The sequence below is a fragment of the Rhinichthys klamathensis genome, unplaced genomic scaffold, assembly GCF_029890125.1.
Source record: "Rhinichthys klamathensis goyatoka isolate OS25496 unplaced genomic scaffold, OSU_Roscu_1.1 h1tg000223l_1, whole genome shotgun sequence".
NCBI lineage: Eukaryota > Metazoa > Chordata > Actinopteri > Cypriniformes > Leuciscidae > Rhinichthys > Rhinichthys klamathensis.
In genome coordinates, this window is record NW_026606747.1 from 235,335 (window position 1) to 307,423 (window position 72,089).

The 72,089-nt window shown below is 39.9% G+C and overlaps 1 protein-coding gene, 1 long non-coding RNA gene and 1 pseudogene across 4 annotated transcripts; 2 read left to right on the forward strand and 1 right to left on the reverse strand.

Annotated features, from left to right (window-relative positions):
* Positions 1–9,540: 9,540 nt before the first annotated feature.
* On the reverse strand, positions 9,541–36,455 carry hephl1a (hephaestin-like 1a). Of its 3 annotated transcripts, XM_056264664.1 has the most exons (20): positions 36,171–36,455; positions 35,579–35,823; positions 31,990–32,202; positions 31,664–31,852; positions 30,562–30,816; positions 29,229–29,397; positions 27,825–27,964; positions 27,314–27,445; positions 26,812–27,017; positions 25,905–26,055; positions 25,567–25,779; positions 18,392–18,599; positions 17,989–18,128; positions 16,658–16,786; positions 16,447–16,553; positions 15,475–15,694; positions 14,808–14,947; positions 12,832–12,991; positions 9,876–9,920; positions 9,541–9,757 (listed from the first exon to the last, which is right to left on the reverse strand). In XM_056264664.1, exons 1-20 carry the CDS (start codon positions 36,314–36,316, stop codon positions 9,684–9,686), a joined length of 3,282 nt encoding a protein of 1,093 aa, XP_056120639.1. In that variant the 5' UTR covers positions 36,317–36,455; the 3' UTR covers positions 9,541–9,683. The 3 variants fall into 3 exon arrangements, with proteins under 3 accessions (XP_056120639.1, XP_056120640.1, XP_056120641.1); XM_056264665.1 differs by lacking the exon at positions 9,876–9,920 and having other exon boundaries at positions 36,171–36,454; XM_056264666.1 differs by lacking the exons at positions 9,541–9,757; positions 9,876–9,920 and having other exon boundaries at positions 12,827–12,991; positions 36,171–36,453.
* Positions 36,456–46,408: 9,953 nt separating this feature from the next.
* LOC130097728 (uncharacterized) lies at positions 46,409–47,914 on the forward strand. The gene is made up of 3 exons (XR_008808332.1): positions 46,409–46,732; positions 46,863–47,005; positions 47,752–47,914. It is a non-coding gene; the product is annotated as an uncharacterized LOC130097728 (long non-coding RNA).
* Positions 47,915–62,040: 14,126 nt separating this feature from the next.
* LOC130097672 (uncharacterized) lies at positions 62,041–66,515 on the forward strand (annotated as a pseudogene).
* The last annotated feature ends 5,574 nt before the right edge of the window (positions 66,516–72,089 follow it).

Below are 72,089 nucleotides of genomic sequence, written 5' to 3' on the forward strand. Positions count from 1 at the left end.
CCTATAGGATCAAGTTTAAAATTCTGGTTCTAGTTTTCAGAGCCTTTTTACATCAGTGATCTGATCCAGCCCTACATGGTACGTGTCTGTGTTATTTTCAGCGCGTTTCTGTATTTGGTTGTGTTGTGAGTATTTGGAGCACACTTGTGTTGTGACACTGATGAAGATGTTTTTTTATTTGTGGGTGTTTTTTTCTATTTGCATGTGTTTTCTTCAGTTGCAGCGCGTTGAGCTCACTCGGCCACCGTAGAAAAGGGCAAAAAATTCAATCGTAGAGGTGGGTAGAGGAGAGGATAAGAGGAGCATAGGTGAATATAGGGAGACAGTTGAGAGAGGAGGCCTAAAAGCAAATGCACGCTTTCTTGCGAGACCTTGGGATATCCCACGAGCCACGCTGCGAAGGCGTATCAGTGGAAATATCACTGGCATAGACCATGCTTTTGGTCTAAAACCAATCCTCCTAGAAGCAGCTGAAAAAGAGCTTGCCACAATGCTGAAGCTAATGTCCGAGTGAGGGTTCCTACGTACCAAAAAGTATGTCCAGCAGCTAGCCTTCCAGTACGCCAAAGAGAATAACATCAGTGGGTTTTCACAGAAAACCGGCTAAGCAGGTTACTATTGCTTCCAAAACTTCTTGAAACGCAATGCAAATCTAAGCATGAGAAAGCCAGAAGTGCTGTCAGCTGCAAGAGCTGCAGGACTAAATGAGCAAGTGTTGAGCTAATGGTTACATCAATATGAAAAATTATTGAAGGAACTCGGCATTGAGGACAACCCTTCACATATACACTCGCTATCCGAGAATGGATGGATAAATGCTGACCTTTTTTTGGAGTGAGGGACTCTGTAGTGTGACTCATGATCACATTGACTCTGATACCAGTGTCTGCATTAGAAGGCTCTTCGGACTCACAGTTCACTCCACCACTTCAGCACCCTATCCCTGTGCAGCACAGTTCATGGACCTCAACATTTCAAGTACCTTGAGACAAGGCCAGACCAAATATGAGAGACCAGGAGAGACAGATAGGCGGCACATAGTCAGAGTGATTGTTAAACCCATAAGACAAATGTGTTTAAGTCCCAAAAAGAAGGAATCGCCGGTGCAGCACAGATGTCTTCTATTTAATACATTTATTTAAGGTGCATAACAATGACTAACGTTTCGATGTAAAGTTACATCTTCATTCTTCATCAGAGTTCAGAGTCCTTGACTCTGATGAAGATGTAACTTTACATCGAAACGTTAGTCATTGTTATGCACCTTAAATAAATGTATTAAATAGAAGACATCTGTGCTGCAGCGGCGATTCCTTCTTTTTGCCTTGTTCTGTCCTGCCCCTGTTGCACCGGATTGTTGTGGGTTGCAGAAGCACAGAGAACCCTCTTTTTCAATTGAGTGTTTAAGTCCCACTTTGAGTCAGTCAAAGAATATTGTTGAACAATATCCAGATAGTTTTGAAGACCGAACTGATGAAGGAGAAAAAATGGGCAGTGGACATTTCACTTTGTGCTCACAGCTAAAAACAAGAGTAGACAATCTGAACAGGAACAACACCCTTGCACGGCTAAGAAAACCAAAAAGGCCTGCTGCGGTGGTGGAGAATAGTTAGCCAGTATCATCAAGAAAATGTGAAAAAACTGACAGCTATGGCTGTATAAACTGGTAGCCAAGTGAACAACCTGTGGGAGAAACAAGACAGTTCACTCAAAAGGGCCAAAATGGAGCGGATAGGGCAAGAGTGAATGAGCTGATGATGATAACATATGAGTTCTCCGCATTGCACCATCAATGCATCATCTGCACCTAGCATTGACCAGCTAAAGAGAGATTGGCCTCTCTTGTTTATGAAGAGGTACTGATCCAGTACACTTGAACTAGAATCTAGACTCAGAGAGTCCATCACTGGAAAAGGAAGAAGGGTGCTCCAGTTCTTTAAGACTCAGCTGCTGCGCTGGAGACAAGAGGTGAGGACAGTCCCCGAGAAAAGTATCTGAAGATGTGGATCCTGGCCTTGCTGCCATATTGGTGATGATGGCCTTCTTCAAAAAAAGATTCCCCTTTCCTCCTGGCTGATGTAAGAACAATAATTGTTTTATGATCTTTCATAACATATAGGGAATTTAGATGTCTAATTCAAATTAGGACACACTCCAATTAATTCTTGTAAATTCAATTAAAAATTAACATTTCAATAATACAGAAGCTCATATGCTGCAACATTGAGTTCCAGCTCTTTCTTCTGTATTACTTATTTGTTAATTTCTTAACTAAATCTACAGATTGATGAGTCCATCCCAATTTTCTACAATGAAATAAACTTATTTTTTAGGACACAGATGTCATTTAAGCACCCTCTTTATCCTTATTCTTAGTGTTTAAATGTCCAGTATGATCTCAGACCTAGCCACTGTTTTTTTCCCTTTTTGTTGACTTTTTTGTACACCACAACGCAGGCAGAAGCAGCAGACCTGGCCAGCACACCAAGGATAATCCTGCTGGGTAAGATTTCTATACCTGATTTACACAATCACTAAATAACACAAGACATCTTGCAGTTGTACTAGACCAACAAATGACATCGTGCACCACTAACAAAATAAAATATGTATTTAATTCCAAACTTGGACACAGTTAAAGTCCAACCCAGACTCAGAAGACTTAAGGGATAGAACCCAGTCACCTCCAGCTGGACTTCACCCCATGCCCTGGCTGTCCTCTTGGGATCATTTTATGTGTTCAACATTGACTACGTTTACATGCAGCCAATAACCCGTTCAAAACCGGGATATTAGCAATAACCCGGTCGCGCGCGGCCATGTAAACACCTGCAAAAACCCGAATATGCTTATATCCCAGATTTTAAAAACCGGGATATGATACCTGGGGTACCCCTTTTCTAACCCGAATTTTTGGTCATGTAAACGTGCATCGGCATATCCCCATAGTGATTTGTGTTCTGCGCATGTTCTATTCGCAAGGAATCTTGGTCTTTTGAGTAGAGGAACTTCTCGGCACATACAAAAACCCGCGTGCAGTATACCGGAAGTAAACATGGCGAGACGCAGCACAGCGTACTTTTGGAGCGAGGTCAGTACCAGCACCAAAGCGCAAACAAAGGCGATCGCTATCTGCCCCGAACTATTCATTATCCACGTGCTGCTGCTGTTGTTGTCTTTTGGATACAGGAAGAAGAATCGGAAATGACGCATATTGCGTCTTAAGGTTGTCCGTACGTCTTGACGCTACCCGTGCGTCGCCGTTTACATCGGGATATTGCAATTCCATGTATACAGGAGAAACTCTCTCTGCTCACGCATGTAAACGGGTTATTCCTAATGTTTCAGAAACCCGAATAGTGACCTTAACCCGACCATAACCCGAAAATTGGCTGCATGTAAACGTAGTCATTGAGTACCAAGTGGAGGCAGCTTCAACACTGGAGTTCATCCTGAGGTACATACTTTGCAAGTTATGTAAAGAAACAGCTGGTGAGCTTCATACAATAAATGAAGAGTGTGCCTTTATTAAAGGGGGAGGCCAGCCATTTTAAGAATTCACATATGTTTTTCCTGTCCTTCAGGATATATTTTCCATCTTTTGAGGTCAATATTATAAGAGTCAGGATAGTTAGTTTAGTTTACTTGGCTCCCACATATTTCATTCAATTCATAGACTGAGTGTTTTTCACATATTGATTTCTGTTAGTAACACCAATGTGCTTTGCATAAGTGATGGTTTATCTCCTATTGTGACTAGATACGATGGTACATATTGTGATCACTCTTGGTTCAGCAGGAAATGTTTTGATTAAAATTCTAAGTGCACATCCCGTTTCCAAATGAGCAGAAAGAGTGGGAAGACATTGCCTCATTCCTCAGGGACTTTGCTGAATACGATTGGCAGTATCATTAAGCCACAGCAATGACCCCTTTCTTCATGACATCTGTGGCACCAGAATGAGTCAGTTTCAGGTTGGGGACGAAGACCTCAAACCAGTCCAGGTACCTGATGAAGCAGGCATCATATTCAACATAATAACTGTAGATAGGAAAATTAAGCTTTTCCCTGTTGTTGTTGAATCACGGAAGCTACACCAGTTATTTCGCCAAGAGATCTCTTATTTATTATTTTATATACGTACATGTGTCAGACATACGAGAGAAAAAGGCATAGAAAAGGAAGGTTACAGACGAGATGGTCTTCATTCCAGATTTTTCTGTTCCCCATTTCTCTGTCCTCTCTCCCCATCTCTTTCCCCTCACCCCCTCATGCCTTTATGTGTTTCTCTGGGATGGTACAGTGAGGACTGAGCTTATATACACCACTGAGGGACTTACAACTTCCTTGTAAGGTAGAAAAAACATGTTACTTATGTTTAAAATGGAACATAAACCTCATGGTTACGCATGGCACAATCCACTTTCCATATTAAGAAACTATCCCTCGGAGTATACATTTGTGGTACATTTCCATCAGTTGAAAAACATTACTTTCCTTGTAAAGAATATGCCAATTTATGTGTGCAATTGGCATATTCTTTACAAGGAAAGTAATGTTTTTTCATCTATGCAAAATATAGCTCATCCCATATCTCTCCTCAGCGTCCTGTGGTCCGTGGCAGGCAGCCAGAACACTGCTGTCTTGCAGAGATGACCCTTGCGGACCTTGTCTTGATAGTCCAGATAATACCTGATGATGTCATCTTGAAGAGCAAGGTCAGTGTTGCCAACTTAGCGCCTTTGTCTCTATTTTTAGCGACTTTTCAGACCCCTAGCGACATTTATATTAAAAGAAGCAACTAGCGACAAATCTAGCGACTTTTTGGACAAACCTCAGTAACCTCACAAATCTAGGTGTACCCTAGGGCGATGGGCGATGGGAGTATGTGGCGAGCAGGACGAGGCCGAAGGATGTGAAAGAACGGCGCGAGGCCGGTGGCGTGAGTGATAATGAATGACACCTGTGAGACGCACCGGTCTCGCATCTCTCGTGGAGGAGCGGAAGCATAAGGGAGGAGCGCAACAGTGAAGATGGAGAGAGGAACAGGCCTGATTTTATGTTGTGTTTTGTTACTGTTTTATGTGGCCAGCAGTCGTCCTTGAGGGGCTGCTGGCTTATACTTTCATTTTGTATTTGTTTATTTTATTATTAAATTGTTAAATGTTCGCCAGTTCCTGCCTCCTTCTTCCAATAACAATGAACCCCGATACAGACAGTCTCTCATACCCCTTTTCCACCAACAAGAACCGGGTGCTGGTTTAGAGCCAGAGCCAGAGCCAGAGCTGGTTCGGAGTTGGTTCGACTGACAAGCTTACTAAGAACCGGTTTGCCTTTCCACCGGCTAGAGAGCCACAACAGAGCCAGATCTTACGTCACTGCATACGTCTCATGTTGCCCAGCAACGCTAGTGCGGTAGCGCCAAACACAAACACGCCAGGCTTGTTCGAGATGCATCGGCTTCTCGCAGATCGATCGCCGCAGGACATCAAAGCACTACGAAAGCGATCCAAAAGCACAAGGAGTCGTATGATCTCCAAACACTCCCGCAGCTCCGATCGGACCGCGCCGCTCCGATGCATCTCGAACAAGCCATCAACAATAACGGACGTTGCGTTACTATGGATGCTCATGGGTTTGCAAAAATACATCGGAATCCAACGCGTTTGTGCAGCTCGCCGTAACTTACATAGACGGATATTATAATCAAGCTAATATTAGCTCGACTAGCTGCTATTTAAAAATGGCGGTCACAAGTTTCTATTCGTCTTGTTGGTCACGGTAACCCCGCCCCCAGCCCCTGACGCAAGCGGTTCTTACTTGGCTCTGTTCTAGACCAGCAATGATTTGGTGCTACTTAAGAACCACTTTTCCTGGTTCGGAGCTGGTGCTTTGCGTGTGGAAAAACAAAGAACCGAATTGAAACTAGGCTCTGGCTCCGAACCAGCACCAGCTCTGCCTTGGTGGAAAAGGGGTATCAGAGGAAAGCCTCAGTCTCTGTTGGGTTGGAACTCTCTGGGTTCTTAAATACTTTGCTCCACTCACACCTTAACGAGCTGGAACACAAATCAGGTCGCACTCCCAAACCTGTGAAGTGGATAGTGGGAGGAGCAACAAGGAAAGACAGAGAATACACAGAGACAAGCACTACAATAGCAATAAAACACACATATATAAATATTATTTTTATAATTTCATACTAATTTCATACTGCTAGTTCATATCACAGTAGCATATGAGCATAACTTGAAATTAAACAAAATGTTAAAAACTGAGAGCATTGTTCATTGTTATTATTGTTATTTTAACCACTGTCTAATGCGAAATAATACAACTGCATTGAAATACTAGGCTAGATGCTAATTTAGGCGGGACAAAGATTTGCATTCATTCTGCACATTTGGCAATCAAAACACACCTGGCACACCGACAATCTCGCTACCAAGCTTAATTTTTCCTGCTGACGTCTCTGTATGATTCAGGAGTTATATCATACAGAATGGGGTATTCGGAGACTGCACGAATCAACTTCTCTCCCAGGTTGCCGTGTATGTCGTCTGCAGTGGAAAGGGGGCTTCAGGAGTGAGCTGGCACCCTCCTCCTCAATGAAATGCTCCAGCAGAAGCCACTCCAGTGCAAATATCACTTCAGTGCGTGCCTTAATGCAAAATATGACCTTGACCTCCGCCAGATGGATGTAAAAACTGCCTATTTGCATGCTCCAATTGACTGTGAGATTTACATGGAACAGCCAGAATGATTTGAAGTGAAGTCAAACATAGGTGAGAAACTAGTCTGTAAACTGAACAGGTTTTAAAACAGTCAGGTAGAAACTGGAACAAACTGGAACTGGACTACCTCAGTGAGAATGATTTACAGTAAACAAACTGAAAAAGAGAGAGTGATTATAGTAATCTGAGTTGATGATCTGATAATTGCTGCTAGTAACAATGATTTACTGAATTGCGTGAAAAAGATGCTGACAGCAAGATTCAGAATGAACGATCTGGGAAAACTCAAATATTTCCTAGGAATTGATTTCCATCAGAATGAAGGATTCATGAAAATGAGTCTGAAAAGGTACATTTGAAAGGTACTAGAGATATTCAACACATCAGACTGTAAACCCAGATCAACACCATGTGAGCAAAAGCTTGACTACAACAGTGATGATGATCCTGTTGATCGTAAAATGTGTCGTGAGGCAGTAGGCAGTTTGATCTATCTGATGACATGTACTAGACCTGATCTAAGTTGGATTGTCAGTAAACTATATCAATATCTGTCTGATCCATATGAACAAAACTGGTCTACAGTGAAACATGTGATGAGGTACTTAAAAGGTACAATTGATCATGAATTATGTTACAAGAAAAGTGCAGAAAAACTCAAACTCGTGGCATACAGTGATGCTGATTGGGCATCAGATCTAAATGACAGGCGGAGTACGACAGGATACTGTTTTAGTCTTACTCAAAATGGTCCTCTGATTTCCTGCAAGTCAAAGAAACAGTCCACACTTGGTTTGTCTACATGTATAAGCTGAGTAATATGGCACTGGCCGCAACCACACAGGAAAGCATGTATCTTGTATCTTGTACAGTTGTTGAACAGATGGAAAATGATTGTCTGCTTGAGCCAGTACAAATCTTTGAAGATAACCAAGGTGCCATTGCTCTGTGTCGACAAAGATGTAAACATGTTGATGTATCATTTCATTCGATCAGCACTCAGTGATGGTAAAGTGACAATTAAGTATTGCCCCACTGAAGAAATTATGTTTGAGACTATGACTAAACCAGTGACAAAGTTTAAACTGGAAAAGTTCAAGAGTTTCATGTTTGGCATGTAAATGCAGCACAAGAGAAATACAAGACTGTTCATGTGTTATGTTGTTATAATGGTAAACTGCACAGTACGAGAACAAGTGGGGGTGTTGAAGTTTGTAATAGGTGTGCCCTCGTACTGCTCATGTCACGTGTATGTGGCCTGCTATCCATAAATGGATATATGCAAATAAAAGATGTTTCGGTCCAACAGAATACCGAGCGATGTATGTGTGTTTTTTTCCTCCATATAGTTTATTAAAATTAACCATTTATCATTCACAAAAATGGGCTGTGCCAACTGTAACATTTCCATAACAATATAACACTGTATGGCATTAAAAAAACCCAGAATAATACTGTACTTCAGCATGGTAATAAATAACAGTAAAATGCTCTACAACATTTTAAAGTATGATTAAATATACTATAGTTATTTTTATAGTAATTTTACTGTGGTATGAAATACAGCAACAATTTTTCCTATCTGAAAAGATGGTATATGATGTGATTAATAACACATCTCTAATCTTTTTGAGTCAACAGTCATTTACCTTAATTATTATTTTTGGAAGGGATAAAGGGCTAAACACACAGCCTAACTAATGATATGATAGTTTTGTAATCTGGCGTAAAATGATGTCAATTTGAACTACTTGACAAAGAGAAGATCTGCCAACGGTGTTTTGAGAATTTTTCTTTTTACACAATTGTATTTATATTACACATAAATAATCGACACATTTAAAACATTTACACATTTGTCTACGAAACTTCTGGATTTATATATTTTTTTCTCATTTAAGATATGCAAATTAAATAAATTATTTAGGCAACATTATTACCTGAAAAATTATGTTCTTTGTGTTGTTTTAATTTTGATAATCCATTGCATTTTAAAATGGATGTTGTTGCAACTGAAATGAAATTTGAGTATTCAGAAGCATCCATTGTCTTGTATTTGCACTACTGCCATCTAGAGGTTTCACTGTATACATCAACTGATCGCCATAGCACCCGCAGAAAATTAAGGTTTTTAATTCAAATTAAATACAAGTACTTTTGTTCCAATTGTACCCATGTCAGGTATCTGTAATGCCTAACCAACTAATGTCAAATGCTTAAAGATACCACATAATAATAATAATTCAGCTCTTCATTTTCATTTATTTTCTTTATTATATATAACAAAGTTTGATATTCAAGCGCAGAACTATTTGGAAAAAAAAAAACAATGAACAAATAAGTTTGAACTGTAAAAAACAAACAATTTACTCAGTAAGTCACTTACACATTCACACTCATACACATTCACACTCACATTCACACTCATACTAATTGTCTTACTCTTACTGAGTCACTAACAATGGTGGAAGATGCAAAGGCCTTTATCAGTGCATTCAACATGTGTGGGACTTACAGCATCTGACAACACATTCTGACATCCTACCGACAGTACAGTTGATTCAGTGTTTATAAAACCTCATGGTTCAGTGTCTTTCATCTTGTAGATTTGAATTTTGTCAACTATAATTGATTTATTTAGCAGTTTAAAGTTTACATCATTAAGCTGCAATAGATTGATATGTATTGTTTTAGCAGACACAAGAGGCCTTGTTACATTCTCTTCTAAGCTTTGATTTTATTAACACTAAATATGACCACATTAAATTACCATAACTTGCATCATAAATCAAAATTGAAAGAATAAACTTAAGAGTTGTTTTATCCCCAAAAGCTTCTGTTTACCTAACAGCTATACAGTGAGAAAGCCGGATGAGGTAACTAAGTAGTGAGCAACAATAAATATTCATGTTGTTGGGTGTATGGTCAATTTTATCTTTTGTATCAGTGGGTTACAACAAGGTCAATAGGACCGATCCAAGGGCACACAACATCACAGAGTAAAGGCTTCCAAAATGGCCGAAGCCTGGAGAGAAAAAAAGACAAAAAAAACTTTTCTTTAATACCATTTATCATATTTAAACATTGCATGATTTTCTAAGAAGAAGAAAAAAACAATACAGTGAATACAAATGTTTATTTACCACTGTCCAGATTTTGGTCACCACTGATCCTTGTTGACTGAGACCCTAATGATACAAATAAAAATCTATATTAATGCATATAAATCCATTTACACTCACTGAATCCAGTTTAAAAATTAATCCACTGTAAACAGTTGTTTACACAAAAAAAATGAGGCATAATAAATTCCTTACAAAATAATTCTTACAACAGAAAGATTCACCTCAGAAAATAAAGTACATGCTTGCGTTTAAGGGTTTATGGGTATCATGTTTCAAATGGTGTGTTAATAAATCTTGATTTCTCAAAACTGCTGATCTCATGCTCTTTAATGCCCAGGAGAGCAACGGCCATGCAATTTACATGCAATACAAATGCAAACTATCTGTCATGCCAATAAAGGAGACTTATAATATAACTAAAAATAGAAAGAGAGACAGCTTTTAACCAAGTGACGGTGGGATATCAGCACCTTCTAAAATTAAAGCAAACAGGAAAGATACCATGAGGGAAAGCAGAGTTTCCAGTTCTCATGCATTTAGTGTGAGACAGAGGCTTTCTAGTGTTGTGCTGAATTTTGACAGTCACTTTATAAATCTAGCACAGATGTATCCCAATTCTCTGGATCATCTTTAAGATGTTTGTACACTTCGACTAGAGTCTACTTTGGCAAATTCTATTGACTGATTTGGAAAGGTGAAATCCAGATCCAGTGTCCAAACCAGATCCTGGAGGGTTAGCAGGTTAGCTACAACTTTCCCCAACACACCTAACTGGAACTTTCTAGGCTGCATCCGAAATCACATACTTCCCTACTATATAGTAAGCGAAAAACACTATGTGACAAAAGAAGTATGTCCGAGATTGACAGTACTCATAAAAGAGTAGGAAAAAAGTGCCCTGATGATCTATTCTTCCAGTGAGATTCTGAAGTGTGCATACGATGGACACTTTACTATCCCATGAGGCCACAGGAGAGGATTTGTGAATGGCAGTGAAGCGACGTAACTGATGCTGGTAGGGTCACGTGAACATGACAGCATGCCATGGTGAATGTAGTATGTCCAGATTACATTCATACTTCACATTCATACTATATAGAACATGCTTTTTTAGTGGCCGTGAAGTAATTACTTATTCAAAATATGTACCTACTCAAGAGAGTGTGTGATTTCGGACGCAGCCCTAGTAATCCTGAAGACCTTAATGAGCTTGTTCAGGTGTGTTTAAATGGAGCTGAGCTGAATCCTGTAGTTAAGGATTGGACACACATGAGAGCTGAAAATGTATATCGGTGCAAAACCATGAGCCATGAGGTCAAAAAGTCTATTTAAATTGTATAGACTTGTGATGAATTTTATTCGTGTACAAACAGAAGCTGCTGAATTAGGCAGTGCATTGAGTGAGAACGTCCCTGAAACATCTGTGTATTTGACAAATATTGCATTTACTTCACTTCATCTCTGATAAAGTAGCCAAACACCACTCGGGCGTCACTATGGGAAGCAGAAAGTGTTCGACTTCAAGTCTGCAAGTGGCAACTCTCGCTGATGGGTCGCAGCTGGAGTCGAAACGCACCGAATGACTCAATAGGAACACTCATGACCAGCGTGACCACACACAATAAGACAACATGAAAGCACAGTTATGTTGACCTGCCTTGTGCTTTGTCATGTGATTCCCTTGTCCTCTTGTGATCATGTCATGTGCTTTCTTGTTTAATGTGTTCTCATTGGTTCATTCTCTGTAAACCTCTGTTGGTGTGTGTCATGTCATGTCAAGTAGTGATGGACAAATGAAGCTTTGGTGAAGCACTGAACCACTTAGAAGAATTGTTTTGAAAATGGGTTCATTACTCGAAGCTTCAGTAACAGCGACCTCGCCTGGTGAAGTGCCAAGGCTGCATCTAAATGATCCCGGCTAGATAGTGGACAGGAGGCTTTAAGACGAGTGAAATAAATCTAGTGCACACATCTGCCATCACTAATGTCAAGTTATGCTTAGTGGTGGGCAGACCGAGGCTTCGTGAAACACTGAAACGGTTGAAGCAAATGTGCTGTATCGTCTCCACGGTGACCCCTAGTGGTCCGAACATGCATAAAAAACCCTTTTACAAATTTTTTTTTGTAAGTAAAATTTTTCAAATGCAATTATCTAATCATCTAATAAGATTATCAAGTATATGTTGTGCAATTGTCAGGGTTTGTTTTGTTAGTTCTATGAATGGCTCAGCTAAACAGGCCAATAAGAGACTATTAACTACCATTATTAATTTTAATTATACTAATGTCTAATTAAAACATCTACAAATATTGACGTTTGATACGCACTCCGAACCATTGATTCTGAACAAAAGACTCGTAAAGGCTTCGAAGCTTCATAAAGGAGTGTTTTAAAAATGTTTTTTGTTGTTGTTCACTTTGGATTATTGCAAATAAAACTCTCCTCAGTGGATCCATTACAATCTGTCACCAAACTAAGAATAAATCCCGACACAAAATGGCAGACAAAATGTGGAATATATAAAAAAAAAAAAAAAGATTATTTTTGAAAGTTTCCATGACCGAAACCTGCACAAACCTTGATCTACATCATCATTTATCAATATGCGGGAGATCCACAAACATCTGAGACCCTCTGTCTATAAAGACTACGAAAGTTATAAAAGATCCACAAATGCAGAACAGCATTCACAAATATTCTTGGTACAGTATACTAATGTAATCAGCTCACTATGTATGTAAAAAAAAACTACAAATGTCGCTTGTGTATTTGTGGATTATATTGTAAGCTTTAAAAACCATGTAAGCTTCTTATGTGTACATTTTCATGCTTTCTTTTTGTGCATTCCTGGATTTACTTCTGCATTTGTGGATTTCTTGCAGTATTTGTGAACAAAACGTGAATAAAAATCCAGCACCACTTCAGAAAATGCCAACTTTACTTTTGCATTGTGTTTGTCCTTTTACTCCTAACCTTTAGAATGAATAGTGAGAAGCGCCTCCATCCCCGCATGGATGTGGTCGGTCACATGACAGTGCAGCAGCCACTGTCCAGGAATCCCTGCAGTCAGTTCTATGGTCTGAAATGTTCCTGGGAATAGGTCGTATACATCAGCACGATGAGAATGACCCGTCTGAAGGAGAGAAAACGAGAGTGTTTGAGGGACAGTTTAACACCTAAGTGGGATTTAGACATTATTGAGTTTCAGAAGTGGATCTACTAGGGTGGCATGGTGGGGGTTAGAAATGCTAAGAATAAGGCCTAGTTCACACGTACACAGGTATTTTTATTAAATTAGCTTTTCCTAAAAAAAAAAAATCTTGTCCACATGAAAACGCAAAAAAAAAACACACGCTATAAAGCTCTGTCAAGAACATGGTGGAACACACCAAACCAACAGGTGGCGATATAACCCTGACCGTAAAACCACGTTAGCCAATCAGAAGCCTGAAAAAAGGTTACCAGTTCTGGTAGGCTAACAACATGTTGTCATAAGCAGTGACCTGACGCCTCTGTTCCACAATATGATGGGAGAACTGTGCATGTATCTGTATACATGTTATAAGCCCTGTTAGCACAGTTATTAGCAGCAATATTTTGGCTACGTCCGCCATTGCACAGACTCGCCTCATGTAAACAAAGGAGATAGCGGCGCAACATCTGACGTCAAACAAAGAAGATAACAGCGCGCACTCCGAAATCACAAGCCGAAATATCTGTTGTTACCGGCTACTCGACCACACTGCAACCAGAGTTTCTGAAAATCTTCACCCTGGCAGGAGTTTTTAAAAAGGTTCGGTCCAGTGACCGGATACTACGTTTGCGCGTGGACGAATGGCCAAACCGAATGGAAAATACCTGTGTTCGTGTGGACACACCATCTGCCACTGTTCTGTCCGTGGCACTGCCGCAAGGAGAGCAGTACAGCCACGCTATAGCATGTGGTATCACAATGAATAAAACATAAATGTAAACAGTGTTTCTTAGAGTGCTTTCACACTTCAGATTCGAATATATTCAGATTCGATTGCCTGGTCCGAACCCAATTTCGATTGCTCGCCCCTCCCCCGTACCGGAGTTCACATGACCGTACCCCAGACCACACTTTTTAGCGGACTCGGATACCGTTCGCAGGTGTGCGAGTTCAGAAGACAACGTTCATCCGAACAAACCGAACTCTGACGTCAATCGAACCCTGGTGCGCACCAAAAGTGCTAGTGTGAACGCTGCTTTCAGCAGCTGTGCTTCAATGTAATGAGATAAAAATTCAATGAACAGCAAAATAACGGTAAGAGAATACATCTTTCTATTACTTTGTACATGCACATTTTGTTGTGGTGGGAATTTTCCGAATGCCTGCTCTGTTTTTATTATCTGATCATAGAAGCATCTCCGAATGGCAACTAGAATATCAGTGTCAGGTAAGAAACTAATCTTAATCAGTTATTATGATGTTTATTAATCACATATATATTATTTCAATGGATTTATTATTCATATGAAGTTCATTTTACATGTTCAGATCAGGGTGAATTAAAAATGCTGCAGTGTTTATGTGTTTGACATCACTACAGGTATTTCGGATCTGATGTGTGAATCTTAACAGTAAAAAGACAGAACACTGTTGCTTGTGTGAAAAGTAAATGTGGTAAATTCACTGGAAAATGCAAATTTACCAGATTTAATGTGTGAAGGCTGCTACGGTCGTAGTGCCCTGGATATTGAAATATTGCTTATTTTTAATGATTTTTAAACAGTAAAATTATTGATTTGAGGTGTCTATGAGGAAATGCAGCTCAAATACTTATGGACATGAATGTCTTTGTCATGCCATCAATTTAAAAGTAATAGAACGCTTGCTTTACTTTGGTGTCGATACACCTCATGCCACCCCACTGTCACTCCATAAGTAATTTTCTATATCTAGTCTGCTGTGCTTATGTATATACCTTGTAAATGAAGCTCTGCCCATGGAAATGCACAGTGTGCATGTCCACTTCGTTCCCCAGTCCTAACAAATACCACTCGGTCTTGTCTTTCTCTGTCATATTTAACCCATGGAGGTTAGCATACATCTTTCCATTAATACCTGTGGAAGAGATAAAGAGTTTTAAGTTCTTCAAAAAAAAGGCAAATCTGATTGTACCATGTATTTCTCTCTTGCAACACAGATAATGACATTCTTTTTATTGGAGAAATATAAAGAGTACAGATAAGCTTAACAGAAATTAAATCCAAAGATCCTCCGTGTTTTCCTTAAATCTAACAGGATATTATAGTTCCTTCTGCAGTTGTTAATTATATATATATTCATATTTATACATACGTTTGTACACACACGCATACACATATTCACTAGCATGCCTATACATGTACAGCCCACCTACACACAAACATATGCATATATTCCAGCATACAGAAAGATAATGACATTCTTGATGAAGCTTATCCCTACTTTATCTATTGGTCCAATCTCTCTCTCTCTCTCTCTCTCTCTCTCTCTCTCTCTCTCTCTCTCTCTCTCTCTCTCTCTCTCTCTCTCTCTCTCTCTCTCTCTCTCTCGCACACACACACACACGCACACACACACACACACACACACACACACACACTTACCATGCATTTTGTTGCTCTCCATAAATTCCTCACTATATTTGTCTAGTTCGTCACCCTTGGTGTACAGTTTTATGTTTTCATCCAGGTAGTGGGACTCATTTTCATCAAACACCATGAAAAGAAGGGCAAACTCTTTTTTAACGTCTTTCCTCCGTCTTTCAGTGTCCAGGGTGCCTTTACGGCACACTATCAGTGGACCCACCAAACCGCTCATCAAGTCCTGAAGGACATTCACATAGTACATCTGTAAATCTTCAATCATACTAAAACCTCACATTATCATCTCTACTTATTGCTTTCATAACATACTTCTAAGTAAGATCTGATTTATTTACATGCAGTACACATACAAATGCAACATTTTCGTTAAAACAAAACAATTAATGTTTCGTTTGTTACTACATTCGTTTTTTACATAATCAATGAACAATTCTTTTACAGCATTTATTAATCTTTGTTAATGTTAATCTCAACACTAACTAACAGTTTTAAGATCAAAATAAATATCTGTTGACAGTAGTTAATGCACTGAACTAAAATAAACAACATTTTCATGGTAACACTTTACAATAAGGTTCATTAGTTAACTACATTAGTTAACATTAACTAAGAATGAACAATACTTCTTCAGCATTTGTTAATCTTTGTTAATTTCAACATTTACTAATACTTTATTGAAATCTTGTTAACATTAGTTAATGCACTGTGAACTAACATGAACTAACAATGAACAGCTGGAATTGTATTAACTAACGTTAACAAAGATGAACAAAAACAGTAACAAATGTATTGCTCATGGTTAGTTCATGTTAGTTAATACATTAACTAATGTTTAATAAATGAACCTTATTGTAAAGTGTTACCATTTGTATTAACACACATCAACAAATGTTAATAAATGCTTTAACAATATAATGTTGATTGATAAGGACATAGATAATGTATAGATTATATTATTTATGAGTTTTATACCTCAACAAAGCTGACAGAAGAGTAGTAGGCAAACGTTATACAGTTTGAGTCAGCGCGACCCGGACCTGATCGTTCTGGAATGGTCCAGTTGTATGTCACCACATGACCTATGACACACATAATGCACATACAAATATACTATTCTCTCCTGCACACATAATAAGACAAATTTGAAGTTTGACAAATTTGAATTTTTGTATTATAAACAAACCTTGAGAAACACCATTCTGATGGGGTTCACTGGTCTTCACTCCATGGGCATGAACAGAATATGGCCTGTTGGCTTTGTTTTTAAACACAACCTGAATCATCTCACCAACCTCAGCTCTAAGGATGGGTCCTGCGAACACAACAAGGGGCACTACTGAACCACACAGGTATAGAGCTAAAACAAAGAGGCCTGCTATATCAATGCTAATTATTTATGTAGTACTGATCTATGAATGCATCACTGATGCTTATTGCTACAAATTACACCTCCTACACACACACACAAACACACAGTATATATATATATAAATTATGGCATGCAGTTCAGGAAATTATTGTATTTATAATATGAAGTTTCAGTATGGAATGGAACTCTGAATGTATGGAATGAAAGTGCAAATTTGACAGTACTTAATGAATAATGTATAGCTAGATATATCTTTGTTATCAGAGTGATATTGCATGACTTCTGAATTTCGTGACTTGTCATTCCCTGAAATTTTCCAATACTTTGTTGAACTAGAGAACTTTTTTTTAAAATAGCTGGTCATACTCCAAACATCACAGGAGTCTACATCCCGTCATTCGGAGGATCATATTTTCATTATTGCAACATTCATAATGATTATGAGTAATCGTGTTCCTCAAAATGTTGTTGAAAACATTATGCATCATCATCGAAGGAATTTTATGAATCTGTTAGGGTAGAAGCTGATATATATGATAAGTGCATGGTATTTGGAGAGCACATTCTGCATCACTTGTAGACAGGGGCTTCTGTGGGTGCTCCCTGTGAGGTGGGATGCATGTTTCTTTCTCTATCTATGTTTGCCTGATAAGCAGGAACATCCAGGCCTGTGAGGTTCACGGCATTCAGTCTTCCGCATTAAATAGTGAATGAATTTCTTCATTAGTAGAACTGTACTGAATAAAGTTACCAGTATTTTTCCCAGTGCATGCATTACTGTAGCTCATCATTACTTAGGATTGCTGCAACTTTCCTAGTTCCATTCTATATATCCAGAGATTTATTCCATATTATTATTCTGAATAGAATGGAACTAGCAAAATTACAGCAATCCTAAGTAACCCACCTAATATGAAGGTCAAATATATTATATTTAAACATCATTTATAAATACAATGATTTCCTGAACGGCATGTCATAATATACTGTATATAAATATATATACACACACACACACAGAGATAACTTTTGAAAAACAGGTTTCAAAATCGACTTAGGAGAGCCACAGGATTGTAAGATCTATTCCTAAATCTTAAGGAGTGTTGTCAGAGAAAAAAGAGTTTACAAAGTCAGATGTGCCATACCCATTATCCCCAAGTGCTCCTCATCTGGACGCATGGCCTTCTTGTTGGTAAATGTCTCATCTGTGTATTCACGAAACACCACCTTCTTATATTCAGCACCAATATGATCATCTGTTTGTTCTAGGTAAATTCTTCCAGGGCTGAGTAAGGCAGGACAGAAAATGAGAGAGAGAGAAAAAAAAAAAGAAAGACAGAAAAGATAATGTGTGCATGAATGAGTAAATAGGTAACAGTAAATAACAGTAAATAGGTAAAACTGTGTGAGAAATAGAGGGTCTCGAGCACGAGACTTGACTAACACTATCAAGTGAGGCTTGATTGAGAAGAATCTTAACCCTAATGTTTCATTTTAGAGCTCAATTTATGTGTGAGAACAAATATGCATATATGTTTGTGGGTATACCTATCCTCGAGTGTAGCGTTGTGCTTCTCTAGTTCCCATGTTCGGTTTGGTGCATAATTCCAGAAAACTTCCTCTGCTGCTATATAGTACTGCACTGTGGAGGTGAAGCGCTCTGGTGCAGGAGTGGTTTCGCAGGGCTTGACTCTGTAATGCTGACGCATGCCCGACTTGTAGTGATCAGCTGTACGACAGCTCAGCTCAAACTGGCCTGGAGTAAAAGTGCATTCTTATGAGCAAATGTTTACTGTCAAAAAGAATGTATTTTGCTTATATCTTTTAATTATTTAAGAAAACAACAAGCTTTTCAGACATTACGAGACCTAGCAACTAGCAGAGAACTGGGATAATCTTCCTTAATTTTTTAAAAACCATTGTCGTGCCAAATCCTACATCCCCCCGAGGGGTAGCGCTTCGTAAAGCCTGATCTAAATGCCTTTTGCATTATGTAGCTGATCAAATACATCATAAGTCATGATTAAACAGTTCTTCAAAGTGGATAATGCAGTATGTTTAATATAGTTTGTCTGGATATTACATTGGTGCAAACAATATTTTTTTCTGATGTGATGCCTCAAAAACATTTCCCTTTAGACACTTAATCATCATTATACAATTCACATATAACTACATCTCATTAAATAATTTTAAAATAAAACAATTAATAATAACAATCATTATAATTTTAGACTTTGCTGTAATTTACAATCCAAATAGTTAATATTTAACATATTAATTTACAAAAAATATTATTATTATAATTGGGTCACATTACTAAATCATCCTTGATAGGCTATTTATGCTGTGCTGCATCTATGTTCAGGAACTGTTATCAAATCTCTCCAACGGATACATATTTCATATTAAAAATGTAAGCAATGTCCTATAGTCACACCTAATTATAGGTGCTTTTGAAATATGAACTGGAGCAATATGAAGCAGTATTAACAATTCTGTGTTGCACATATGCTGTGTTGTATAGACAGTGACAAATGAATAATAAAAAACTACTTTCTATTTGCAGGTGTGTGGGAGATCATCAATACAGGATCCATTGTCTGTAGCCCATTTGCCAAGTATAAATATGTCCCGCAGACAAAGCTTTCAGTTAGGATTCCTAGGGACAGATTAACTAAACAGGGCAAACTAGCGTGACCATAAACACACTGATGGGAGTGGAAAGTTCTGCTGATGACCTACTGTCAATGTGCAAATAAAAAACACAGGACAAAGACAACGCAGCTCATTTCCATGATGACTAACGCAATCTACCAAGAGCAAATTAGCGTGGGGTCGCAAACAAGCAGCCGATGATAATCAGGTGCAGATAATCTATAAACAACACAGATGCTGCAAATTAAAAATAATATGGCTTGGCAAATCATATGTTCGGATAACGTATTCATCTGGCATTCCAAATAAATGAACACGAGTTGAGAAAATGAGCTCCTTCTAGCACATGCGTTCTCTTCACTGCTTTCTCTAAGCAGCAACTATAGCAGAAAGTCGAACCGTAATGGTGGAAAAACAAGTAAATTGACTACGCAAACTTTAGTAAATCAGGTTGCATGATTTATTTAGTTTTAGATTTATTTAGCCGCACATTCCAGGACCCAGTTTTACGGCCAGGCCCTCTCTGACTGCACCAGTGGAGAAAGGTTTGCTAGGTTCGATCTTGGTGGATTTGCACAAACTAATGTCAAATGACATCAGCTAAAGATGCAAGGACAACTGACAGATGTCAGCTATGTTATCCTACCCAAGCATTCCAAAACATGAATATTTTCATAACAACATCAGCCACTTAGTTAAAATCAAGAAAGTTATCAACATAACTGATATTCAAAATGGTAAGCAAGCGCTGCTTTGTTTAAATTTCATATATCTGCTTATACACTATTTTGCCAAAAGTATTGGGACACCCCTCCAAATCATTGAATTCAGGTGTTCCAATCACTTCCATGGCCACAGTTGTATAAAATCAAGCACCTAGGCATGCAGACGCTTCTACAAACCTTTGTGAAAGAATGGATCGCTCTCATGAGCTCAGTGAATTCAAGCATGGTACCGTGATAGGTTGCCAACTGTGCAGTAAGTCCATTCGTAAAATCTCCTCACTACTAAATATTCCACGGTCAACTGTTAGTGGTATTATAACAAAGTGGAAGCAATTGGGAACAACAGCAACTCAGCCACGAAATGGTAGGCCACGTAAAAATCAGAGAACGGGCCAGTGCATGCTGAGGTGCACAGAGTCAATAGCTACAGACCTCCAAACTTCGTGTGGCCTTCAGATTAGCTCAAGAACAGTGCGTAGAGCTTCATGGATCAGCTGCATCCATGCCTTACATCACTAAGTGCAATGCAAAGCGTGGGATGCAGTGGTGTAAAGCATGCCGCCACTGGACTCTAGAGCAGTGGAGACGTGTTCTCTGGAGTGACTAATCACGCTTCTCTGTCTGGCAATCTGATGGACGAGTCTGGGTTTGGCGGTTGCCAGAAGAACGGTACTTGCCTGACTGCATTGTGCCAAGTGTTAAGTTTGGTGGAGGAGGGATTATGATGTGGGGTTGTTTTTCAGGGGTTGTGTTTGGCCCCTTAGTTCCAGTGAAAGGAACTCTTAATGCTTCAGCACACCAAGACATTTTGGACAATTTCATGCTCCCAACTTTGTGGGAACAGTTTGGGGATTCCTGTTCCAACGGGAATACGCACCAGTGCACAAAGCAAGGTCCATAAAAGCATGGATGAGCGAGTTTAGTGTTTTGTGTTTTCCCATGACAATACTTTTTATCTACTGGCCCCCCAGACCAAACTCAGTATTTATTTCAGAGTTGCATGCTCTTCTTACAACAATGTGCCAACATTATAATACTTGGAGATCTTAATGTTCATCCAGCAAAGCTGACTGCAACCCGATAGAACACCTTTGGGATGAATTAGAGTGGAGACTCTAATTCACTCTAATGGACTCTAATGGAAGCCAGGTCTACTTGTCCAACATCAGTGCCTGACCTCACAAATGCACTTCTAGAAGAATTGTCAAAAATTCCCATAAACACATCTAAACCTTGTGGAAAGCCTTCCCAGAACAGTTGAAGCTGTTATAGCTGCAAAGGGTGGGCCAACTCCATATTAAACCCTACGGATTAAGAATGGGATGTCATTAAAGTTCATGGCAGATGTCCCAAAACTTTGGCAATATAGTGTATCTCGTATATCCTTGTTTCGGTTTCTCCTTTTGAATGACGAATAAAGACTATTGATACCTGCTGATAGACAGTTAATTCCTTATAAGCAGGCGCAGAACGTACATGGAGGTTTGCAGTCGGCTGTAGTCTGTGCTGTGTGTTCAAGCGCAGCTTCTTGGTCCAGACACAGACAACGCAAGGCGACAACACTGTCGGTTTTCTTCGTCGCAAGTTCCTTTAAGTTGGCTTGGTGTGCCCCAGGCTTAACAAAGCATACACATAGCACACTACCATATTTCTGCAACTCAAATCCCTTAAAGGGTTAGTTCACCCAAAAATGAAAATGATGTCATTAATGACTCTCCCTCATGTCATCCCAAGCCCGTAAGACCTCCGTTCATCTTCGGGACACAGTTTAAGATATTTTAGATTTAGTCCGAGAGCTTTCTGTCCCTCCATTGTAAATGTGTGTACGGTATACTGTCCTTGTCCAGAAAGGAAATAAAGACATCATCAAAGTAGTCCATGTGACATCAGTGGGTTAGTTAGAGTGTTTTGAAGCATCGAAAATACATTTTGGTCCAAAAATAACAAAAACTACGACTTTATTCAGCATTGTATTGTCTTCCGGTTCTGTTGTGGATCTGCGTTCAGTGCCGCTGCTGACGTGTGTCTGGTGTGTGTGTGTGTGTATTCTGGTTCTGTTGTGGATCCGCGTTCAGTGCCGCCGCTGACGTAAGACGCTGCTGACGTGTGTCTGGTGTGTGTGTGTGTGTGTGTGTATTCGGGTTCTGTTGTGGATCCGCGTTCAGTGCCGCCGCTGACGTAAGACGCTGCTGATGTGTGTCTGGTGTGTGTGTGTGTGTGTGTGTGTGTGTGTGTGTGTGTGTGTATTCTGGTTCTGTTGTGGATCCGCGTTCAGTGCCGCCGCTGACGTAAGACGCTGCTGACGTGTGTCTGGTGTGTGTGTGTGTGTATTCTGGTTCTGTTGTGGATCCGCGTTCAGTGCCGCCGCTGACGTAAGACGCTGCTGACGTGTGTCTGGTGTGTGTGTGTGTGTGTGTGTATTCGGGTTCTGTTGTGGATCCGCGTTCAGTGCCGCTGCTGACGTAAGACTCTGCTGACGTGTGTCTGGTGTGTGTGTGTGTGAGTGTGTATTCTGGTTCTGTTGTGGATCCGCGTTCAGTGCCGCCGCTGACGTAAGACGCTGCTGACGTGTGTCTGGTGTGTGTGTGTGTGTGTGTGTATTCTGGTTCTGTTGTGGATCCGCGTTCAGTGCCGCCGCTGACGTAAGACGCTGCTGATGTGTGTCTGGTGTGTGTGTGTGTGTGTGTGTGTGTGTATTCGGGTTCTGTTGTGGATCCGCGTTCAGTGCCGCCGCTGACGTAAGACGCTGCTGACGTGTGTCTGGTGTGTGTGTGTGTGTGTGTGTGTGTATTCTGGTTCTGTTGTGGATCCGCGTTCAGTGCCGCCGCTGACGTAAGACGCTGCTGACGTGTGTCTGGTGTGTGTGTGTGTGTGTATTCTGGTTCTGTTGTGGATCCGCGTTCAGTGGCGCTGCTGACGTAAGACGCTGCTGACGTGTGTCTGGTGTGTGTGTGTGTGTGTGTGTGTGTGTGTGTGTGTGTGTGTGTGTGTGTGTGTATGTGTGACGTAAGACGCTGCTGACGTGTCTCTGGTGCGCCCGAGCTTCGTTTACAGTCTGAGGGAGACGCACGCTGGAAACAAAACAATCTTTGCAAACATGTCTAAGGATTTCCACACAGAGGAAGACTTGCATTTTTTTGCCCAGCCATATTTATTTGAACCCGAACACACGGACGCACCAGACACACGTCAGCAGCGTCTTACGTCAGCAGCGGCACTGAACGCGGATCCACAACAGAACCAGAATACACACACACACACACACCAGACACACGTCAGCAGCGTCTTACGTCAGCAGCGGCACTGAACGCGGATCCACAACAGAACCAGAATACACACACACACACACACCAGACACACGTCAGCAGCGTCTTACGTCAGTGGCGGCACTGAACGCGGATCCACAACAGAACCCGAATACACACACACACACACACCAGACACACGTCAGCAGCGTCTTACGTCAGCGGCGGCACTGAACGCGGATCCACAACAGAACCAGAATACACACACACACACACACCAGACACACGTCAGCAGCGTCTTACGTCAGCGGCGTCACTGAACGCGGATCCACAATAGAACCAGAATACACACACACACACACCAGACACACGTCAGCAGCGTCTTACGTCAGCGGCGGCACTGAACGCGGATCCACAACAGAACCAGAATACACACACACACACACCAGACACACGTCAGCAGCGGCACTGAACGCAGATCCACAACAGAACCGGAAGACAATACAATGCTGAATAAAGTCGTAGTTTTTGTTATTTTTGGACCAAAATGTATTTTCGATGCTTCAAAACACTCTAACTAACCCACTGATGTCACATGGACTACTTTGATGACGTCTTTATTTCCTTTCTGGACAAGGACAGTATACCGTACACACATTTACAATGGAGGGACAGAAAGCTCTCGGACTAAATCTAAAATATCTTAAACTGTGTCCCGAAGATGAACGGAGGTCTTACGGGCTTGGGACGACATGAGGGAGAGTCATTAATGACATCATTTTCATTTTTGGGTGAACTAACCCTTTAAGCAAGTTTCATTAAGTAGGTCAGCCGGAACCACTTCACTTATACCATGATGTATTTTGTTACATCCAAAGATGAACAGTGTCTACGCTGATATTAGTCTCTGTCTGTATCACTCTTATCCCGAGGTTAACAAATGGCTCGTTTCCATCGCGTGGTACACTACAGTACAGTACGATTCGGGGTGGTAAACCTTCATCCGGCTTGCATTTCCACCGCCAACAGTACCCTTCCTTGATAGGCGTGGTGTATGCCAGAAAGTTGTGATCAATGTCATTCTCATGCGAAGAAGAAAGCGACAGAGTAAACAACCATGGAGGACATACAGCAGATCTTATCTTGCTTCTCGGCATGTGGCTGCTTGTCACAAGAAAAAAAAACATTTGTTGCAATGGTATTGTGTTTAAACTGTATATTAAAAAATGTTACCTCTTGTGTTGTCACACAATTCTCTGTCAACAAATCAACGTTCTTCAGTGAGTCTAGCTCCATTTACATTTACATTTATTCATTTAGCTCCACCCTTTAGGTACCGGACTACTGTGCTTGGTACCCCAACGGAAGGGTCCCGAAAAAGTGGTGTGGTATGGTACGGTTTCGGTATTTTGGTACCATTCAAAACTTCTGACAATCGAAACGTAAATAATTGCATACCATACCATACTGTACCGTCCCGTACCGCTCGGTGGAAACGAGCCAATAGACAGTCTGATCCAATCTGTATCCAGGCCAGATGTTGGATTTGCACCCAGCCCAGAAAATACCACAACACAATACTTTTCGGTCCGCAAAGACCTAATCTACTAATTGGCAACATACGTAACTACAACATTGCAGGTCTGTAATTTCATTACCATCAATTTACCAAGTAAATATGTATAGATTTGATATATTTCCACTTTTTCCTCCAGTAATGCTGTCCTCCAGTTATGTTTTCATGTCTTCCTTGTTGCAAATACTTGCAAACATTTTGAAAAGCCTTTTATTGTTTTTTTTGTTGTAGTTGTTCTCTCTTGTTTGAAATCATCATGAACTAAGCACCTTAAACTAAAACTTGCCAACAAACTAAAACATTGCAGTGTCTGTTCTGGAAATTACCTACACAAATAATGTTTTTCAGAACATTCTGGGAAACAGAAATCGCTGGTTTAGGATCTGGCACAACAACGAAATCATTATTAGCATTACAAGCGCCGTATCAAAGCCAATCACACCTACATCGCTTGAGCATAATAGATAAGCATTGACACACCACCAACACATCCCTGATATAAAAAGCGCTGTGACTTACCATTGTTGTCGGGTGTCATGCTAACAGTCACTGTGGTATGCGGGAAAATGCTGAGAGTGTCACGGTTCATCCCATCACGCTGAAACGTGTTACCCTGAAAATAGATCCCATGGATATCCACCTCTGTGCCCAAGCCAAGTGTGTGCCACACAACATGTTCCCCGTTACACAAATCCAGACCACGCAGGTTTCCATACATGTAGCCATTTACCGCTAAGAAGAAACACAAATATTCTTAATTATAATACTGCCAGGAAATAAACTTGTATATTCCCAAAGTGAGGAAGTAAAAGTACATGATTGTGTGATTAAACACACACAAACACATATATGCATACCATGCATCTTATTGCTCTCCTGAAACTCTTCATTATTTGGATTTGAATCACCACTGCCAAACTTTTTAATGTTCTGTTCCAGATACCAACTTTCATTCTCATCCATCACAGAGAATAGCAGGAAAAACTCGTGCTGAATTTTGTCAGCACGCTTACATAACGTGGAAACACACACACACAGACAAAATATATAGGTTATTATATTCACCTGTATAGTCTGAAAAGCAACAGATGCATTGCATATACAGTATGGCACATTCCACAAACAAGGTACACTTGTTTGGTGTCCAATGATTTTTTCTAAAGCATTACAGGCACAAATCTTATTTTTGTTGTGAGACCTATTAGATACAATTGTTATTTAACCTAATTATTCTAGTATGAAAAGTAGATCGTTTCAAACACATCCAATATCTGTATCATAGCCATTAAACCTAAATGACCAATGTAACATAATATCCCACATTAGCTGTGTCGTGCACAACCTGTTATGATTTTCTGCTTATGCTAAAAACACAATTAAATATGACTTTTCAATTTTTGCACAAACTACAATGTTGACGGCATTCTTCAAACAATCAAACCTATACTGTAAGAAAAATTATCTAAAAAAGATATTACTTTTAATGTATGGAAATATAGGTTTATTATAACAACAAACCAACATTTATCCCAAAACCTGAGTGACTGATTCATTTAGGCTAGATTTGCAAACCTGTTACCCACAAAAATAAAACAGCTTGTGTAAATCTAATCTTGATGTCTCGAGTTTGACAATAAATCACCCCCTTTCACTGACCATTTGCTGAAAAAGGAACAAGTCCTTCCTTTTTCAAGAGTATCTTGTGCCATATTTGTGGAAAGTACCATATTGTCTGTATTGGCCTACAGTATGAGAGTTTGTTACCTGATGCAAACTTCCATCAAGAACACCTTTTTTGCACACTTGAATGGGCCCAAATAAACCAGAGTTACTGTCCCGAACAGCATCGACAGCGGAATAGTACAAGTATGAAAGACAAGGTGGATCATCGTCAGAGGGACCTTCAATTACTCTCCAGTGATAGATGAACTGTTGATCAGGAGCCACAGAGGCTCCAACTTTCTGAGTACCTGTGGAAGACACAACAATTCCCCTTCTTAATTTATGCTATGTATTTTTAATATTTTAGCCAAATATTATGCAATGTGTGTATTATACTATTGTTCTTTGTGTTCAGTTTCAAAAGGAAATTCTCAACAAAGGGCTAAAGCAATGGGAAGAATTTTACCAAAGGCCTTTTTTTTGGATGAATGCCCCTCTTCTTTGCTCTTAGCACCCCAGTTGAGAACCCCTAGCTTGAAGGTCTACATGATTATCTGTGTGTATATGACTTGTGTATGTGTATATACAGCTGTTTATGACTTACCATCTTGATACTTTGCTCCTTCATAGGCCTTCTCATAATGCAAACCATGCGGCTGAATGCTGTAGTTACGCGTAGCTTTATTGAGGAATGTCACAATGATAACATCACCAGTCTCTGCTCTGATGACAGGACCTAGGGTGGGGGTGGGTGGAGATAACTGATCACTTACCATCTTCACGACAGAATGTTTAAACTATATTAATATAACTGCTTCATGAAACTGAAAAGCACTCATGCATCGTAGCATGGCACCAGCTCTACGGCATTTCACTAATACTCTTATTCATAAACTCAGCAAGAAATCAAAATTTACCACATTTTCTTTATTGAAGTACCTGGTCTTATGGTTAACGATTGCTAAATGGCTAAAAATTAGCTAAGGCTAAGAGAGATGGCTAAAAATTAGCCATCTCACTCACAAAAACATCACAAAGTAACTTTCATTTCATGCACTGATATGTCACTGATCAAAGATATCAGTGTTCATATAAGACAAAAGTAAGGATTTTACCCAGAATTCCAAGATGCTCATCTGAGCCCACAATATGTGTTTTGGTAGTAAATGTTTCATCAGTGTATGAAATGTATCTGGCCTTGCGGTAAGTTCCACCCAGTTTACCACCATCACGACTGAAGTACGGCTCAGAGTCACTGCAGGAAAAGAAAGACATTCACACGCTAATTCAATGACAACATTAACACTTATATTACATAAAAATAAATGCAAAATTAAACTTTAAATAGGAGTTAATATCAGGTAGGAACAATTATATCTGTGATGATTACATTAATGACATCTTTGAATCTTTGTGTCCCTTCAAAAACAAGGTCAATCTAGATATATTAAAGGCTCACTGAAGTGCAGCTTTGTTTGATGCGTCGACGTAATTTCCACTGAAACAGGAAGCTAAGGCGGGACATATTGAATGGCCCCTCCCCCTTTTCAAATAGCCAATAGCGTTTACCTCACAGACTGCAATTCGTACTTGAAAGAACCACGGAAGCGAATTCGAGCGCTGATGATACATTTGATTCAATAGTAGAGGTGTGAATATATATTCTAATTCTTAACCAACATACAGTTGGAAAAAGGGCTAAAACTCGAGCGTTCGATCAGCCGAACACACTTTGGACACACGGCCAACCCATATTTCTCTGTAACGCATCAACGGTCGCTTTGGACAGGTGGTGTTTATAGCATGGGGGCGGAGCTTTAGATTCTAGAGAGCATTTGATTGGACAGAAGATGTGATGAGAAGCTGAAGTCCTCGGTGATGTTATTAAAATCATTTATCTATTTTAGCGGAAGTGAGAGACGGTAGGTTTTGAATGCTTATATCTCCTAAATGTGAATTTTGTCATTGGTTTGGAACACACCAGCTAATTCATAACCTTAAGGCTAACATATTCATACTAAAAGCTATTAAGGTAAAGCAAATAAACCGAGATTAGACTTATCTTAACTTTAAAATCCAGTGTACTGTAGAACAGATTACACCAAATGGATCTGTTAGAATGGGTCCAAATTACATCAACTTCATTTCAGTGGTGAACTCTGAGGGCCTGTGTAACAGTAACTCACTCACTAAACAAATACATGATGTTTTCTTATTCCCTTTCTCATTCATCTTTAATTTTATGTCTTAAATGGTGATCTACTCCTAAATCTTTCTGTTTGCAACATTGTCTGTGTTCAAATTAATAGTGGCAAAAGTTTATCCAAAGCGTGAGTCTGACCTTCACCCCTTAAAAATCCCTCAGCAATGATTAGAATCTAATTTCAGATGGTCAGATTCATCATCCAATTGTGTTTTTACCTGGTAGATGTAATCTTTCTAATATATAATTGCCAAGCCTTTGTAGTGGGTCTTGTGTTACTCAATCATGCATTAAGTGTCTCCAAATCTGTTTCTACCTGTCTCGTGTAGTGAGCGTTTCATTTTCCATGTAGTTCATTCCTGAAGGGGCGTAGTTCCAATCCATCTCTTCAGCAGCAATGTAGAAATGTCTCTCAGTGCCAGGGGCTTGTGCTGGAGAGGTCGCTGACCCACAGCTCGAGACCTCATAGAAGCCCTGCATACCTGCTGCTCACAAGAAGAGACCAAACAAAAGAGAGGGATTCAGAAATCTTGCAAATTAAACTTCACTTGCTTTCTTAAACATTTAAAGGTGAAGTATGTAGTTTCTGCGACGCTAATGGCACCTAATGGAATCACAAAAATAAATCATATTTTGCTAATGACTCTTTTGCATGTTGCACCTCCTCCAACTCAAACATCACAATCACAGCTCTTCCGGTTGCTTGTAAAGTCATGACTCGACAGTAGATTACTTTCAATAAAAGGTCCGACACATAACATGTGTTGCTATGTGTCATTTAAATTCCAACATAACTCCACCGGGCGCAACTACTTAAGGTGGTCTACACTGGTCACGTCAAAGTAAACATTACAAACTGGAATATTTGTCTTTCTGAATGGGTGCATGATGATGCTGTATTGAAACAGCCCGTTGTAGAGCATTGTTCGCTTTGACATGTTCATGACCTGTCTAATCTTTGAAGGTCTAAATGCAGTGAAATTTGGCTTGCACTCCTGTAACCGAAGCTGAATGTCTTTTCCCATGTTACACATAGGCCATTGTCCCACACCAGCTAAACACCCTCTGGCTCCGCCTGCTACAGTTAGACACGCCCCAAACTCTCACTATTGGTTGAGCTGGAAAGAGATTGACGGATCTGAGCGGACTCTCTGAATGTTTAGATGGTGCCTGGGAGGATCTCCATGTTTACACTTTTGGGGGAGATTAACCCAACTTGCAGGGATAAGTTCATCAAACATTTTGTAACACTTTGAATTTAATCATGATGAAGATAAGAGAGTTGAAACTCTGAAAACTAATGAAAATGGCAATTATTGTGTAAGTTACATTCTTGGATTCAAAGTTGTTGTTATGACACAAACACAATGATACATTTTCTTTTACAGTGTAGCAATCACAATTATAAACAGACACTGACAAAATCTTCTTCAAGTAACTAAAACAATGTGTCAACAACATGAAATTGCCAGAAAGATCAAACAAGAGTCAGTAAAAAAAAAAACGGTGCGGCAAAAATGAACACTATACCACTCATAACCATCAAAGCAAAACCAAAAGTGATCATACACTGATTAGACAGAAACAATGCTTCCAAGAGCAGGAACACACATGGGCTTACCACAGAGAGACACAGGTAGAACACTTACCTTTTATATGATCGTTGACTTGGCAACTTAACAACCATTTTCCAGGTGTTCTCGGGATCATTGTTGCGGTGACAAAAGTTGCAGGAAACAGACTAAGAACATCTGTGCGGTGCATGCGATCCATGAGGGTGTGTCCATGGAAATAAGCGGAATGAATGTCCACTTCATTGCCAATGCCAAAGAGATGCCAAGATACAGGACGCCCAACACACACTTTCAGTGAAGGCAAATTGCCATACACATATCCATTGATTGCTAATGGGAAAATACAAGAAAAAGTTGAAAAAGGGACATTGAAGGAAAAAAAGGATATGAGATTACACAAGTAAAAATAAAAATAATAATAATTCTGCATATTGTTCACTAAAATAATAACAACTGCAAAAATCACAAACAACTGCATTGGAATTTTAGAGTGCAGCCAACTTTGGATATCAAAAGAAAAGTAAACTTTGCTGAATGCTTCTGTTCCAAAGTGGAACAGATACGGAAGGTGCTTTCCAGGAAAAATTCCATCAGCTAAAAATTCCATCATGGAATTGTATGTGCTCAAGTCAAGTCAAGTCAAGTCATCTTCATTTATATAGCGCTTTTAACAATGGAGATTGTTTCAAAGCAGCTTTACAGAGATAAACATACAATTTACGGTAACAGAGATTGTTTTGGCTTTATAGCGATTTTTGAGTAATGTTATTTCCAGCTATATTTAGTTGTGATTGATTCACTTCCAGCTAAATGTGGAACAGATACGGAAGGTACTTTCCAGGAAAAAAATGTCAGTCATGTGTCTCAGCTAAAAATGACATCATGGAATTGTATGTGCTTACTTCAATATAATCTAATACTCTCGCTAACAGACAAGGGTAGCTGTAACAATTTAATACTAAAGATTTAAACGTAAAGATTTAAGGATGAATCACTTATTTTTAACTGATTAACGGCTACAATGCAAGCCTATTTGAGTTAAAACTGTCTACCAAACGCAAAAATCGAATTGTTTAAGCTGATTTAAATTTGAAATGTTTCTATGATAAAAAGAACATTCCTCAATAGAACAAATTGGTATGTATTGATAAAGTTAAAGTTCAACCTTGAGACTTACAGTGCATGAGGTTGGACTCTCTGAAATCCTCATCTACATTTTTCATAAGTTGTTTTGTTTCATCTGGTTCAGAGCAAAATCTTTCAACATTCTCCTCCAAGTACCAGCTTAAGTTCTCATCCACCACACTGAACATCAAAATGAAATCTTCATCCACATCAGAGCGCTTATTGCTGGAGCTCAGAGTGCCTGAGATAAAAAGAGGAGACAAAACATAAGGAAAAGAATGAAATGAGATATAAAGAGTAAATATAATGAGAATTGAATTGGGAGGGAGAAGTGTATTCCATGCATGAACAGTTTATCAGGGGTTGTGTGAACCTTACCTTTCTTGCAGGTGAGCAGAGCTCCGATAAGCCCTGATGCAATGTCTTTAGGTGCGTCTCCATGCGAGTGGTACACCCAGGTGAGACAGCTGGCATCTGCTTCAGTAGGGCCGTACTCTGGCCTGACCTCCCAGGTGTACGTCCAGTTCTGACCCGGAGCCACCGCATCATCCCTCTTATCATGACCAGAGGTGCCATCGGGATACAACGCTCCTAGAGTAGTGAATTCAAGATTATCCAATCTGATTTATTCAATGATTCCTATTGTGATTTGATGGATTTTAATGCAAAACTAGATTTTCCTCGCTCTTTTAATGTAAAAAGTTAAATGAACAGCAACTTTTCTCCGTGGTCCACCCAGACTTTATATGGAAGTCAAGATTATGCAAAATAGATCACGCAGAAATATTCACAGCACTGATCTAACCCTGACTACAAAAGTTTACATAATAATGCCCATTCAGCATTAAGTAACTTCCTTCAGTAGAAACTACTCAGTTACAAGTTGCTACATGTTAATTGGATAGAAACAAAAATGTTGTACCATGGTTATCCAATCACATAAAAGAGTTTGTTTGCATACCTGCATCTTTACAAATTGAATGGGAGAGACTGAAAATATGAGAAACATTTAGTTTTCAGGAGCATGTTCATTATGTTGATGTACACATGTGAATGTGTGCTTGCAAACATCGAGCCCTTGGACGTGTGCATGTGTGGATACATGCATACACACACTACCCAAACACACACACGTTAAAACACATATATTGAGAATTATTTTTCTTTTTCACAGAGAGAAACTTGATCCTACCCTGAACTGCATCTAATATCCATTCATCCATCTGACATTCAGACACACACACACACACACACACACACACGTATGTGCATGATGTTCTTCATCAGACCATTGATCGAGACACTAGTGAGGAGGAGGCGATGCAGGATGGATCTCACAAGAAAAGCGACCTTGCCTCATAGGTGGGGATGAAGAAGACCAGGGGTCTCATTTATAAAGCATGCGTACGCACAAAACAGGGGCTGGAAACGTACGTACGCCAGTTTCCACGCAAAGGTTGTGATCTATAAAAAACAAACTTGACGGGAGAATGTGCGCACCTTTAAGCAAACTTTGAGCCGTGCGTACGCAGGTTTTGGAGACGGAGCAGTTTGGCGACACCGATGGTGAGCTGGAGCTAAATGTCTTTTTGGTCACTTTTAGACCGAAAATCTAAAGAAAATTATACATACAGTATACAGAAAGATAATACAAATATAATTCCACTCACCAAGCCTCACATGAAGCAAACATCCATCCTTTTTAAATATCCATCCCTTTCTTTAGTGAAACTGACGCAGCCTATCTAAAACCGTAAATCTTCATTATAATCATAAATACAGTGTTCTGTGAAATATGTTCACAATAACAGTTTAAATAAATAAAACTATGTTTTACTTCTGATATAAACATTTAGATTAAATATGCCATTCTGATTAATGGAGTTAGACACTTAAATTACATGAAATCATTACTGAGAAGTTACAACATTTTTGTATATTCAATAAATAGAAATATGTGTTGTGGATGCAATGCTTTCAAACACTTCCCCTCTGTCATGCTGTGTTTTAATGTTTTAACTACAGAGATAATTGCTTATCATGATAATAGCAGATTGTCTGAGAAAATAGTTTCATGCAAATAATGCACTACAAGGTCTATCTGTTTCCATTAAAAATATAAATCAATTAAAAATACTCTTTGGCCAGTGGAAAAGATTGAGAAAAACTTTCTCTGAAATGTATTTTACACTATTTGATTTATTTATTCAAAAACAAGGCAAGGATATAGGCTACTAAATTATTTTTTATTAATGTAACTAATGTGACGGCACATCCGTATTTCATATTGTCCAAATGTCTTGTACCGTTAAACATGGTATCACGTGGATGAATAATCATATGCAAATGATATGCAGATGAGGATATGCATATTAAAACTAGGTGTTGTAAGCTCCATATATGGTTATTTCGGGGTGGAGACGCATGTGCGCACAATCTTCCGCTGACTGGGATTTATAAAGTGAATTCTGCGCAGGTTCTGGCGTACGCACGGTTTTATAAGTCTGAATATTTGTTTGCGTACGACATTTTTGGCTTTCGGACGCACGTACACTTTTAGTAAGGATTCTACGCACAGTTTTATAAATGAGACCCCAGGACACAGACCATCTTTCGACCAGAATGTAAAAACATCAGCTGGCCCCTCATCATCAGAAGACTGCTGCTCATCAGCTGCTTCAAGGTCTCTAGCATCTGGTGGCTTCTTCTTCTGATACATCTTCTAATGCTCCTTCACTGCCAGATTCATCCTGCATCACCTCCTCCTCACTAGTGTCTGGATCAATGATCTGATGAGCAACACCATCACAGAGAGCTTCTTCGCCATTGTGCAAGACACTGTAAAGCATTTATATGTGTCTGTGCTATAACATCTATATTTGTACATTTTAGTCCCAAAACAAAATGTCATAATATTTTGTCTGAAAACTGTGATGAAACAAAGAACATGAAAGAAGGATTATTTTGAAACAGGGTCACTGCGGACTAAATCCAGTTTGCGCATACATGTCTGTGTGTCGACTTCGTCATCCAGCTAGATTCATCATCAATCACACCATCAAGGTCGGTCAGAAATCTTGGAGTAACATTTGATGATCAGCTGACCTTCACAGACCACATTACAAAGACAGCTCGATCACTGCCCAACATCAGGAAGATCAGGCCTTTTCTAACTGAGCATGTAACACAACTTCTCGTCCAGGCCCTGGTCATTTTGTAAAAAATAAAAGTTGTTCAAAACAAACTTGATGGTGAAAAAAGTAGACTAGTGTGATCAACACTTTTCGTCATATTTTATTTAATATTTCCAAAATTATTCAAAAAAAATCCTTTTTTTACTCAAAAAATTAGATACTCTCTAATAAACGAGGCCTACGATTAAACAGATGCAAATGGAAATATAAAACCAGTCCTAATTGAAAGAAAACAAGTTGACAAAAAGATTGAATCCAATATTGGGTGATAATATAGCATAACAAGTGATTTATAAGCTATTTTTTATGGGCCAGTCATTTTTGACCGGGAACATCAAAGGTGTTATTCGGGTTTTGAACACCACACAAGGGTTAATTAACTGGGTAAATCATTAAAAACTATTTAAAAGTTTAGATCTACATGTTGTAGATTGTTTTGTTTTATATTATATTCGATATCTTAGCACATATTTTAACAGTGTATTATTTCAGCTATAAAAGTGGTTGCTTCGGGTAGTTATTTTAAAGATTCAAGTTGTCAAGTCATTTCTGTGTGTTGCCCTTTGAACTGCTCAGTAAAAACTTGCATTTTGACACTTTGCTGCATACTTTTTGTTTATTGCTCTGTTATTGATTTATAGGATGTGTGTCAAGAGACTCTAAATCGCTGTCCTGACTCATAGATAAACAAAGACAGACAGCCAGATAAGCAGAAGGAAATGGATGAATAAAGAATAAATAAGGGAACTGATAAAGAGAGATAATTTCCCGACCTTCTGAATCCTTCTTATAGAAGACTCCATGTGGGTGAAGAGAATAAGCTCTGCTTGCGAAGTTCTTCATATGCACCTCCACGACATCATCGACCTCAGCCCGTAAAATAGGTCCAAGGAAGCCAAGCCACGCAGGTTTAGGTATTTCTTTGGAATAAGAGTCATCGGTGTACTGTCTGTACACAGCCTTTTTGTAAACTCTTCCTATTTGGCTAGGGCCATTTGTCAGAAAAACTGATGCGTCTCTGTTACAGAAAGGGGTTTAGAGAAAATCGAAAGTAAGTCGCTTAGTTTAAAATGATAATAGCTATCTACGATTGCTGTTTTTTTTTTATTATTAGGTCTTTACAATTCAGGATCCATTTTAATAATAGCCTAATACATGCTATCAGAATCAGCAATAGCCTACATCACCATGCACATACAAGCGTTTTTATCCACATATAAAAAATAATAGCTACGTTGATTATTATTTTATTTTTTTGTAGCCTACAGTATTAAAACGTAAAAAAAAAAAGTCACGTAAAATGTGAACAATTACTGTTCTGTTTTACTATTACTGGTAAATAGATATGTCAACACACAAACTCACTCGTTTAGATCACTGTTGACAAGGTTTCCGTCTGGTGCGTAATTCCAGTCTTCCTCTCTTATGCCTATATAATATGTCCTCTTTATGCATTCGGCACACTGTAGCGCGATCACGGCCGTCACTAAAGCGCACAGCACAGACTTCATCTCTTATGGCTGAAACACACACACACACTCGCACATTTATAACCACCCGTGGCAGATCAGAAAGAGACGCACGTAAATGCCGCGCGCAGAGATTTTCCCCCGACACTGAAGCTATGTGATAGAGATCCACATACAGATTGTTAAAAACGAAACCGAAAGTAGCCTAGGCGTTGACTGCAGCAAAAACACAAGATTCACCAGGCGTTAAAGAACCGGTTTTGTGAAACTGGCTGGCTCTCCTCTCAACAAAGCGCCTCTTTAAACTAGCCAAGAGCGATGACGCAGCGTGCTGTAAAAACAAACAAGCGTTTGCTTCATCGGGCACCGCGATTTGAATCTACCGGACCCTCGTTTGCTTGGTTTGTTTTGTGCCAGTTGAGTAAAAATATGATTCTGAAAATCATAATGACGAGAAACTTTCTCACAGTTAGCCTATGACTTACTGTCTCATTATATTGGGAAACTTCCTCATATAACGTTTAGTAATAGGGTGGGGTCAGATGAGCCAGTGGGTAAATTGACCCACACCCTTTATCTCTGTAACCATACACTCCTGAAACCACCACTTGAAACCACATATCATTTCTGCCAGACTGTGACAAGGAGAAACAGGAAGGCACCCATTTACTTTTTTTAGTTTGTCAATGTTAGCATAACAGAGATACATTGCTGCATAATTAAATTTTTCCTAACATTTCATATTTACATGTTCAAAATGTTATATATAGAACATTAATCTCATAACATTATTCTAGCAATTGTAATTGCAGTGTAAATTGATTATGATGAAGAGATGGACTATACTGATTTCGTTCAATTGGTATAACAGCCATATATAGTTTAATTAATAAAATGATGATCAACGATATGTAACTTTACTTTTAAAAAAAAAGGTATTAGAGGAGTGGCCTTTTTTTTCACTTGAGCACCTTCCCATCAAAATGTCTGTGTACAGCCCTGCTCCCTAAACCTAAGTTATCCTTAAAATTAGAGGGAAATGATAGGTGCATTTAACACTGAAATACCTAACTCTGGTTGTGAGCTTAAATTTGACATAAACTGTAAACTTTTCCCTCAAATCTGATGGGTTGATTGGATTGTTGATCCAGGATCAATAAAGATGTTGATCCAGGAATATGTTGTACTTGGTGAAATCACGTTCACAGCAGTCTGTGATAAAGATGTGTTTGGAGTTATGTATATATTATGTTATGTGTATTATAATATGATGACAGGGAGTTACATAAAAAGGTATAAATAATAAAGGTATTTTTTTTGTAACTGACCTTGTTAGAAATGTGTAAGCCGGGTGCCAGTCCGTCTGAGCGTCCCCCTCGAGAGAGCAAAAGGCTCTCCAGAGAATTAACATTTGAACTCCCTCTCGCATATGTAACAGCAACACCCGAGACACAGCACACACAGTGCAGTTCACACCTTACTCATCACATCCCTCTTCTCCTCCTCACCCAGAACTCACTGAAAACCCATGCAATATTATGTGTGTACAAAAAGTAACTATACATGTTTGGTCTCATTTTAAGTGTCTCAGTGCGCCTGGTAAAATGGTCTCATTCTCCCAACTATAATGAAAGGCTAAAGGAAGTTATAAAGTATGAGAAAAGTGATGTGTCCCTTAAAGGTGTTCCCTCCCCCACATCCTCCATTCAAACTACCTCCTGTATGTAAAACAAGAACCCATTAGAGCTGTGAACCCCTCTAGAGGGAACCAAAAACGAATTATAATGACAGACAAGACCATTTGCTAAAGAATATTGAATATCTGGGTTTATAAGGAAAAGGAGCAGAAAAGTTTGAGGAGTCTGTAGGTCGACTGCCCACACAACCGCTGTGTGTAATGTAGTTGCCAGGTAATCGTTTCATTTCCAGGTAATTAAATTCCTCGATTTCTGAATTGTTGTTATGATATGACTAACTGATGATTTCATGAATTGGATTGGAATTATTGCTTCATTACCTGGTCAATAAATTGTAAACGTTTGATTTTATTCTGACTGACTCTAAGATTATTTTCCCAAATAGATTGTCGGATACTTCCACAAGTTTCCACAAGTCAGATTAGTGACGACTAATAGCCGGCATCACTTCGCGCGTGCTTGGGTGCAGAGACCAGATATTTCCGTCTGAGTAGCAGCAAATGCTGTTTGATCAGCTTGTGTCAGTAATAACTTCTCCCACTCTACAAATCAATGCTCTGACTGCAGTAATGAAAGCAATAATGACATTTTTTGGCAACTAAAGAAATGCACCAGTGATGACTTGGGCCCTTCAGTCCACAGTAAGCAGGGTCTGAAATATGTGGCACTAACCCCACCAAACACAGTAGAGGCCAAAACTAACTTAGTGAAGGTTATCTGACATAATTATTTGGCAAAAAGGGTAAACTACAGCTACAGGTTTTAGAAAAACAAAAAAGCTCCCAAGAAAAAGAATGCATTGACAACAACTGATGCAAGGAGGAGATCCAGTCAGATGATTAAATTTTATTTCTTAACAGCAGACAATCAAATAATAAATGAAGAGTCAAATTAATTAATCCATAATAGTTTAATAAAGAAACATAAATGAACAGTTAAATACTTCCAATATTTCTAAGTAAAATACAATGAACACACTCCGAGTATAATATTCTTGCCTAAAGATAAAGTTGGTTGAGGGATCTCTCTTTGAAAAGACAGGTTGTGGAGGAGCAAGGTCCGAGTCCAAAGGATCGACGGACCTGCACAGACACTGATCTCCCTCATATACAGTTGCAGATCAGAACAGAGCTAAGCTCCTCTTGTTATAGTTTATTGCATTGAAGCAGACACACAAGACTCAAGCATATCTAGTTTTCATGTTATCACACTCTGAGGTGTTAGCCCTTACACTGCAAGATGTTTAGCTAAGATAACATCCCTTTAACACTTTATTCTAAGACATTCGTGCATTTGTGGTCTGTCTATTTGAAACTTACAGACTTTTGCCCTCATCCAAACAACAAGTACAACAATTCCCCAGTCAATCAGCTACATTTTAGGCATAAAGATTTATAAAAGAAAAGTATTAAACATACATTTCAAATGATAATAATGGTAAACACATCAAAATTATTGTAATGAGAAACACATCAATGATTTCTTAAAATATGATTACATGATAAAACCTAAGCAAGAAATATGATTTTTTTTTTCCTTTTCTGATTCATCAACAACATAACCAGTTATTAAAATTTCACTGGTTCTTGTTTTTGCATGTGTGCATAATTTCTTAGCTTGGTTTTGCATGTTTCATTCCATTATTACAAATAAAACAATTGACTAAAAGCATAACTACACAATATGCTTACAAAATCTTTAACACATTTTTAATATTTGGATAAAGGGTGAAGATGTCAATTTTCCTATTTGGCCTCTACTGTATGCCAGTTCATTGACTTTCCAACTGATCTTCAATCCATGCAGCAAAAGCAAGCCACTTGTTTGAGGATTTCGCACTTCCCTGGCGCTGTTGGAAATTTTCATTTTGGGGTGAACTAACCCTTTAATACTTAAAGTACCATAAATATTTTGAAAATATACTGTAAATTCCCGATAATCATGCCAAGAAAGCTTTGACTTCTTTATAGTATTGCATCAGTAGGTGCCGATAAATGAGCGTCAGTTTTACATGTTAGGTTGACTACGTGTCAAAGCATCTTTACAGTGATAACAGGAAAATGATTCAATGATGCATAATTTAGGCTGTACTGCAGCTCTAGAAGAAAATAGTGTTTTTGAACTCAATTCAGTGTTGATTCAGTTCCACTGTAAACATCATCAACTATTAAATTAGTTCATTTCATCTATAAAGCAGTTCTTCAGAAAACAGTGATGTCATCATCCAGTTCAGTTCAGTTTAAACAAAAATAAGACCAAATCAGTGAATGGATATAAAAGACCTTGTGATGGGATGAATAAAAACACCAGTCACCGTAGCTAAAAGATGCACTGTGGTCCAACAATGTTTAAAGCATGTAACTGAAATTTGCAATTGAGTAATGATAGCAGAAGAGGTCATTACCAGAATGCAGAATCCAGAGCCATGTATTCATTTTTTTATACAATGTTCAATTAATAATATCATATCATAATATTATATTGATATGATAGCATCCAATGTTTTTATTTAATTTTTTTGTCCAGATTTATTTTAAATGTACATTGCAAATATACTAACAAAAAATGTACTATCTTTAAATATACTAAAAGTATATTAGCATCATGCTTTTTACCTATTTTCACAATACAACTTTTAACACACTTTAAAATAATTGTACTTTAGTATATTTTCTAAAAGTATATTGAAAAACAAGCATACTTTTAACATATTTCTAAAAAGTGCACTATAAGTATATTGGTTACAAATATATGCGTTGTTACACTTTTAATAAATATGCTCAACACATGTATACTTTTAATATATTTCTAACAAGTACACTAGAAGTACATTAATTATAAATACATGCTTAATTATATTTTTAAGAAATATGCTAAACACAAGCATACTTTTAGTGTAGTTTTAGTGCATTTAAAGAAAACATTCTTATGTTGCTCTTATAATACATTTTTGTAGTACTTTGCAAAGTACAAAAAAAAGTATACTTTATTGTATTTGTAATATATTCCCTGTTTTAATAGTACATTGCAAATATACTAATAAAAATATACTATTTTTAAATATACAAAACGTACATTAGCAGCATACTTTTTACTATTTCCAAAATACAATTTTTAACACACTTTAAAATAATTGTAATTTAGTATATTTTCTAAAGAATATATTTGACAAAAATATACTTGAAGTGAAAGCTCTGTTTATTTTTTATAAGTATAATTATTTGAAATATATTTTATGCATATTTTTTTTAACTATGTGCTGAAAATGATCATTGTAACAATGCATTGAAAGTATACTTTCAAAGTACATTATTAAATAACCTGAAGTTGTAGTATACTTTGTTAAATTATTGAATTTTTTAAGTGTATTTCTTCATGCTTGAAATTAACTTAATTGCTACTTCAGAAAGCAATAAAACATATGATAAATGTGTTGAAAGGCTATTTAAAACATTTTTTAATAAAGTGTACATGCTCTGCACAAAAGGCTAATTGTGATTTAAGTATTTTTAATAAATGTATACAAAGTCACAGAGAGGTCCAACGTAAACATCAATCCAATTTTATACCAACAGCACACCATATGAACACAAGAAAATGTGTTCTACTGGACAGGAAGTTCAGCTACAGGATTGTGATGTCACAAGTACAGCCAAGTAAACACTGTCTATATTGCATGGCCAAAAAAATAATTTCACTGCTTTAATACATTCTATCATAATCAGTGATCAAAAACTCTTAACATATCATTGTTAATTTTAGGCAGAAATAAAGCTTAAAAACAACAATTGGCATTGACATCAGTAAAGCTGCAGAAGTAGTTCCCCAGGAGTCAGTTTTAGTCTCTTTCAATATTGTTTGGAAGTGGAATGACATACAGTTTGTCCTTAGACCTAATCAGTACACATTTACGTTTGAGTGATTGCGGAGGGACAGCAAACACATTATTGGTGTGAGACACTTCATATATAAATGTTGAGGATATATTTAGCTGAGCATCTCTACACAACTTTCCTCCACTCTTGGCAAGCTCTTTAACTAAAACACAGAATCTGTTGTTGGTGGATGCAGTAGATGCCCTGTCCTCACACGTAAAATCCACCAGGGTCATAATTTCATAGAATGTTCCGTCACTTAACTGGACAACTGAATTGTTTCTCTTTTTAAGAGTTGTGCTCTTGCAGGAATGATAAAGAACTCCGCTACAAGTGAAACGGTCATAAAATAAACCCGAATTAACGGTGTCACCAGTAAAGTCTTCAATAGCCATCCTCTGCAGGACAGATGTGGTACCTTTCTTCGGGCAACCAAAACCTCTGACATTATCTTGAAACTTCTTTGACTTCTGTCTTAAAGCTGCAGTAGGGAGTTTTGAGAAAACGTTGACTTAGCCTGAAAATTTGAACAAGCACAACTTACAGGTCCCACCCCCTTGCTCTCTGCTGCGCTACATCCCTCCCTCCACAGCTCGTCCTCCACAGCGGAGCCTGTCGTGAACGCGCAGGGTAGTAAACAGGGCTACCGATAACAGCGGATAAAAAGTTATATGGCACATTCACTAATAGGGACTAAACGTCAATAATATGCTTTACATTGACTATGCCCATACTTTGACTACAAACTTGGTCCTCAAATCATTATGTATTTTCCAATAGCCTACATGTAACTTTATAACGTTGCACTCTTTCTATAAGTTATAAATAGCTAGTAAGATAACGTTAATATAACGGTAACTAACGTTACAGTATGCAAGTAAATATTCTAGCGATATATAATGCTAGATAAGGTGTGCTAGTACATTATTTCAGCAACATGACAAGCCAGTGAACTGGCAGGTTTCAATTGTTGCTTAGCAGAGTGCGTGACATTTTATCTACATGTTATGCGGCTAGAGTTTTGACACCGAGTCAATGGGCTCTGTGTAATTCTTTCTTTTTCGCTTGTTTATCGTCATCAGTCTTTTTCTTTTTACCTCTTTGTTTTATGAGCAGGTGTCACTCGAGAATTGGCAGTTTAGGTTGTTTCTCCGTCATAAGCACAGCGGCAGCTCGCCGGCAATCTTGAGTTTGAACGACGGCTCGCGCTGTGCAAGAGAGGGGTGTGATCAGCGCGTACACGAGCGTGATTGACACTGCTAAGACACTCCTCCTGGCTCTGATTGGTTGTTTCTGACCGGGACCGTGTATTTCTTGCAAATGGCAATAGGACCACTGGGAGGAGCCAGAGGAGCTTGATTTTTACACAGATTATCTGTCTCATATTCTACTGTCAGGACATAATGACAGTTTTAGCAAATACATTTTTTCAAAAGTTACCTACAGCAGCTTTAAGGCAGATCTATTTTGGAGTTTGTCAAAAAATGTTCTTATGTTTTCAGCAGCATTTGCCATTGCAGTCCCTGCTTTTACTGAGAGAGCCCTCCACCCAAGGAATCTCTTAACTATTTGATCTAGCACATGCGTTGTTCCGTTGAAAAACTTCAGCAATGTTCCATTAAAAGATTCGAATGGAAATGTGGATGTTGCCCACAGCGGCCCCCAGTTTCGCACACTTGTTGCTAAGTGCATTAACAAATGCACATTGAAAGAAACATTTTTAGCACCATAAAGTTTTCTCAAAGTTACGCACAAACTTTCGAAGAGCTCGTTCTACCATATCCACATGGTTTGCTTTGATGGCATCATGAAGAAGAGTGTGCATTGAAAAAACTAATAAAAAAAGATGATTCCAGTATTTCTTTTTCAAAATACCACTCAAAACAGGCAAAGCATAAAACAACAAAAAAGACCTCCATTCAGATGCTTTCCAGAATTTTCGGTCTTTCAATGATCTTGGGGCCCTTGTGACTTCCAAAGGTGGGTTAATGGCCTTGAGCCCCTGGTCTATGTCATTGGTCTTTGAGCCCAATCTTCCTTATGGTGTTTACTGTCCAGCCACAGAGATGCTATCTGTTTAGTTACACCAAGGCAGACACTGTGCTGGTACTCTGGAACGAAGCCTGTGATCATGTTAAAGCTTTCAAGTTCCATCAAAGGTGATGGTCCTTTTACACCCATTACTGGTTGAGCAGGTGTTGCCAGCATAGCATGCCGGAAATGATCTGTCTCTGTCCTTAAAGGTGGTTCAGGTGTTTCCCAAATATATGGGCCACCACCGTATAGTGGAGGCAAAAGTCACACCCATATTTTCCATTGAACTGCTTTGTGTTTCTCAGAAGGGGCCGGGCAATTGAATCAGAAGAGCAGAGGAGTGAAGGAACCTTGCTTGTATGCTCTACGTTTTCAGAGTCCCTCCATGTGATTCCAATCTGTTGTAGTTCCTTGAGCTGTGACACAAAAGCAGTTAAAAATGTCTTCATATTTGGCTTGCTGTTACCAACCCATAAGCATGGTACGCATATGTTCCTTTCACGATCACTTGGTGACAGCTCAATAATTTGACACTGGATTGGCCATATCTGTTCATTATTACTTTTAAAAACAGGAATTACATCACAATTCCACAAGATTGATATGTCATCAGGCCCCATTTGTCCACTCTGCGTGATCTTTTGATATTCTTCCCCACACTGAATATCGGAAACAATTACTCCCATTATTAAACTTCATTTTTCATTACTGTTGCCCCAAGAACACATCAATATGCAGATTAGATACAGTTTATATAGATACATTGTATTGAATGGGTCTGCCCATTTATAGACATTTTGCCCACATATTGCATAAATTATAATAGTATATCAGTTTATTCCATTATATCTTTCACAACATGTATAATAATTAATTAATAATTAATTAATAATAAAAAAATATTATAAAACAAAATCAGATCAGTAAGCATAATAACATATCATTAATATATATATATATACACTCACCGGCCACTTTATTAGGTACCCCATGCTAGTAACGGGTTGGACCCCCTTTTGCCTTCAGAACTGCCTCAATTCTTCGTGGCATAGATTCAACAAGGTGCTGGAAGCATTCCTCAGGGAGTTTGGTCCATATTGACATGATGGCATCACACAGTTGCCGCAGATTTGTCGGCTGCACATCCATGATGCGAATCTCCCGTTCCACCACATCCCAAAGATGCTCTATTGGGTTGAGATCTGGTGACTGTGGAGGCCATTTTAGTACAGTGAACTCATTGTCATGTTCAAGAAACCAATTTGAAATGATTAGAGCTTTGTGACATGGTGGAAGTAGCCATCAGAGGATGGGTACATGGTGGCCATAAAGGGATGGACATGGTCAGAAACAATGCTCAGGTAGGCCGTGGCATTTAAACGATGCCCAATTGGCACTAAGGGGCCTAAAGTGTGCCAGGAAAACATCCCCCACACCATTACACCACCACCACCAGCCTGCACAGTGGTAACAAGGCATGATGGTTCCATGTTCTCATTCTGTTTACGCCAAATTCTGACTCTAACATCTGAATGTCTCAACAGAAATCGAGACTAATCAGACCAGGCAACATTTTTCCAGTCTTCAACTGTTCAATTTTGGTGAGCTCTTGCAAATTGTAGCCTCTTTTTCCTATTTGTAGTGGAGATGAGTGGTACCCGGTGGAGTCTTCTGCTGTTGTAGCCCATCCGCCTCAAGGTTGTGCGTGTTGTGGCTTCACAAATGCTTTGCTGCATACCTCGGTTGTAACGAGTGGTTATTTCAGTCACTGTTGCCCTTCTATCAGCTCGAACCAGTCTGGCCATTCTCCTTTGACCTCTGGCATCAACAAGGCATTTCCGCCCACAGAACTGCCGCTCACTGGATGTTTTTTCTTTTTCGGACCATTCTCTGTAAACCCTAGAGATGGTTGTGCTTGGAAATCCCAGTAGATTAGCAGTTTCTGAAATACTCAGACCAGCCCTTCTGGCACCAACAATCATGCCACGTTCAAAGTCACTCAAATCACCTTTCTTCCCCATACTGATGCTCGGTTTGAACTGCAGGAGATTGTCTTGACCATGTCTACATGCCTAAATGCACTGAGTTGCCGCCATGTGATTGGCTGCTTAGAAATTAAGTGTTAACGAGCAGTTGGACAGGTGTACCTAATAAAGTGGTCGGTGAGTGTATATATATATATATATATATATATACATACATGTAAAGTGTTTTTTATGCAATAAACAATGTAACGTTAATGACATGGGGGGAAAAACTAAATCAATTTTAAAAATCTAATTAAGAGTGATAATACTGCAAAAGAAAAAAGTTTTTAGTTTACCTTTTTCTGTTGAAGTTTTCTGTATTTTGAGGATCTTGGTGTATCTGGTTGAGTCCCATCGGAATTCAAAATTATCTTATAATGTCGTTTTGATGCCATGATGATGTCAGCGTATTCTCTACTGGATTCAAAAAAATAGATTTTGAGAAAACAAGATTTTATAGATTTATAGAACAAGAAAAATAGATTTTGAGCGCCACGGTATTTGACCAATCAAGTGTCTTAGTGTTGCTTTTAGCCAATCAGAGCAGCAGATGGTACTCGCTTCGATTGATGCTCCCGCGCTAAGCGACGTTTTGCTGCAGAAGGAGACGTTACTAATACACGATGCCGTTCCAGTTTGCCATTTATTACTTATATGATAAATCATTGAAAGTGGAGAGCACATTGATCCTCGTAGATATAGACCAGCATAGTCAAGTTACGTAAAAACCAGACCTTGATGGAGACGAGAATTGGCTGGAAATAAAGTGGCCTTCACGTAAAGAACCAGAGAAGACAGTGCCCGCAAAAGTCTTGCTGTTTGGAGGTCTGTTATTTTTTTAATTTTATTTCTTAAGTTATACTTTCAAATGTTTTATTGCGCTATTGTGTCGCTTTTTTTTTATAACAGGTGCAAGTTACGTTAGGCTAAAGTGTTTTTGCGCTTGTTATATCAGATTCGTTCCAAGACCTCGTCATGAAGAAAAACTTACTACTTTTGGGAAAGGACATATGGAACCAGGATGAAAGCAGGGGCGTTTGTGTCAAAAAGAAAATGTTGGACACCAGCAAGCTAAACGAGGCCAAAAAAGGCAGGCTGGTGAGTGGATATGGATCATGATATGGATAAGTCTTTATGTAATATTAACAGTTTTATGTCATGGTGATAGTTTTATGTCATGGTGATAGTAACTTCTTAATATTCCAGAAGATATGCAAAATGTAAAATTGATTCCATGCATGTAATATTAAATATGAGTCCATAATTACAGTCTGTACCTCAGGTAGTTCACAACTATGCTCATTTTGAAAAAAAAACAACAACACAGATGAATTATCATGCTCATTTTTAAAATCCTGTCTTGAGGATAACTTCGTTTTTCTCTATTTGTACTCCAATTTGGGTATTGTACGCATTATGGAGCAATAAACACTATATGTTTCATTCATAGTCAAAGCTATAGAAACCTCTCTCATGCAGGAAGTCCACAAGTAAGACTTATACAAGTTTAAAAAAAAATACAGTATTTTTTTTCATTGGAAGACAATTTCATAAAAAGCCAAAGAATGAAGTTATGAGTTTCATAAAAGACATGCAGCATTTTTATTCACACTGTTCTAATCACATAAAGCTTATAAATAAAGTGTGTCATTCTGCCATCTCCAGTAAAGCAGTAATCTCAGATATTACATTAAATGATCAAATAAATCTTTGGCCTTTCATTGTGACTGCTGCCAAAATATTTTCTAATCAGAAAAACAATCTGCATCAAATTTCATTATATCAGCATGAATGTGACATAATGAAGATTTTAACCATTTTTTTATTTATTACATTTTTTTCAGCAAAAGCAAACCAAGATCAAAGAGGCAGCCAGAGACAAGATGTTACAAAAACTGAAGAATTCACTTTCTCAGAGCAGGGCCGTAGACACACAAGATCAAAACACCAGCTCTGAGGATGAAGTTCCACAATGTCTTCATAATGTATGCATACTGTCTTATTGAGTTTTTGGCTACATTTTTATAGTTTGAATGTTTTATAAACAGGACCACACTAAAAAAAAAAAAAATCAGAATAAATAAAGCATTTACATAGCATGCCAGTTAAATATGTACTAATTTACACCCAAAGTGCTTTACAATCATATCAAGAGTCTCTCCCCAACCACCACTTGTGAACCTAGCATCTTATTTTTTATTTTATTTTTAATGTTTTTTTGTTTGTTTTTTCTTATTAACATTTTTGTCCAAGTAAAGCTAGTAAACACTAAGAAAGCTGCCAGACCCCTGGCATTCACTTCCGATCATCACACCAGTTCTGATGAGGCCACAAACATAGCGAGCCCACTCCGTCCAGATCATCGCACCAGTTCTGATGATGCCACAAACATAGCGAGCCCACTCCGTCCAGATCATCGCACCAGTTCTGATGAGGCCACAAACATAGCGAGCCCACTCCGTCCAGATCATCGCACCAGTTCTGATGAGGCCACAAACATAGCGAGCCCACTCCGTCCAGATCATCGCACCAGTTCTGATGATGCTACAAACATAGCAAGCCCACTCCGTCCAGATCATCGCACCAGTTCTGATGAGGCCACAAACAAAGCGAGCCCACTCCGTCCAGATCATCGCACCAGTTCTGATGAGGCCACAAACATAGCGAGCCCACTCCGTCCAGATCATCGCACCAGTTCTGATGAGGCCACAAACAAAGCGAGCCCACTCCGTCCAGATCATCGCACCAGTTCTGATGAGGCCACAAACATAGCGAGCCCACTCCGTCCAGATCATCGCACCAGTTCTGATGAGGCCACAAACATAGCGAGCCCACTCCGTCCAGATCATCGCACCAGTTCTGATGAGGCCACAAACAAAGCGAGCCCACTCCGTCCAGATCATCGCACCAGTTCTGATGATGCTACAAACATAGCGAGCCCACTCCGTCCAGATCATCGCACCAGTTCTGATGAGGCCACAAACATAGCGAGCCCACTCCGTCCAGATCATCGCACCAGTTCTGATGAGGCCACAAACAAAGCGAGCCCACTCCGTCCAGATCATCGCACCAGTTCTGATGAGGCCACAAACAAAGCGAGCCCACTCCGTCCAGATCATCGCACCAGTTCTGATGAGGCCACAAACAAAGCGAGCCCACTCCGTCCAGATCATCGCACCAGTTCTGATGAGGCCACAAACATAGCGAGCCCACTCCGTCCAGATCATCGCACCAGTTCTGATGAGGCCACAAACATAGCGAGCCCACTCCGTCCAGATCATCGCACCAGTTCTGATGATGCTACAAACATAGCAAGCCCACTCCGTCCAGATCATCGCACCAGTTCTGATGAGGCCACAAACAAAGCGAGCCCACTCCGTCCAGATCATCGCACCAGTTCTGATGAGGCCACAAACATAGCGAGCCCACTCCGTCCAGATCATCGCACCAGTTCTGATGAGGCCACAAACAAAGCGAGCCCACTCCGTCCAGATCATCGCACCAGTTCTGATGAGGCCACAAACATAGCGAGCCCACTCCGTCCAGATCATCGCACCAGTTCTGATGAGGCCACAAACATAGCGAGCCCACTCCGTCCAGATCATCGCACCAGTTCTGATGAGGCCACAAACAAAGCGAGCCCACTCCGTCCAGATCATCGCACCAGTTCTGATGAGGCCACAAACAAAGCGAGCCCACTCCGTCCAGATCATCGCACCAGTTCTGATGAGGCCACAAACATAGCGAGCCCACTCCGTCCAGATCATCGCACCAGTTCTGATGAGGCCACAAACAAAGCGAGCCCACTCCGTCCAGATCATCGCACCAGTTCTGATGAGGCCACAAACATAGCGAGCCCACTCCGTCCAGATCATCGCACCAGTTCTGATGAGGCCACAAACAAAGCGAGCCCACTCCGTCCAGATCATCGCACCAGTTCTGATGAGGCCACAAACAAAGCGAGCCCACTCCGTCCAGATCATCGCACCAGTTCTGATGATGCTACAAACATAGCGAGCCCACTCCGTCCAGATCATCGCACCAGTTCTGATGATGCCACAAACATAGCGAGCCCACTCCGTCCAGATCATCGCACCAGTTCTGATGAGGCCACAAACATAGCGAGCCCACTCCGTCCAGATCATCGCACCAGTTCTGATGAGGCCACAAACAAAGCGAGCCCACTCCGTCCAGATCATCGCACCAGTTCTGATGATGCCACAAACATAGCGAGCCCACTCCGTCCAGATCATCGCACCAGTTCTGATGATGCCACAAACATAGCGAGCCCACTCCGTCCAGATCATCGCACCAGTTCTGATGATGCCACAAACATAGCGAGCCCACTCCGTCCAGATCATCGCACCAGTTCTGATGAGGCCACAAACATAGCGAGCCCACTCCGTCCAGATCATCGCACCAGTTCTGATGAGGCCACAAACATAGCGAGCCCACTCCGTCCAGATCATCATACCAGTTCTGATGAGGCCACAAACATAGCGAGCCCACTCCGTCCAGATCATCACACCAGTTCTGATGATGCTACAAACATAGCGAGCCCACTCCGTCCAGATCATCGCACCAGTTCTGATGATGCCACAAACATAGCGAGCCCACTCCGTCCAGATCATCGCACCAGTTCTGATGATGCCACAAACATAGCGAGCCCACTCCGTCCAGATCATCATACCAGTTCTGATGAGGCCACAAACATAGCGAGCCCACTCCGTCCAGATCATCATACCAGTTCTGATGAGGCCACAAACATAGCGAGCCCACTCCGTCCAGATCATCGCACCAGTTCTGATGAGGCCACAAACATAGCGAGCCCACTCCGTCCAGATCATCGCACCAGTTCTGATGATGCCACAAACATAGCGAGCCCACTCCGTCCAGATCATCGCACCAGTTCTGATGAGGCCACAAACATAGCGAGCCCACTCCGTCCAGATCATCGCACCAGTTCTGATGAGGCCACAAACATAGCGAGCCCACTCCGTCCAGATCATCGCACCAGTTCTGATGATGCTACAAACATAGCAAGCCCACTCCGTCCAGATCATCGCACCAGTTCTGATGAGGCCACAAACAAAGCGAGCCCACTCCGTCCAGATCATCGCACCAGTTCTGATGAGGCCACAAACATAGCGAGCCCACTCCGTCCAGATCATCGCACCAGTTCTGATGAGGCCACAAACAAAGCGAGCCCACTCCGTCCAGATCATCGCACCAGTTCTGATGAGGCCACAAACAAAGCGAGCCCACTCCGTCCAGATCATCGCACCAGTTCTGATGAGGCCACAAACATAGCGAGCCCACTCCGTCCAGATCATCGCACCAGTTCTGATGATGCTACAAACATAGCGAGCCCACTCCGTCCAGATCATCACACCAGTTCTGATGATGCTACAAACATAGCGAGCCCACTCCGTCCAGATCATCGCACCAGTTCTGATGAGGCCACAAACAAAGCGAGCCCACTCCGTCCAGATCATCGCACCAGTTCTGATGATGCTACAAACATAGCGAGCCCACTCCGTCCAGATCATCGCACCAGTTCTGATGAAGCCACAAACATAGGGAGTCCTGAAATGGTGAGTCATATTTTTTTTTTTCTTCTATGTACTAAGCAAGGTGTGCTGTAAACAAATTGTTTCTCTCTTGATTTTCACACATCTCTTATAATAATTGTGTGTTGTTTTTTTTCAGGCCAATGACTTTGGTCTAACCTCAACCCAGAGAAAGGCAAGCTGACTTTCTCCAAAGGTTTTTTATACATCTTCTGTCACCTGATGGTGTTTGTGCTCCCTTAGTTTAGGTAGTCAGGGACAATTTACATTTAGCAGTATTGTTGATTTGACTGCTCTAACACTAATGGATGAGAAATACTTGAAAATAATTGTTTTTGGTGGGACCAGTGAATTTTTGGCAGGCCAAGTAAGAATTTGAAGCATTGGCCCAAGCAGGGCAGTAGCAAAAGTCCTTAGCATTAAGGCCTACAGCTGTTTTACAGTGTAATTTAATAAATTTGAGCATCATTAATTATTTTTCTGTTTATTTCCTGTATTTTTTTATTGTAACTAACATGTTAATGTGATATGTGACTTTAATAAAAAGTTTAAATGTGCTTTTATTTTATTGGCTATTTGCAGATAAAAGACTCTAACACTGGGCCAAAAATGCTATCTCAAATGGATGAAGAAATCATGACATCCCTTCGTGGTAGGTGAATACCTATTCAGGTTTGCAATCACTCCAATGCAAACCTGTGATTGACATGCACTGAACATTAGTACCAATATTTAGGTAATGCTGGCCAGCTTTTACATTTCATCCATCTATCAAGTGCCACAGATGCACAAAACAAAGGTTCTTATTGTCAAACAACACTAACTTACCCTTTTCCCCTTTACTGTCACATAGAGCCACCAGATATGATAAAATTAATGAAGGAGTGTGTGCAGTGTGTCCGGTCTTTGATTCCCTCAATCCCCTCATCAGGAATGTCTGCCTCTAGTACTGTGCCCAGTGACATTGAAATGGTATGTTACAATTAAGGGCTGAGACCCATAGTTAATTCATCGATGTTTAGAATGCAGAATCTCTACCTTGTAGAGATCTCTACCCGGGGGACACCACACACGAGGAGAAATCGGGCCAAAAAAAAATCCAACATGTTGGAAATCCCCGATTTGAGATCGGAGCGGTCCAGACGTCCTTCCGAGCAGACGAGAGCCACACACCACACACGGCAGGAATATCTGATCTATTTTTACGATAATAGGAGCATCCTTAAGATTGTTGGAAGGGGTGAATCGGGGCTAAAATCGGCCTAATTATCCTGCCGTGTGAACCAGGCTTAAGCCTTGCTTAAGCAAGTAATGAATTGAGTCCCGTTCACATTTAATTGCCTTTAAATGGCTTAAAATTGATTGAAAGATTAAACTGGCAAGGTTTAAAAATGCAGGACAAACTGAAATGATAATTCAGCACTGTAAGGCTACAAGAGTAACCACAAAATTTAACCGACTGTCATACAACTCCATAGTGAAACTTACAGACTACATTGTTTTCCCCAAAAAAGCTTGTTTTATGCACAGTATTGTCATATTGGGATAAAATGTATTACTCATAGATACATCTCCCTAATATGTATTAATTTGTCAGTTGAGTCTCTCTCTCTTTCTCTCTCCCTCCTGCTCTTTATACAGCACTCCTTGGCTGGAAGTGCAGTGAGTGTTCCGAAGAGGGCCTTCCAGCGGCTGAACACATCTCGTATGACCATTTTTGCCCAAGAGCTTGCTGTTCTGGTGTTCACAAAGGAACTGCTGGCAGAGTCCACCCTAACAGGAAAATCTGTGAGAGGGGGCCTCCCAAAAAAACAGCTGGATGTTGAAAAAGTTCAGGCCAAAACAGGTTTGCAATTTTGAGTTAATTTTGTGTCTAGAAAATTGTTACTGGAAATGTTAATTGTACAGTAGCAGGATTGCATGTAGGACTGGGGCGGTACGGATTTTTTCTTACCGGGGTTGAAAAGCAAGAAATTCCCGCGGTATTGCGGTAAACCGCTATTAGCACCATCCCGTGAAAAACAAAGAAAAAAATTCACATTTAGAACAGAAATAGAATGATGTCTAGACAAAACGTGCACATGTGCAGGCACTTTTTTTTTTTTTGTGGTGATGACGGTGACGAGTTCGAACCCGCGGTAGGGGTCACGTGACCGCGGTAATGCGGTAACCGTCCAAGCCCTAATTGCATGGATTGGGGGGGGGGGGGTTGAGTATTATCATCAATTTCATGTTTTGATTTTGATTCAAGCTTGCGATTTAGTTCAAATTATGATTCAGTTGAATATAGATTAGGGATGGGTCACGATCTTCAAATAGTCGAACTGAGTGCGAAATTCGATCATAAATTTTTTTCCCCCGAAAATCGTTAATGTGTTCCACATTATTGACTCCGAGCCTACTGTCACAGATCGCAGCAGGGTGTTTTCCTGTCGGGGACACAAGGTGTTAATAACATACATTCACGAGTTCACACTTACATACAATTAAAGGGAATAAAGTATAATGCGTATTTGGCGTGCTGTCCGGGGGAGGGCTCCGAGCTCGGAATTCGGCCCGAACCCAGAGTACTCCCCCCTGTATGTAAAGTGGTTTAGGACTAGAAGAGTGGAGAAGGGGTGGTGGAGGGACGCTGCTGAACTGTCAGAGAAATGAGGTGAGACTACTGAGTCTATATGTACACGTTTTAATCATGTTAGCTGAGTGCTCTCCACCCGTGTTAATTATCTGAACGTGCTTCTCCCTAACTTTGTTAATAAAACATCATTTAAACCCCCAACTACGCGATTTAGGCTACATACATAGTGTTAACAAACAACAAAAGAGAACAGCATTGTCATTTCCATTAACTTTGCGACCGTAAATAGGTTGCGCTCGCGTCTCCTAGAACATGTTGACATCCTCATTTTTTAAAACAAGAATTAATGTTTTATTAACAAGGTTCGGGAGGAACACGTTCTAATGATCAATCAAGTCATTCCAGCCAGCTGTCAACAATCAGTAATCAACTGGTCCACTCAATCAGCATGAGTAAAGCCTATAAATATTCGCAGTCGAATCACCCATAGTTCTCGACAGTTTTCAGCATCCCTCCACCACCCCATCTCCTCACACTTGCCTGATTATCTTCCTAAACAGAGATACGGGGGGAGTACTCTGGGTTTGGGCCCAATTTCTGAGCTGGGAGCCCGCCACTGTTGTGCTGCTTAATATTTTTGGAACTATTTTCTTTGATTCATTGATTATGCCAGGGTTTCTCAAACTCGGGTTCCTGGAGGGCCGCTGTCCTGCAGAGTTTAGCTCCAACCCTGATCAAACACACTTACCTGTGACTTTCTAGTGATCCTGAAGACCTTGATTAGCTTGCTCATGTGTGTTTAATCAGGGTTGGAGCTAAACTCTGCAGGACAGCGGCCCTCCAGGACTGAAGTTGAGAAACCCTGGATTATGCTAATAAAAAGTAAAAAAGAACAGCATTAATTAAAAACATAAATATTTTTTTAACACTTTACTATCACTTTTTTTTTATACATTTAACACATCCTTGTTGAATAAAAGTATTAATTAACAAAAAAGTAATAAATAAGAAGGAAAAAAATTACTGACCGCAAACATAGTTTGAATAGTAGTGTATATATTGTAACACAAAATCTCTATTTTGAATAAACACTGTTCTTTTTAACTTTTTATTTCTCAAATAATCCTGAAATAATGTATTTTCGACATTATAAATTAGCATATTAGAATGATTTCGGAAGGATCATGTGACACTGAAAATTCAGCTTTGCTTCACAGGAATAATTTATAATTTAAAACCCGCCGGCGGGCCCATTTGCCATTGCATGTTTAAAACAATAATATCTTAGTAAAAACCTAAAGTAATATTGCCAAACTATATATCATTTGAAAGCTTAAAATCTCTAGTTTTCATATTTGGTGGCTGTTATCTAAAATATATTACAGAGGAGCAGAAATTTATCAATTTGCAACAAGAATATTTCATATTCATTAGGAGTATTTAGGCCTTTATTTTGAAATAACAATAAACATGAAAAATCATGAAAGATTGGTAGAAACCTCAGTTTGTTTTCATGCCATGAGTTCAAAAGATAACACCAATTCCATTTTATGAGAAAAAAAGGTCTGAAAATGTTTTAAATATAAAGAAAGATGTATGGATTCTCGATTTGTAATGCGGCTGCGAGCTATAACGCTATAACGTAGTCTTTATGCATTTATTAGAGGTTTAATTCAAATCAAATACTGCCAAACCACCCATACTACTTCTGAATAGGATGTCTAACTTCATAAATTGTATGAAAATTATGGAAATACATGGTTCAGATCACTCAAAACATATGAAAATGGAGGCGCCCTTATATGGGCAGTAATGGAGTCTGGTGTTCACCTAGTGAAAAAGTTGGGTACTGCGCCCGAATAAAATCTTACTGAAAGCTCATTTTTTGAGATATCAACCTAAAATTTGGAACACAACTTGTTTAGATATTTGGCTTTAATTTTCTAGCAGTTTTAGTGTAAAACATATTTTATAATATATATATTTTATATAAAATATTAATAATTATATTTTTACATTCTATATTTTCATAAACTCAAACTTATATAACTTTTTTTCTGTTTCATTTTTTACAATTTCTAGACTTCTACAATAATCTGGAAAATGTCTCCTTTAAAACAAGACCAGCCATAGGTCTATATTCCAAAGCATTCCTGAATTACAACCATTTAAGTTTGGATAGTGATTTTTATGTCTATGCAAAAAAAAGGGGGGTGACAGTTAAGTAAAGGGGTCATATAATGGTACATGCACTTTTACAAGTTGATTGTACTGATATGTGTGTTGGCAGTGCCTGTACACAACCATCATATAATGATAAAAATCCATCCAGTGTTTTTGTTTTAATCTCCTTATATGTTTTCCCCTGCCTCAAATCGAGCCGTTCGAGCTTGTGACGTCACACGGTCGGAAGCCCCTCCCACGAGTGTTGATTGACAGCAGCGTTTCAACACAGACCCGCCCTCGCTCGTGAGGGAGCTGTCAATCATAGTCCGCGCAGACCGGCGCGGTCATTGTTGATATGCTGGAGCACTGTCTATGAGCAGAATGGCGTCTAAGCGATTGTGGTGTTCTGTTCTTGGGTGTAATAACGAACACAGCACTCATTTTAATGTTCCTAAATCCGAACCGCTGAAGACGCAGTGGTTGAGTTTGTTTTTGAAGGGAATATTCCCCACGAGCAACGTCAATGCTCTCATGTTTGCGCGAATCATTTCTCACCAGACTGCTTTATAAACGAGGGTCAGTATAAAGCTGGTTTTGCTAAGAAGCTGCTCATGAAAAAAAGGATCGGTACCAGCTATTCGTGTTCCTGCTGAACCTCCAGAACAACTGAAGTGAGTGTAACGTTTTATTAAACTTTATATTAATATTTATATCTTTGCAAATCGCTTCACGATGAATGCGTCTAAGGTTTACACTCAGGATACATTACTGCATGTTTTCTATGTACGACGTTCTCCATATAATTCATAATCCCACGTTTATAATGAACAACGCGTTATGGTTATTGTGTTATTGTGTTTCAAACGGTGTACGCACAGAACAGAGAGGCGGGGTGAGCAAAGCTCATTATCATTTAAAGGCATATGCACTGAAACGGCGTGCTGAAAACAGAGCTGTTTTTGACCAGGTAAAATAAGTGTTTTCTTTAGAGGTGGGCATAGATTAATTTTTTTAATCTTAGAAACAAACTGTGTTATATTGTTTTCATGTTATCACTGTGAAGCGCTTTGATACAATCTGTATTGTAAAAAGCGCTATATAAATAAAGGTGACTTGACTTGACTTGACTAGATTAATCTAGATTAATATTGAAATTAATCTAGATTAATCTAGATTAAAATGGCTCATTTGAATTATCCCGAAGGCATTCAGAATATGTGTGCTACCCAAATAATGACTAAAAGTAAGTCTTTGAGAATAGTTTGCCTCGCGTAGGGATGTGCATTTCTGCCAAAAATGCCATTCGACAATCGAGGAGCAAAAGTCGAATATCGTAAAAAAAACAAAAAAAAAACAAAAAAAAAAACGCAATGACAGAAAGGGAGGCCAATTTCATCTTTAGCGATTTGTCATCAAACAAACTGTTTATTAATTGAACAAGTAACTTGTTTTCGTCCTTTTTTTAACATAGTAGGCTAATTGGAAGAAGAAGAAAAAAACAATACGCACGACAGTCCGTTTTTGCATCGCCAATGCTCGTTAGATCAAAAAATAATGTCATCATATGTCATAAGAATTTTATGTGAACCTGCCTTGTAACTGCAATAGCCTCATTTTTAAACACATTAGTTTCAATCAATGTAAACTATTCGTGTGATTATGCCACTGCGCAATACACACACAATGTATTACCTGAATGAAATGAAATCGAATGTATCGTCCTGTGGAATCATTCATTCACAGCTAGCTTACGAAGATGTTCAACTAATAAAGATCTTCATCGCTGGCAAAAATATGATGCATTTGCAGATTTGCATTCACTAGACTAGACTGTAGATCGGCCACTTCATCCAACGCTCTTGATGCTCTTAAATCTTCCTGTTTCGACTCAGAGTGTGAATTGAAAGCGCTTCAGACGATTCAGTGCGCGAGGAACTGAACAGATCAACTGATTCGCGAACCGATTTAGACATCTGACAACTTGTTTGATGAAGTCTTTGAACAGAATCGACTCAAAAGAGTGATTCATTTGTAAATGAGCATCGCTCATGCCCATACAAAGCCTAAGGACACAGCGAGCTTGGAATAAACTCATTTAACAACGTATTGCATTAAAATAAAGTAACAAGAGGACGTCGACCAACGTAACAAAGTAAAAGTACACCTTGTGTCCCTGACAGGAAAATACCCTACTGCGCGATCTGTGACAGTAGGCGCGGCGTCATACTACACATTAGAATTGCGCGAAAATATAACGATATTCGAAAAAGCTATTTATGATCCCAACCCAACTTTGATTAACGGCGATATTTTTTTTATCGCCCGATAATAGTCTCACGTTAACGCAGCACGTTAACGCCGATAACGGCCCAGCACTAGTTTTCTTACAATACTAATGAGAATTTTTAATCAAAGTATATTACAAACTTTTAATTTAGACCCTAAAGAATCATATTAGCTTGTACAAAAATGGCATTGTATGACCTCTTTTAGTATATTACAATAGAAAACTTTGTGAAATAATATTCAGTATTATAGATACAGCCTTGATAAGCCTAAGAAACTTCTTTAAAAACTTTACTGATCCAAAACTTTTGAACGGCAGTGTATTATACTTTAAAAATGTTTTCTCAGGTAACTTAAAATGTACATCATTTAGTTATATCAAGGGTCAAATCAAATAGAAAGAGCACATTAAAGTTAAAAGTTACACACGTTTTTGTGTATGCACTGTACAGGTCTGGTATAAAGAATGATTTGGCTCAGGTGGCTGAAATGTCCGCCTAATAGAGAAATGCTTCAGACTGGTAGTTATCATGTCAGCCAGTATTTTGATGCAGACATCCATCATCATGGGGATCATGTCATCCCCGTGCAGAGACCTTTTGTACTTCTTGCAGATGTATTTTCTTTTATTTCTTTGACTTTGGGGACTGTGTTTCCAATAGAATTTCTAACCTCTCTTTTTTTGTGTGACTATTCATAAAATAAAATATTCAAATTATGTTGTAAAGTGTTTTTCACAATACATGCCATTTCAAAGCAGCCTTATAGAAAATGTGCATGTCTCTATTACAATTTAGTCTGATTTATAATATAAATAAACTTTTCAACTTGAATGACGTTGTATCATTTGATTTATATTATGAGGTTTCTTCTCTTGTATACTCTGTTTGATTAACACACTGGAAGCAATATTGACATGACATACTGATACATTTCCTCACTGCTATTCACAATGTACTTTTATTAAAGTATTTTGGGTGTAATACATTATGTTTACTGTCTGATGTAGTGGAAAGTAAAAGTTTTATGAACATGCCCTCTGACCTTCCCTATTTACTTTGTTAACAGACACTGTTATTGTGGAGTTTCCAAACACAACTCCGTCTGAAGTGCGAGCGACCATCAGGCGCAAGTGCAACAACGAGCAATTTAACAAGTAAAATTGAAGTTTGCTTGCTGTTCCACAAGTGCCACAATGTTTAAATTTTTTTTTCAGCATTCTTTTTATTTTAAAAACATGGTGCATTTTGTTCTGTTTTTCAATGCTAAAAACATTTGAGGCTTTAATAAACACAGTTTGAGTTCTTTATGTGTATCTGTGTGGTATTGAAGTTACATTTTATTTATTGTAATGACCCTGACAAGTGCATTCAGCTTTGGGGAAGAAAGTATATTTTTACTCAAAAAAAAATATTTATGGTATATTTCTTGTTTGTTTGGAAGACACTCTTAATTAATTTGTAATGTACTTGTAATACAAAAAGTACTAGCTTTGTGGAAGAAAGTATATTTTTACTCAAAAAAAATATATATATTTATGGTATATTTCTTGTTTGTTTGGAAGACACTCTTAATTAATTTGTAATGTACTTGTAGTACAAAAAGTACGCTTTAATATCACTAATCAAGCATGAAAATACGCATGTACTTAAAGTGTACTAAGTATATTTGAAATTGTCTCAATTTAGCATCAAAAAGTACACTAAATACACTTAAAGTTATACTTTGGTATAATTTAATTATAACTAAAATACACTTAGTACAAATTTTTTTTATCCAAAATAGCACATTTCAAGTTAACTAATCATTAACACACTTGAAGTATACTGACAATTAGTATGGCTGCAAGTATACTTAGCATACTTTTTTTTCACTAGGGAAGCAACGCACAAAATGTGTCTGTCACAGTGGATATTTGGTCCGATAGAAAAATGAGGGGGTTTCTTGGAGTAACTGTTCACTTCATTGAGGCAGCTGATGAGAAGATAAAGCTTAATTTGAATTTACTGGCCTTGCAAAGGCCCACACACCGCTGAAAGAATCACTGAGCAATTTGAGGCCATTTGTGATGATTTTAACATTAAAGCTGATTTCACGCTGAAGAGCAAGAAGGTCAACAGCCTGAACATGAGGTGGGGCTGTTTGCAGCATATCATAAGAGACGGAGGAAAAACATTGGGACCACTCCAGCACATCAGCTAAGTCACTACATTGACATATCTGAAGGACAGAACGCCCTCTTGTTCTGGGCTATAAACCGGAGCACCCTTCCTGCACTATTGCGGGTGGCCATCAGGGTCTTGGCAGTGCCTGCATCTAGTGCTCCAGTGGAGCGTGTTTTCAGCCATGGAGGCATCATATTACGGCCCCGTCGTGCACAAATGTCTGACAGACTTTTGGCCAATTTGATCTTTTGCAAGTGCAATGCATCATAGTGCCCAAAGAAAAGATCAATCACTCTCACTGACTCAAACATTCATTTCACTCACATTGACTCTCTCTCAGGATTAAGTATGGTAGCACAGCATTTTTAAATGACTGTCTTCGTGAGTTTATCTGCATCCATGTTGCATGTTTCCTCTTTCACTGGTAAAGTGTGGTATGGTAGCAGTTATTTCTTATGCATCTGTGTTTTTCTTATTCGGGTTTATTTTAGGTTCCAAATACCGTATACCGAATATAAGACGACCCTGAATATAAGACGACCCCCCCATTTTGCAGACTTATTTTTGTGGAAAAAATCTGGTTTTCAAAATAATTTTAAGAGCAAATTTCCGAGGCGTTGTTCCAAATGCCTCGCATCACCTGTGCCTCGTGTTGAGGCCCGCTCGTCGGCGGAGACCGGCACATATGCGCTTCCTGATGGCCATGACTGCGGCTGCCCTGAGTGCGACGGGATGGATTTAACCACCCTGCGGGGTCGTCTGGCCGTTTTTGACGACGAACCGGCTCCCGCTCTCTCTCTCTCTCCCCCGCTCTGCTCGAGCCGCGCAAGAAAAAGCGCCGTTCACAGAGGATGCCAGAGCGGATGGAGACAAGCGGGCAGAGACCCGCCCCCCCTGTTCACATATCGCGTCTTTTGCGCGCTCAAGTTCGTTATTTAAGGGTGCTTTCACACTTGGTTCGATTGCCTGTTCCGAACCCGAGTTTGATTGCTCCCCCCTCTCCCTGCCCCCGATGGACTGTGTTCACAAATATTATTTGTATCCGAACCGCGGTACGCTTGCGTCATCAAGCTGCAGCTGGCGCGTAATCATGTTGCTTGGTAACCGGCGCCGCTATGAATGAAAAGGCGTCAAAATGGATAGAATTGGTCGCTTCACATTTGTTTTTCTTTTTTTTAATTGATGTTTTATAAATAAGGTTCGGGAGGAACACGTTCTAATGATCAAACAATCAAGTCAGCCAGCTGTCAGCAATCAGTAATCAACTAGTCCACTCAATCAGCACAAATAAAGCCTATAAATACTCACAGTCAACTCACCCATATTCCTCGACAGTTTTCAGCATTTGGCGTACTGCTTTGCTAAAAGATGTCCCAAATGCAACTTTCACCGTCCGATGACGAGCTCAACCATGCTCCGCCGCCATCAGCTGGCCCCAGGACAACCTCTCCGCCTGATACCGCCTCCGAGCCCCACGTTTCATCTCGTGGGCGCCGGTCAGTACAAACAACTCCTCGCACGCCAAGACGTCGAGGTCTACCCTCACCTCCACCGGCGAGGACTCCAGCTTCCTCGCCAGCGTCCTCCTATCGTTCGGCCGTGCCAACGATTCCGCCTATTGGAAAGTGGACAGTCTTGAGTCTGAGACAAGCGCTGATAAATTCTGATATTCAGCCCTCGCGCAGGATGACTAAAGTGCAACTTTACAACCTGTATGTTACCTTACAATCTTCAAATATCTCTCCTAAATCCACCCCAGGTTCCAAGGCGGCCAGTAGGCCGGGAAATTCTCGCGAGGCCCCGAATTCGCCTCGCCCGACTCCGCCACCTTCCCGTGCATGGTCCGGTTTGCCGCGCGCATCGGCCCGGGGCGCCAGGATTTCTGCGAGCCTGGGTCGCGCTCCAGATTCCACCGCCACGAGACCTCGCCCGCCTCCCGCTTCACCTCAGCTTTTCAACACGGCGCTTCCCGCTGCAGCGCCATACACAGCTGGGCCCGCCGGCTCTCATTCCGCTTCCCAGTTTTTTTCTCCTGCTGTTTCTAACCCTTTTCCTCTGCAGTGGCCTCCGGCTCCCGTAGCAGACGCTAGCGTGAGGTTGCCTCCGCTAGCGGTGGAGACTCAAACTTTCCACCATTTTCCAGCACCTACGGCTAACCCCTCCCCTTTTCAGTGGCCTGCAGCCCAAGCAAGTGCAAGACCACCTCCGCTTGCAACACAGGCTCAGGCATCTCATCCATTTCCTCCTTTTCCCCCTGGTGCTTTTCTCAATTTTCCTTCTCAAACCCCACAGGCCGACCTAAGCGTGACGTTGCCTCCGCCGATGGTCGCATCCCAGGCTTCTCTCCCTTACAGCTATCTTCTAAATGCCAAATCACAATATTCTCTCTTCACAGCTACCCCGATGCCAGTTCCACCAAACGCCGTCGCTCTGGAGCCTCCCCCGGTGACTCAAAACATCCGAGCACAGATTCTGGCAGGTGCGGATGTAGATCTCTCACATTTACTTTCTCTGCTTCCCGTATCCGATTCCAACCGTCAGTTAGACTGCGGGGATTTTTCAGTCACCTTAAAAAATCAAAATACACATTCGTCACGTTTACTTTCTTTTTCAGAGTTTTCAATTGCTTTCAGCCACTTCACAGACATCATTTGCTCAGCCTTCCCTCATAGGCGACGCGAACTGAATGACTATTTAGCGCTGATAGCCGAGCTCGCGTTGTCCTACGGGGGAGGGCACTTTTACACATACCACAAACTCTTTTCAGCAAAATGCGCTGTCAGGGTTTCTCAGTGGAACCAATGCCCTTACTGGGGAGCACTAGACACTGACTTACACAGCAGAGTTTTCCTCGGCTGCAGGAATATTTCCTGCGCGGTCTGCAGGTCAGTGGCACATTCCACAACATCGTGCCCCCAAGTTAACCCCTTCGTTCCCCTACGCCCTGAAACAGCACCAGTCAAATCCACCAGCTACACACCAAGACCGGCGACTAGCAACCTACACGAGTCTAAATTCAGCTCCAGAGCACTTACAGACAACAAACAGCCATGCAACAATTTTAATATTGGCAAATGCACCAGGCAGCGTTGTCGGTACTTGCACATATGCAGCTTCTGCGGCGGTGCTCATGCCCGTCCTGTATGCCCTGTGTATAAAGATGTCAATAAAAGATCTAAAAATTATTTATCGACTCCCGTGAATATTTCTCGCCTTTCCATCGAACTAGCTCACCACCCAGACTCTGACTTCACCGAATATCTGCTGTCTGGCCTACAACAAGATTTTATACCGGGAGTGGTTTGTCCGCTCTCCCAAAACATCATCTGCGATAGTCTCCAATCGGCTCTCGCCGAGCCCGACGTGGTAGACAACCTGATTAAAAAAGAAGTCGAGTCAGGCTTCATGATTGGCCCTTTTGATGAGCCTCCTTTCAAAGTTTTTCGCATTAGCCCCATTGGAGTGGCTACGAGAAAGTTTTCAGGTAAGAAACGCCTCATAGTCGATCTGTCAGCTCCACATATATCCCTGTTCCCAAGCATTAACAGCCTGATCCCACTCGATAAATTTTCTCTCAAATATCACGACGTAGATCACGCAGTCGACTTGATAAAAATCGTGGGTCGGGGTGCCTGGCTCGCAAAAATCGACATCACTTCGGCTTTTAAAGTGATGCCCATCCACCCGGATTCATGGCACTTATTCGGAGTGCGCTGGCATGGGAAATTCTATTTCGCCGTTCGCTTAACTTTTGGATGCAAAAGTAGCCCCAAAATTTTTGACATGCTATCTGAAGCCATTTGCTGGATCTTGTCAAACAATTACGCAATTCCTCATCTCATTCATCTGCTGGACGATTTTCTAATAATTTCGCCTCCCGGCGCCATTCCAGCAGCCCAGATCCTCACAGTTCAAAAAGTATTTTCCGAGCTCGGAATCCCCATCGCCCAGGAAAAAACCATGGGTCCCGCCACATCCATCGAGTTCCTTGGCATTAATCTAGATTCAGTTCGATTCCAGGCCTCCCTGCCCAAGGAAAAAATCGATAGAGTAATCCTCATCTCATCTACCCTCGTGGACAGTCCAAAGTGTTCCAAACGCGAACTCCTATCCATGCTCGGCCACTTAAACTTCGCCATGCGCATTATTCCACAAGGCCGCCCTTTCATTTCTCATCTCCTCTCCCTCGCGTCTTCAGTCCACGCACTAGAGGATCTAATTTCCATAACTTCAGCATGCCGCGACAAACTCGGGCTATGGATAACTTTCCTTAAACAGTGGAACGGCCTATCTTTTTTTTATAAAGATCTAATTTCCTCCCCCATCGACATCCAGCTATTCACAGATGCAGCCCCCTCCGTTGGCTTTGGAGGGTTCTACCAAGGACGCTGGTTCGCGTCTACGTGGCCCCCCCAAATACAGGACACGCTACAGTCCTCTGCATTATTCGAGCTCTACCCTCTCGTAGTAGCAGCCTTCCTGTGGGGGAAAGAATGGACTGCTAGCAGTATTGTAGTGCATTGTGACAACGAAGCTACAGTCCAGTGCATTAATAAAGGCCGTTCCCATTCACCCGCACTGATGCCACTTTTAAGACGTCTAATCTGGATTTCCGCATGTGATCAATTTATCATAATCGCTAAACACATCCCCGGGTCAAAAAAACAATTTGCTGACTCTCTGTCTCGCTTTATGTTTCAGAAATTCAGGATGCTGGCTCCAGAGGCAGACAAGTTCCCAACTCCAGTACCTCATTATTCGGAATTAATATTCCCATAACCCACCCGCAAAATTCCCTCCTCAACATATCGCTCGACACCATTCTCCAAGCAGTTTCCCCCAGAACTCTCCAATCCTATGTGACCGCATGGAGATGTTTTAAAGCCTTCCACCTTTCTTATAACACGCCATTCCCTGATTTTTCCCTCCTTACAATAACCTCCTTCATCTCTTACCTTAACAGCGTTAAAAGCCTCCAAGTTGGGTCCATCAAAAGCTACTTAAGCGGCATCCAATTTTTTCACAAATTGATTCACGGCGCCCCCTCTCCGGAAATAAATAATTCACAAACCTCCCTCTTAATTAAAGGCATCCAACGTTCCCAGCCCACCCGCCCGGATACCAGACAACCGATAACGTTGGATATTCTTACTAAATGCATTCATACCCTCCGCTCAGGCTACCGATCCCTTAATACCTCTCGCAGACTCGACGCCATGTTCATTTTAGCCTTTTTTGGTTTCCTAAGATGCTCGGAACTGGCTATCACTTCCAGGTTCGACCCAAAAATCCACCCAAACATCTCAGATCTTTCAGTGCTTGACAGCGATACAATATCTTTTCTGATTAAACAAAGCAAAACAGATCAAACCAAAAAAGGCCACTTCATATATATTTTCAACCTCTCGTCACCAATTCAACCATTCCAAACTATACTAGCTTACCTCCAACTGAGAATCTCTCATGTTAAATCCCCTCTCTAACCCCTGTTCATTGACGACGACTCTAAACCCGTGACACGCTTTTGGTTCCAAAAACACTTAAAATCTGTTCTCCAACTATCAGGCATCCCAGCAGAGAATTTCTCCAGTCATTCCTTTCGCATCGGAGCAGCAACCTCAGCAGCCCAAAAAGGCCTCTCTCAACAACAGATCCAAGCGCTTGGAAGATGGTCCTCAGACGCGTTCCAAACCTATATCAGAACTAATCGTTTCCATATCAAAAAAGCCCACCAAATCCTCATTAGTAAAAAAAATAAAAATAAAAATAAAAAAGCCTTCTATTTTTCTCCGTCCAGCAAACATTTATCTCCCAGCAGACACAGCGAGAGCCTTCCCGGTTGAGCTTCTATGTCTTCTCTCTCCGTCCAGCGAGTAGTGATCTCCCAGCGGACCCAGAGACAGCCTTCCCGGTCGAGTATTTATATCTCTTCTTTCTCCGTCCAGCGAGTATTGATCTCCCAGCGGACTCAGCGAGAGCCTTCCCGGTCGAGCTTCTATGTCTTCTCTCTCCGTCCAGCGAGTATTGATCTCCCAGCGGACCCAGAGACAGCCTTCCCGGTCAAATATTTATATCTCTTCTTTCTCCGTCCAGCGAGTATTGATCTCCCAGCGGACACAGCTAGAGCCTTCCCGGTCGAATATTTATATATTTTCTTTCTCCGTCCAGCGAGTATTGATCTCCCAGCGGACCCAGAGACGGCCTTCCCGAGCGAGTATTTATATCTCCTCTTTCTCCATCCAGCGAATATTGATCTCTCAGCGAACACAGCGAGAGCCTTCCCGGTCGAGCTTCTGTCTTCTCTCCGTCCAGCGAGTATTGATCTCCCAGCGGACCCAGAGACAGCCTTCCCGGTCAAGTATATATATCTCCTCTTTCTGCTCCCAGCGGACTCCGCGAGAGCTCCCTTGGACTGGTAAGGCTTACCCTTTCCGAGGCTGGGACCATTGCCACAACAACCCTCCCGTTCGAACATCCATACTCACCCGTCCGACACCGTAAGCATTGAACTCTCGTCGGACACCGCAAGCTCTCCCAGCCAAACTACCAGGCTCTCCTTGAAATGCCAGCCCGCCAATCTCTGCGCTCTTTTCGGGGGGTCTTTAAGCAGGCGGCTGTCCTTTACTCACTTTGCTTTTGGGGAGTACTCTGGGTTCGGGCCCAATTTCCGAGCTCGGAGCCCTCCCCCCGGACAGCACGCCAAATACGCATAACCATTTTTATTCTCTGATCATTGGTAAGTGTGAACTCGTGAATTGATGTTTTATTAACAAGGTTCGGGAGGAACACGTTCTAATGATCAATCAAGTCATTCCAGCCAGCTGTCAGCAATCAGTAATCAACAGGTCCACTCAATCAGCATGAGTAAAGCCTATAAATATTCGCAGTCGAATCACCCATAGTTCTCGACAGTTTTCAGCATCCCTCCACCACCCCATCTCCTCACACTTGCCTGATTATCTTCCTAAACAGAGATACGGGGGGAGTACTCTGGGTTTGGGCCCAATTTCTGAGCTGGGAGCCCCGCCACTGTTGTGCTGCTTAATATTTTTGGAACTATTTTCTTTGATTCATTGATTATGCCAGGGTTTCTCAAACTCCGTCCTGGAGGGCCGCTGTCCTGCAGAGTTTAGCTCCAACCCTGATCAAACACACTTACCTGTGACTTTCTAGTGATCCTGAAGACCTTGATTAGCTTGCTCATGTGTGTTTAATCAGGGTTGGAGCTAAACTCTGCAGGACAGCGGCCCTCCAGGACTGAAGTTGAGAAACCCTGGATTATGCTAATAAAAAGTAAAAAAGAACAGCATTAATTAAAAACATAAATATTTTATAACACTTTACGATCACTTTTTTTTTATACATTTAACACATCCTTGTTGAATAAAAGTATTAATTAACAAAAAAGTAATAAATAAGAAGGAAAAAAATTACTGACCGCAAACATAGTTTGAATAGTAGTGTATATATTGTAACACAAAATCTCTATTTTGAATAAACACTGTTCTTTTTAACTTTTTATTTCTCAAATAATCCTGAAATAATGTATTTTCGACATTATAAATTAGCATATTAGAATGATTTCGGAAGGATCATGTGACACTGAAAATTCAGCTTTGCTTCACAGGAATAATTTATAATTTAAAACCCGCCGGCGGGCCCATTTGCCATTGCATGTTTAAAACAATAATATCTTAGTAAAAACCTAAAGTAATATTGCCAAACTATATATCATTTGAAAGCTTAAAATCTCTAGTTTTCATATTTGGTGGCTGTTATCTAAAATATATTACAGAGGAGCAGAAATTTATCAATTTGCAACAAGAATATTTCATATTCATTAGGAGTATTTAGGCCTTTATTTTGAAATAACAATAAACATGAAAAATCATGAAAGATTGGTAGAAACCTCAGTTTGTTTTCATGCCATTTTATGAGAAAAAAAGGTCTGAAAATGTTTTAAATATAAAGAAAGATGTATGGATTCTCGATTTGTAATGCGGCTGCGAGCTATAACGCTATAACGTAGTCTTTATGCATTTATTAGAGGTTTAATTCAAATCAAATACTGCCAAACCACCCATACTACTTCTGAATAGGATGTCTACTTCATAAATTGTATGAAAATTATGGAAATACATGGTTCAGATCACTCAAAACATATGAAAATGGAGGCGCCCTTATATGGGCAGTAATGGAGTCTGGTGTTCACCTAGTGAAAAAGTTGGGTACTGCGCCCGAATAAAATCTTACTGAAAGCTCATTTTTTGAGATATCAACCTAAAATTTGGAACACAACTTGTTTAGATATTTGGCTTTAATTTTCTAGCAGTTTTAGTGTAAAACATATTTTATAATATATATATTTTATATAAAATATAAATAATTATATTTTTACATTCTATATTTTCATAAACTCAAACTTATATAACTTTTTTTCTGTTTCATTTTTTACAATTTCTAGACTTCTACAATAATCTGGAAAATGTCTCCTTTAAAACAAGACCAGCCATAGGTCTATATTCCAAAGCATTCCTGAATTACAACCATTTAAGTTTGGATAGTGATTTTTATGTCTATGCAAAAAAAAGGGGGGTGACAGTTAAGTAAAGGGGTCATATAATGGTACATGCACTTTTACAAGTTGATTGTACTGATATGTGTGTTGGCAGTGCCTGTACACAACCATCATATAATGATAAAAATCCATCCAGTGTTTTTGTTTTAATCTCCTTATATGTTTTCCCCTGCCTCAAATCGAGCCGTTCGAGCTTGTGACGTCACACGCTCGGAAGCCCCTCCCACGAGTATTGATTGACAGCAGCGTTTCAACACAGACCCGCCCTCGCTCGTGAGGGAGCTGTCAATCATAGTCCGCGCAGACCGGCGCGGTCATTGTTGATATGCTGGAGCACTGTCTATGAGCAGAATGGCGTCTAAGCGATTGTGGTGTTCTGTTCTTGGGTGCAATAACGAACACAGCAGTCATTTTAATGTTCCTAAATCCGAACCGCTGAAGACGTAGTGGCTGAGTTTGTTTTTGAAGGGAATATTCCCCACGAGCAACGTCAATGCTCTCATGTTTGCGCGAATCATTTCTCACCAGACTGCTTTATAAACGAGGGTCAGTATAAAGCTGGTTTTGCTAAGAAGCTGCTCATGAAAAAAGATCGGTACCAGCTATTCGTGTTCCTGCTGAACCTCCAGAACAACTGAAGTGAGTGTAACGTTTTATTAAACTTTATATTGCAAATCGCTTCACGATGAATGCGTCTAAGGTTTACACTCAGGATACATTACTGCATGTTTTCTATGTACGACGTTCTCCATATAATTCATAATCCCACGTTTATAATGAACAATGCGTTATGGTTATTGTGTTACAAACGGTGTACGCACAGAACAGAGAGGCGGGGTGAGCAAAGCTCATGATCATTTAAAGGCATATGCACTGAAACGGCGTGCTGAAAACAGAGCTGTTTTTGACCAGGTAAAATAAGTGTTTTCTTTAGAGGTGGGCATAGATTAATTTTTTTAATCTTAGAAACAAACTGTGTTATATTGTTTTCATGTTATCACTGTGAAGCGCTTTGATACAATCTGTATTGTAAAAAGCGCTATATAAATAAAGGTGACTTGACTTGACTTGACTAGATTAATCTAGATTAATATTGAAATTAATCTAGATTAATCTAGATTAAAATGGCTCATTTGAATTATCCCGAAGGCATTCAGAATATGTGTGCTACCCAAATAATGACTAAAAGTAAGTCTTTGAGAATAGTTTGCCTCGCGTAGGGATGTGCATTTCTGCCAAAAATGCCATTCGACAATCGAGGAGCAAAAGTCGAATATCGTAAAAAAAAAAAAAAAAAACAACAACAAAAAAACGCAATGACAGAAAGGGAGGCCAATTTCATCTTTAGCGATTTGTCATCAAACAAACTGTTTATTAATTGAACAAGTAACTTGTTTTCGTCCTTTTTTTTAACATAGTAGGCTAATTGGAAGAAGAAGAAAAAAACAATACGCACGACAGTCCGTTTTTGCATCGCCAATGCTCGTTAGATCAAAAAATAATGTCATCATATGTCATAAGAATTTTATGTGAACCTGCCTTGTTACTGCAATAGCCTCATTTTTAAACAAATTAGTTTCAATCAATGTAAACTATTCGTGTGATTATGCCACTGCGCAATACACACACAATGTATTGCCTGAATGAAATGAAATCGAATGTATCGTCCTGTGGAATCATTCATTCACAGACAGCATACGAAGATGTTCAACTAATAAAGATCTTCATCGCTGGCAAAAATATGATGCATTTGCAGATTTGCATTCACTAGACTAGACTGTAGATCGGCCACTTCATCCAACGCTCTTGATGCTCTTAAATCTTCCTGTTTCGACTCCGAGTGTGAATTGAAAGCGCTTCATACGATTCAGTGCGCGAGGAACTGAACAGATCAACTGATTCGCGAACCGATTTAGACAGATCATCTGACAACTTGTTTGATGAAGTCTTTGAACAGAATCGACTCAAAAGAGTGATTCATTTGTAAATGAGCATCGCTCATGCCCATACAAAGGACACAGCGAGCTTGGAATAAACTCATTTAACAACGTATTGCATTAAAATAAAGTAACAAGAGGACGTCGACCAACGTAACAAAGTAAAAGTACACCTTGTGTCCCTGACAGGAAAATACCCTCCTGCGCGATCTGTGACAGTAGGCGCGGCGTCATACACATTAGAATTGCGCGAAAATATAACGATATTCGAAAAAGCTATTTATGATCCCAACCCAACTTTGATTAACGGCGATATTTTTTTTATCGCCCGATAATAGTCTCACGTTAACGCAGCACGTTAACGCCGATAACGGCCCAGCACTAGTTTTCTTACAATAGGCCTACTAATGAGAATTTTTAATCAAAGTATATTACAAACTTTTAATTTAGACCCTAAAGAATCATATTAGCTTGTACAAAAATGGCATTGTATGACCTCTTTTAGTATATTACAATAGAAAACTTTGTGAAATAATATTCAGTATTATAGATACAGCCTTGATAAGCCTAAGAAACTTCTTTAAAAACTTTACTGATCCAAAACTTTTGAACGGCAGTGTATTATACTTTAAAAATGTTTTCTCAGGTAACTTAAAATGTACATCATTTAGTTATATCAAGGGTCAAATCAAATAGAAAGAGCACATTAAAGTTAAAAGTTACACACGTTTTTGTGTATGCACTGTACAGGTCTGGTATAAAGAATGATTTTGCTCAGGTGGCTGAAATGTCCGCCTAATAGAGAAATGCTTCAGACTGGTAGTTATCATGTCAGCCAGTATTTTGATGCATCCAAAGACATCCATCATCATGGGGATCATGTCATCCCCGTGCAGAGACCT

Bases quoted from the DNA above. Each gene is read 5' to 3' on its own strand.
- hephl1a (XM_056264664.1), bottom strand. From the start codon at position 36,316: ATGAAGTCTGTGCTGTGCGCTTTAGTGACGGCCGTGATCGCGCTACAG. The intron at 29,398-30,561 runs GTAAGTGTTCTA...TCTTGTGAGCAG, and splicing joins AGTCAACGATCATATAAAAG to CAGGTATGCAGGGCTTCTAT. The intron at 16,787-17,988 runs GTATGGCACATC...TTGTGTTCGCAG, and splicing joins GGAGCACTTGGGGATAATGG to GACCCATCCTTAGAGCTGAG.